This window comes from Silene latifolia, chromosome 1 (genome assembly GCF_048544455.1).
Source record: "Silene latifolia isolate original U9 population chromosome 1, ASM4854445v1, whole genome shotgun sequence".
Taxonomy (NCBI): Eukaryota; Viridiplantae; Streptophyta; class Magnoliopsida; order Caryophyllales; family Caryophyllaceae; genus Silene; species Silene latifolia.
Window position 1 is genome coordinate 175,245,482 of NC_133526.1, and position 72,089 is coordinate 175,317,570.

Here is a 72,089-nt window from a genome sequence, read left to right on the forward strand (position 1 = left end):
TGACGGTTCATTCCGTGACTCGATGATATTATTGGTTAATTACAATGAAAAGGGTATTTTAACACTCTTTTATTTTATTTAATATTTTTCTCATTTATTTACACTTGTAAACATATTAGTCATAATCCATAATCATCCTTGGTTATTTATACCATGTCGTTTTAATCCGAGTACGATGACAAACTTGACTAATTACAAAGAAATGAACTTAACATAATTAGTTCAAATCAAACATTTTCCTTTTACACATTTTACTATATTTTTCAAACTTGCAAATCCGACAACGAATATTACTAACATAATAGTAATTATTCCGAGTCATGCAAATCATACTTGCAAATCCGAATTTGGTAAATGGATGTTTAATTTCCGTTTTCACATGCAAATCAATCTAAATCCAACTTGACATCTTATGCTTGATATTTGGATTAACAAACTGACTTAGAAAGCTCACATGTTAGGTTAAAACTTTTGGATGTGCATTCATGCATTTACTCCGTTTTATCAACTTTTGTACTTAAACAACCACGATCGATCAGTAGAGGCCGCTAACGCGGGCGGGATTGGGTGTCCGATTAAAGGGCTTCCCAATACGTACCCTCACCCCTTACTCAGAACCTTTGGATAGTGGATGACCTTATCCAGAGCGTACGAGAGTCATTTTAGGCATAGAATGCTAAAAGGGGGACGAGTCCTTATCTTTAGTACCTATGTCAAACACCGCTTTTTGCCTTGGTTGACCTAGGTATAAAATGGATTCGAACGGGTTCCAAGCATCCCACAATGCAAATGCTTGGTGGCGACTCCGAACATCTCTGTATCGTTTCGAGACCTTTGCCGAGACGAAACCGACCGATCTAAAACGATCTGGTCGAAAGCATTTTTACACCGCCGAGCGTGGCTTTCTAGACCGCTGCATGTCCAAAGATTGGCTTGGCGTGCAGGTGGCCCATGACCGCAGATCGGTAGGTGGCCCAAATCCACAGACCGGCCTGTAGCCCATGTCCACACTAACCTTAACTTCATTCAAGCTTTCCTTGATCGATACTGGGACACGGCCTCGACTTTCCATATGCCTTTTGGAGAGGTCGGGGTCACTTTGGAGGACTACGACATGATCTCAGGCCTGCCGTGTGGAGAGGAGACTTTGGTGTGGCCGTCTATGGCCATGAGAGTGGACTCGGCCGAGGCGACGAGGCTGATCGGCTGGAACCTGGCGGCAGATGCTACCAGCGTTCCCGGGTTGGTACCGAGTTCTTACGTCAGAGACTACTTCGCAGGTAGGTCCCCGGCGATGGTGACGATGGATAAGAGGAAGGTGCCTCCTCCTCCTTGTACTGCTGAGCAGAGGGCTCGCCTGTGGTTGTGGTGGTTCTTGTATTCGATTTACCTCGGAGACTTGGGGGAGAGGCTGTCGACGAAGCTTCTTCCTTTTCTTGTTGACCTGAGTAGCCTACGTTGTTGGGACTGGGTTACTCCTGGCTTTGCGATCCTCACTCGTTACATGAGGGATATGGTTTGTCCGGAGCTGATGGAGAAGGGGACTTCTCCTGCCACTGTTGGTCCTGGGCTCATGTTGGAGGTACGAACCTTCCCTTTGAATTATGAAATATCATTATTTCTTCATTTTCTTTATTATCACACAGAAAAATAAATGATTGTTCTGTCTGCATGCGTGGGTGTACTCCTACTTTCCCAGCTTCGCGCTCAAGATGACAGGGCCTGAACCGATGGCGTACCCTGTGGTGAGGGACTAGGTGGTGTGCCATAAGAAGAGCCAGTGCTCTTCTTACGACGTTTGTCAGAGGGGCGTGAATGCCCTGACATTGGACAGCATAAGTTCCTTCGCTCCTTATTTGATTACTTTTCTTTTTCTGTCTTTTATTTAGAAGTGAACCATAGGAATGACCCATTTCCCGTTTAAAGCCGGTCATAGGAATGACCCCTCACTTTCTTATTTTAGTGGGTGCCTAGTCCTTGGGAGAGCTGCCCTGAGGCTCCAGATTTCGTGGCTGAGGTCCTTCGTCCTAGGAGCTCGAGTCGGCTATTGCTGAGGAAGCCTATAGGACCTGTGTGGTACCTGGGCGAGCGTTTGACTCGGCAGTGCTTTCGTGACACCTTTACGGTTCTCATCGATCCTCCATGGACGATGTTTAGGGAGCCTTCTTAGGCCGAGAGAGAGGTTGACTTGGCCGACGCGAGTGGTGACGCCCTCCTTCTTCCTGGCGAGGAGTACTATGAGTTTGTTCGTCATAGGCTAGTACTGACCGATCGTGGTAAGCCTTTTACTTTGCTACTTATTTTTGAATTGATTTGACAAATGACGAATGATAGTCAAATAAAGAGCCATTTGAACCTTATAGGAGATCGAGGTGGCAGGCGTCGAGCCCCCAGTTTACCCCGAGGTGTTGGAGTACACTGACGCGGCGTGCATGACGACGATCTTAGAACTCAGCGACTTTGGCGAGGAGATGACCGACGCTGGTCTGGACGAGTGGCAGCATGTTGTGAGGAGGGTAAGCCCCCAGCTTTGGCCATCCTTATTATTTTATTGCATTGGAATGCTTTTGTTCCTTTTTTAACCTTCTTTGTATTCGAATGCAGGTGACACCGTCCCGGTACGTGGTGTTGTGGAGGGTGGCCTACCGGCTGCGGGCTACGGCCATCGAGGCACTTGTAGGTGGCCGGGGATGACAGGTATGAACCTTCCATTCCCTATTTTATTTATTTTATGACATTTCAAATTTCGTTGCAACAAAATGTTTCTTCACTTTACCGAAATGAGGCATTTCTCCATTTGTATGCAGAGAGAGCGTGACCTAGAGCGCGAGCTAGAGCAATCCCGGGAGGAGACGGCTCGTCTATTGAGGGAGCTTGAGGTTAGGGACGCCGAGATCGCCGCCCTCGAGGCGACGATAGTTGAGTTGAGGGGCCACTAGGACTAGCTGCCCTTTTTTGTTGTTGTCTTGTATATATCTTGTACATTTTGGACTTTTTCGGACTCTGTTTCGGGCGACAGCCCCCAGTTTGATGTATATACTGCCTTTGGTTGTGTACATAATGGCCTGAGTGCCTTTGCTGCTCGATATTTGTTGTTCCTGCAGGTTAGCTTAAAAAACAGGTTTGGTAGGTGACGGTTTGTGCCGTTATGCTGCCGAAATTTACATAGAATTTACACGTAAAGCATATAGCATATAGGTGACCTAAATTGGCGCAAAATTAAAAAAAAAAAAAAAAAAAAAAAAAAAAAAAAAAAGTGCCCGAAAATGACAAAAATGGCAAAAATGCTCATAAATGCCCAGAAATGAGCAAAAATGACGAAAATGCTTAGAAATGAGCAAAAATGCCCAGAAATGAGCAAAATGACCGATCAATAGGGAGGGCTACCCCCTAAAAAAATTAAAAAGAAATGTATAAGTGTTAAATGTATTGAAAATAGGAGTAAAATAATTCCTCTAAAAAAAGAAATAAAAATGAGTAAGTGTGCGCGTTTGGCGAGAATGTCGATTTTGTCTCGAAAAGCGAACCCGAAAAGGATTAGAAAACATAAAACTTGGTAATTTTGACGAAATTACCAAATTAAGATCCTATAGGAATAGGAAATCATAGCTGAAAGGAAAATAGGAAAGATCCATGGTTGAGAACACAGAAAAGGACCTGGGGAAGAGGCGCAACAAGAGCTGCGACTCTTCGAAGAGGTGCAGCAGATGCTGCGTCATTTCTCCAGTTTTTCAGTCCTCGACAGAATTTAGGAAATAGCGAATAGTACAAATAGAGACGTCGGGTGAGCTTTTATTCATACAATTCCTTTTCCTTTCTTCCGTCTATTACATAAAACTCACATATCCTCTCAAAAAATTTCCAAAATTATGGATGCCTTTGAAAACCGTCTGAAGGAATAGACGAATGAGTTTACAAACACTGAGAAACACGACATGGGTGCTTTCAATTTAGGATCGATCTTGAGTCTCAAATTAGTGAAAGTGGTGAAACCCTTCTTGGATGCTTGTCTTGAGTATTGGGACCCAAATTTTCACGTATTTGCCTTTCCGGGAGGCGAAATTTGTCCTTTCCCTGAAGAAATAGCTGCTGTTGGAGGATGGGATCCAGAAAATGTACCAGCTATACCCCCTAGCTCTCAAGGATGTAAAAGTAAATTTAGGGACTTGCTTGGATTGACCAAGGCTGAGGTGGACCGTCTTGTGACCTCAAAAGGTGTCCGTATGTTTGACTTTATCGATTGATTTATAAATAGGGAGGACCCTACTATTTCCTATGTTGCGAGGCGCAGGGCCTTCGGGTTTTGTCTACTTTATTGATATGTCCTCTGAGGGCATGTTGATGAGGATATGAGAGGTGATCCTCGTTTTCTGAGCTTAGTGAAACAAATGGAGCTGCGCAAGAGCCCAGCATGCCTTTGCTTAGAAGAGACCATTCTTGGTTTGGAGAATAGAAAGGTCAACCGCGAGCTTCCTTATTTGGGGAGTCATGTCATCCTGCAGGTAAGAACCCATAATTTCCCTCTTTTTTTTTCGACCGTTTTTTTTTTCTCTTTTTTTTGTCGACATATAGGTATTAATTCCCATCCTTTTTTTTTTTGCAGGTTAGGCTGATGGAACGGCTGCGGTTGGTCGAGCCCCCATTTAATGTGCCAGGATATCATGCTCGATCAATTGCAATGAGAACTAGGCTATACATGGTGGACTTTACTCGGGTATGCAACTACTGGGAAAATAAGTTGAAGAGCGAAGGTGGTCCCTTGATTCGATGGATTGTGCCATGGTGGCATCTTAGGTCAGTCACTGGAGTCTCATCTTTGGATCCGTCACGGTCAGTTCGTGTCCCTGGCTTGGAATTCATGGTTTGCATCTTTCCGGAGAGATTGATGAGGCAAGTGTGCCTTAGGCAGAAAATTCCGAAGCTTGATACTGTTCTCCAAACTACATTGGCACATACTTTTGAGTCTTGTCGGGAATGGGTAATCCGGTGGGCTCAGAGGAATATATGGTTCATACCAGTTCATGTTGGCTCCTAATGGGTATTTGACTCATATTTGCAATGGAGAAAGGCTGGTACTCCTGAAGAACGTGAGAAGCTAAGGAAGCACGAGCCTGTGGATTATAAAATCCGCGAAGTAGCAAAGGAGAACCAAAATTACTTGACTGAAGAGGAAGAAGAGGCCGGATTCCGAGTCATTCGTCCGCTGAAGAAACCAAAAATCGCTTCTCCCGTGGAGATGGTGATGGATCGAAATGGCAAGGTTAGACCGCGAGAACGACCGTTGGTGATTAGGTCGGAGACAGCGCAAGAGCCCCCGGCTCGTGGTCGAGATACGAAATATAACAAGGGTGACAAAAGCAAAGGCAAAATAAAAGAATAGCCTTAGTCATTTATTATAGTATTATTATTATTATTAATTTTAGTTATAATAAATGGCGGGGTATTTAGAATCCTAGCCTAGCATTTTTTCAGCATTTTCATTTTATATGTATTTGGCGTATTATTATTTATGGAACAATGAATAAAAGATTTATTAGTTAAGAAACTGTTGTGATTTTCTTTTTATTATTTTTGTCGAATTTCAAATGCAATTGCAAATGTCCTTCTATTTAAATTTTTTTAAAAAGAAATATTGGGTTGTATTCTGTGAAGGATTGCCTAGGTATTCATTAGAAAAAATGAAATCAAGCCCTGTGCGTAGTTCGAGTAAATGTAAAAGAATAATTGTTCAAAGCAAGAGCTTGTAATGAACTTTAGAAAAATAAGCATGTGCTTTACTTACTCCTAAAGGAAGTACAATTCAATTTATTTGATGATGTGAGGATGTCGAAATGTCAAAATGCAAGAGCATAGTGACATAAACTTTCTTTCAGCGGGCCTAGGACCATTTTTATTTCGTGTCGCCCGAGCGGCACGTGGGTTACACGAGGCGCGTTTTTTGTCCTATGCTAAGGGTAGTATCGTTTCAATTGGTCTAGGTTGGTAGGATTAGAAAATTCATTCCCATCTAGATCTATAATCCTGACCACACCCCCCGAGAGTATGGATTTGACTAAAAAAGATCCGGCCCAGTTGGGTTTAAACTTTCCTCGTGGATCGACAGGTAGGAGAGCTCTGACTGATTTGAGCACCAAATCTCCTTCTTTGATGTTCCTGGGCTTAACCCGTTTATTAAAGGCTCGTTTGATATGTGCCTGATATGTGTGCACATTATGTAATGCGCGCAACCTTCGCTCATCGAAGAGGATGAGTTCCTCATATCGATCCCTATTCCATTCAGTTTCTGGGATTTGACTTTCGAGTAAAATGCGTAGGGATGGGATTTCTAATTCAATTGGTGATACCGTCGTCAGGTACCAAAAATAAAATACCTAGTTACACTAACAGAAGCTAGCAGTAAGTAGGGTCGATCTCCACAGGGAGGCGGTCACTATCTACTTGTCTATTCGGTCTGTCTACGGTCACAAGATGGGGGTTTGATTGTTTTGACTAAACTAACGAGATTAAGGCAAGACAAATAGAGATAAGAGAAATTAAGCAGAGGGAAAGGAAACTAGGATGTCGGTTCATCAATGAATGTCAATTAATTGCAGTTAAGGTCACAGATTAGTCGATGTGTCGGTCTAAGGGGCAATGAATATCTCCTTCCGGTCTCAATTCGCCCTAAAATACTATTAGCTTAGCTTCCGCCCTCACTAAAGCATTCTATTGTTCACTGCGGGTCTCACCCCTTCCAACCTTCCGGTCTAGGTCAAGGCTTACCAAAATTAAAAAGGTTAATTGCATCGATTCAATCAGCAAGATACAATTAAAGCAGCGATTAACAACATAGACAAAAACACCAACAACAATCTGCAAACTAATTAGCAATTAACATTCATTCATCGAATCCCCTAATCCTAGCAGAGAGAAATTAGCTAGACATAAATAAGGGTAAAGGGAGAACAAAAGGTAGAAGAACAAATAAACATTAATTAAATAAAAGAGAAAAGAGGAAGAGAGAATTACAAAGTAAAATCCGGCAAAGAAAGAGAAGCATAGAAAAAGTAACGTATACAGTGTATGGTATGATAAGGGATGATAAGTGACATCTCCTCCTTTCCTATATTTATAAGAAATAGGACTTTATTTGACCTAATAACGAAAATAGACTAAAAAATCCGAGCCCAATAGAAATCACTCGATCGAGTCATTTGAAACTACTCGATCGAGTAGAATTAAGCTCAAACCACTCGATCGAGCACTTTAGGTACTCGATCGAGCACTTCTCAAAAATAAGCAACTCGATCGAGTAGAAAAAGGAGTTGATCGAACATAATTGTACTCAATCGAGCACTTTCCAGCGCACAATTCCTGCTTTGCGCACTGAACTTCAAATGGCTGCCATTTCGTCGTTACTTGGGCAAACAGGGCAATTCCGGTGGCGTTGGAAATCTAAGAGGACAAAATTTCATCTCCAATTGGAATCACCTTAAAATAAGTTGTATAAATCGAGATATAGCTCTTCAAAGTAGGCACTAGCAATTTGAAGTTCTTCCTTTACTCGCCTAGCTATCTTAGTTCTTTGCGCATCATAATTATTAGTTTCCAAGCTCCGACTCAACTCCTCTCCTAAATGCATGCATAAGGACATGTTTTAGGCTTGATTATGCTCATTTCCGGTTCATACCTATAAATAATACAAGACAAACCAAAGTAGCCAATTCGGGGGATATTTGTAGCTAAATACTACACAAAATGCATAAAAATGCGTGCAAATGAAGTACAAAATACCTATATAAAACGCACGCATCAAATCTCCCCAAACCAAACCTTTGCTTGTCCCCAAGCAAACTATATGCAAAACTAATATAACGGAAAAAGAAAGCTCAGAGCTAGCTATAACTTGTCTACTTAAACCAATTTAATGCAGTCAAAAATTAACAGCACAGCAGTCAACACGCAAACGAGTTATAAGATGTCCATAAATAAAGCTGACTTATCGCCCTTGCAAGACCAACAAAATCGGACTCTCACGTGATCACTCTTCTCTCTGAAGCAAAGGGTGAATTATATATGTATAAGAGAGAAAGAGAAACAGTCACTCACCTAAATTGCGGCCTACATAAGATGCATGCAACAAAAATGATAGACGATTCAAGTACTACACATACATTCTAACCAACAATGTCCGTCACAGCTGAGGGCTTACAAATAATATGGGAAAGTGAGGTTCAGGCGAGAAAAGGCAAAACAGATTATGGAAATGTGGAGGTAAAAGCGCCAAGCTAGTTCCTAAACAGGACCATATAAGACAGTCTGAATCTCAACTGACTGAAAAATAAGTACAAGTACCCTTCATTGGCACACATCTCACTATCCAATACACTATCTCCTCAAAAATATATGAATAGAACGGAGGAGTGAGACCGTTACAAGATAAAAATAACCATATACAGTCTCTTTTATTCAACAAACTCAACCCCTTTTTTTCAACTTTTCTTCCTTTTCTTCTTTCTGTTCCACGTCTAATTTCATTTTTTTTCAACTTTTTTTTTTTCTTTTTTTCTTTTCACGTCTTTTTTCTTCTTTTTCTCATTCCTACTCATTTTCTACCAACTCCAACAGATGAAATTAGGCCAAACTCGCAACATGATAAGCATACCACAAAAGTCACTCCAAACTAGCTTGACAAGGCAGGCTTAATTTTGGGTATAGCTAATGGGTCGAAAAGGCTAAATTTGGCTTAAGTCGAGCTAAATGGGTGAAAATGTAAGAAAGGGGAAATTTGCAAGCGCCTCCCTGCATGTGACACCGACCACAAACCCGAATGTATGCATTTGACAAGAAATCGAATGTCTTCAATGTGCAAAAATGATGAACATGCTATGCAAGGAGTACTACTCTCAATTCCTATGTAAACCGGTCATGAATGTCACCAGTTATTAGGCTCTAAAACTCAGAATTTATGGAGTAGTTTGCCAATTTATCAGGTCAAGTCTATACGGTCAGCTATTTTTGAACAAAAACTCGTAGATTATGCGTAAGACTTAGCTAATAACCATCAACGAAAGTGCATGGCTCAAGTAAAAAGACAAGTTAAAGTGCAATATCATCACGGAAATCAACCGTTCTGACTCAACAAATATGCAAAAATAAACGTGAATTTTTTTTTTTGATTTTTCGTTTTTTTTTTAAATTTTTTTTTTAAAATAAAGAACAATGCATATGAAATATGAAAATTAAACGTGATAACAGGAATGCAATAAAAGCTGAATGCAGACACAGATATGGATGCATAACCTCCCCAAACCAAACCGTACAATACCCTCATTGTACCCAAAAATAGGGAAAGGAAATGCAAACTAAAAAGGAGAGTGAAGATGCGGAAAGCTTACAAGATAACGCGAAGAAGGGACCTCCCCAAACAAGACAGCAACGTGGGGGGGGGGGGTCACAAACAGTTGCAGGACATCGTCACAGGAAGCGAATCAAGGCAAACCAACTCGATCGAGAGAGAAGATTGCTTTGATCGAGTGCAATGGGCTGTGGAAGTGTTCGATCGAGAAAGTAGGGCACTCGATCGAGAAGACACATTATTAAACACACAACAAAAACCGAAACGTTAGAAAAACAACTAAAAAGCGTAAATTCCGGATTGCCTCCCGGATAGCGCTAGTTTCAAACAGGTCCCAGCTCGACCTTCTTTTCTTCCTCCAGCCATCCTGATCTATCCCAGTCAAAACAGCTCAAAGCGCGTAGTAGCCGATCAAACAGTTGCGCATGTGCTACACAAAACTGTAAGTAGCACCATAGTATAACAGTAGCATAGGAAAATAAAATGTATAAACGTTTGAGTCTAACAAATTTCCTATGACAGCTCCTAAATTTGTCAACAAAATAAAGGAGCTTGGGAGCAATTATCAATAAATTAAAGTATCGTTTCAGATTAACAAAATTAAGATGACAAGAACGGTGAAAAACTGTTAAATTACTTGTCCAACTGAGAGGGGGTATAACCTTAAAAGAAGAAACACGGGTCATACGAGGTAGCGTACTATTAATATTAATAACAATAAAATTATCGCTAATTACCTCAGGTGGGTTGCTCTCAATGTCGGAATCACTGACAAAAGAATGTATTACCTCATCCGTGCTAGGAGCAATTACCGACTCAGCTGTCTTCTCGTCACCCTCCTCGGTGGATATCATCCCGTAAATCGCAGCCTCAAGCGCATCCAGCTCGACCTTGAAAAGGGGCGATTCACCGTAACCATTATCATCATCAAAATTGTCATCTAGAACGAGCCTAAGTGACGTTGCATTGCTCTGTCTCGCCAAATCAGTCGATCGAGTGGAATTCTTACTCGATCGAAAGCTTTCCTCTTGATAATCACTCGATCGAGTACATGAAAAAGCTCGATCGAGTACTTCCTCTAAGCAGCTGTTCGATTGAGTGGTATAAACTGTTCGATCAAACATTTCTTCAGGAATTTCACTCGATCGACCAATATAATCCATTCGATCGAGTGATTCTTGCTGATCAGTGCATAAATCTTCGTGTAAGTCTTCATTATCTTATAGAACTTCGTAATCCGAGTCATCCCATTCATCAGCAGCACTAGGCAACGCGGATCCTTCGTGGGAAAGACCACTCTCTGCGTAGGTAACGCAGACTTCCTCTGGCTGCCTAATATTCGACTCCGCAGCTAACTGAGCTATTTCAGACTCGAGCTCATCAATTTGCGCAAAAATTTGTCTATCATGTTCTTGCACTTGGAGTGCAAGCGCCTTCACTAAAGACTTCAACTCAGCAATCTCTTCTTTCCGCTTATCAGGAGGAGAAGCTTGTTGTCGCGGTGGCCAGATAAATGGAGGCTGTTGGTAGCCTCGTTGATAGGGCAAGTGTGGCGGCGCAATTACAACAGATTGATTAGCTTGTCTACATTGCTAGAATGCATAAACCTCGTCATTTTCAGCTAAGCAAAAAGCTGCATTGTGCTCAGCAGCACCACATCTCCCACAGTAAATCATCTGCTGCGTCATATAATGGAACATAGGTGACGGGTCAAAGGTACTCAAGCCTTCCCTTTGACAATCTTTTACCTAGAACTGTCTAGGTAGGACCTGTAGGGCCTATCAAAACAGCACTAAAGAAAAAGATTAGAACGGCCTCAAGGGAAAAATCCCTTGAGGCTAAAGACAGACGAAATTAAACAAATAAATACAAAGAGTTGCCTCCCAAGAACGGCGCCAAAATTTGATACCGTCGTCGGTACCAAAAATAAAATACCTAGTTACACTAACGAAGCTAGCAGTAAGTAGGGTCGATCTCCACGGAGGCGGTCACTATCTACTTGTCTATTATTCGATCTCTGATCACACAAGATGGGGGTTTGATTGTTTTGACTAAACTAACGAGATTAAAGCAAGAGAAATAGAGATAAGAGAAATTAAGCAGAGTGAAAGGAAACTAGGATGTGGTTGATCAATGAATATCAATTAATTGCAGTTAAGGTCACAGATTAGTCGATGTGTCGGTCTAAGGGGCAATGAATATCTCCTTCCGGTCTCAATTCGCCCTAAAATACTATTAGCTTAGCTTCCGCCCTCACTAAAGCATTCTATTGTTCACTGCGGGTCTCACCCCTTCCAACCTTCCAGTCTAGGTCAAGGCTTACCAAAATTAAAAAGGCTAATTGCATCGATTTAATCAGCAAGATACAATTAAAGCAGCGATTAACAACATAGATAAAAACACCAACAACAACCTGCAAACTAATTAGCAATTAACATTCATTCATCGAATCCCCTAATCCTAGCAGAGAGAAATTAGCTATACATAAATAAGGGTAAAGGGAGAACAAAAGGTAGAAGAACAAATAAACATTAATTAAATAAAAGAGAAAAGAGGAAGAGAGAATTACAAAGTAAAATCCGGCAAAGAAAGAGAAGCAGAGAAAAAGTAACGTATACAGTGTATGGTATGATAAGAGATGATAAGTGACGTCTCCTCCTTTCCTATTTATAAGAAATAGGACTTTATTTGACCTAATAATGAAATTAGACTAAAAAACCCGAGCCCAATTGAAACCACTCGATCGAGTCATTTGAAACTACTCGATCGAGTAGAATTAAGCTCAAACCACTCGATCGAGCACTTCAGGTACTCGATCGAGTACTTTTCAAAAATAATCAACTCGCTCGAGTAGAAAAAGGAGTCGATCGAACATAATTGTACTCGATCGAGCACTTTCCAGCGCACAATTCCTGCTTCGCGCACTGAACTTCAAACGGCTGCCATTTGTTCGTTACATAGGCAAACTGGGCTATTCTCATGGAGTTGGAAAGCTAAGAGGACAAAATTTCATATCCAATTGGAATCACCTGAAAATCAGTTGTAGAACTCTAGATATAGCTCTTCAAAGTAGGCACTAGTAATTTGAAGTTCTTCCTTTACTCACCTAGCTATCTTACTTCTTTGCGCATCATAATTAGTAGTTTCCAAGCTCCGACTCAACTAATCTTCTAAATGCATGTATAGGGACATGTTTTAGGCTTGATTATGCTTATTTCTGGTTCATACCTGCAAATAATGCAAGACAAACCAAAGTAGCTAATTCGAGGGACATTTGTAGCTAAATACTACACAAAATGCATAGAAATGTGTGCAAATGAAGTACAAAATACCTATATAAAACGTACGCATCAATTGGCTGCACAGCTTCTATGCCGTAAGTTAAAAAGAAAGGAGTAGCCCCAGTGGGCGTCCTACTTGATGTGTGATACCCCCGTAGTGCAAAAGGTATTTTGCTAGGCCAATCTCGATAATTGTCGATCATTTTCTTGAGGATCATGACGATATTATTGTTAGATGCCTCCATTGCGCCGTTAGTTTGGGGTCTATAAGGCGAGGAATGGTGGTGCTTGATTTTGTATTTGGCTAGCAATTGTGCGGTTTCGGTCTGGAAATGTGAACCGTTGTCACTGATGATCTCATGTGGGCAACCATATCGACAGATGTTATTGGTTTGTATGAACTTGGCCACATGTTTAGCTGTAAGAGCAGTGTAGGATGCTGCTTCGACCCATTTAGTAAAATAGTCGATAGCTACCAAAATGAAATAGTGACCTCGTGTTCCAGCTGGCGTGATCTTCCCAATGATGTCTATTCCCCAAGCAGAAAATGGCCAAGTAGATGTCATAGTGTAAAGCATTGAGGGAGGGACGTGTTGTACATTCCCGAAGATCTGGCAATTGTGGCAATGTCTGATGTATTTAATACAATCTGACTCCATTGTTGTCCAGTAATATCCTAGACGGGTGATTTTCCTTGTCATCATGGGTCCACTCATGTGAGGACTGCATTCTTCATCGTGAACTTCTTCCATCACTTTCTATGCTTATGAATGATCAAGGCAACGCAAGAAGACACCAAGAGGTGTTCTTTTGTACAACTCTCCTTGCATGAGGAGGTATTGAGAGGCTAGTAGGCGTATTGCGTGTTGTCCCTTCTTATCCATATCTGGTGAGTATGTACCATTAAGTTTGAAGTTTAGCTGTAAGGAGGTGTACGTAGGCTGGTTCTGACCGCCATTCAATGCATAAAGGCATTTCAACCATGTTTTCTGGCATATTAATCAAAGATGCAAGTTTCGCAAGAGCGTCTGCAAATTGATTCTCTTCACGAGGTAGGTGTAGATAAGTGACCTGATTGAAGAATTGGGCAACTTGATCTATCCTAGCCTGATAGGGTGCTAGACTTTCACTTCGAATTTTCCAAGATCCTGTAACTTGGTTAATGATCAAGGATGAGTCTCCGTGAACTCAAAAATTCTTAATGCCTAAACTTACTGCTGCTTGTAGACCAATGAGGCAAGCTTCAGACTCTGCTGCGTTATTTGTCACCTCGAAGTCGAGTTTGACAGAAAGTGGTGTATGCTCGCCTTCAGGATAAATGAGCAACACCCCTATTCCAAACCCTCTTAAATTCGATGCCCCATTAAAATAAAGATCCAAGAGTCTATACTGGTCTGTAAGATGTCCTCGGCTGGAAATGACCACGTGTCTATTTCTTAGGTGTCGTTGATAGGATTATCTGAGAAAAATTCGACAACGGCTCGCCTCTTTATGACCTTCAATGGTACGTACATGAGATCAAACTCTGAGAGCATTAAGGTCCACCTTGCCAAACGTCCGTTGAGAACGGGTTTCTCGAAGAGATATTTGACGGGATCCATTTTAGAATACACCTTGACAGAGTAGCTAAGCATGTAGTGGCGTAGCTTCTTTGTCGCCCACACAAGAGTGCGGCATATCTTTTCGAGAGGTGTGTACTTACACTCGTATTCTAAGAACTTCTTACTAAGAAAGTAGATAGCTCTTTCTTCTTTTCCAATAGTCCGTGCGAGCATAGCCCCCATGGCTGTTTCGGTGACTGTGAGATATAAACCAAGAGGTTGATCTCGTTGGGGAGGCATTAGCACTGGTGGCATAGCCAGTATCCCCTTAATCTTGTCAAATGCCTTTTGATAGTCATCATCACATATGGTATGATCTGTTTTCTTAAGCTTTTTGAAAATAGGTTCGCAGATCATAGTGAGCTTCGATATGAATCGGCTTATATACTGCACTTTGCCTAGAAATCCTCTAACCTCCTTCTCTGTTTGGGGTTGTGGCATTTCGATTAAAGCTTTGATCTTGGATGGATCAATTTCTATTCCCCTCTGGCTGACGACATATCCCAGAAGCTTGACTGATGTTACTCCGAATGCACATTTCTGAGGATTGAGCCTCATGTTGTACTTGCGCAGTCTTAGGAAGAATTTGCGAAGGTTATCGTTGTGTCCCTTCCTATCTTTGGATTTGACAATCATATCATCCACGTACACTTCTACTTCTTTATGCATCATGTCATGTAGCAATGTGGTCGCAGTGCGTTGGTATGTAGCTCCAGCATTGATTAGCCCGAATGGCATAACTGTATAACAATATGTGCCCCACTGAGTGACGAAGGCTATCTTATACATATCTTCTATGACTATTTTGATCTGATTATACCCTGCATACTCGTCCATGAAGGATAATAACGCATGATCTGCTGTATTATCTACCCATATGTCGATGCGTGGTAGAGGGAAGTCGTCTTTGGGACTCGCTTTGTTCAAGTCTCTGAAATCAACACAAACCCTTATTCGGCCATCCTTTTTGGGTACGGGGACTTTGTTAGCCACCCAGTCTGAATACTCGGAAACTTTGATGAACCCGGCTTTGAATTGTTTATCGACTTCTTCTTTGATTTTAAGAGCCCACTCAGTCCTTATCCGACGAAGCTTCTGTTTTACAGGTTTGAATCATGGTTTGATTGGAATTCGATGTTCTGCAATATCCCTGTCAATCCCTGGCATGTCCTTGTAAGATCAAGGGAAAACGTCTTTGAACTCGTGTCGGATGTCGATGAAATTGGCCCTTTCAGTTGGGTTTAGGGTCGTCCCTATCATAAGTTCTTGGGGTTCTAATTCGGTTCCTACGTTGATGGGTTCAGTGTTCTCTAGAACTGGTGCCCCTTCCCCCTCTTGTAGTATTTCTTTAACTATATAGGGAGGTAATTCGACTGAGTCTGGGTCAGGATCATCCTCATTATCATCGTAAATAGAATTGCATTCAGAAAAACACAAAGAGTAAGCCGAATCTGATTTATTCATATTAAATTTTGAAAAGAGCTTAAACAAAGAAGTCATCTGTTCAGTAGTCAGTGGCGGCAAAGAGACAGCTGCTGGGACATTTCCCAAGCTGTTGTTACTATGCGATGCTATGCCAGGAGAAATAATGGGATGGGGAGCTACGACATAAGAAGACTCTCTAGCGACTTCTCTAGACTCAGACTCTGATTCCGACTCTGACTCCGACTCTTACTCGAATTTGTTGTCTTCGGGTTCTCCTTTGAACATCTCTCCTTCTCCAGTAGTGACCTTGAAGAGATTTCCTTGATTGTTGGTTCACTTGATCGACTTTCTCTATCCTTTCTGCTGATTCGAATTGTTGTCGGTAATTGATAGGTGACGAAGTGATCGTCACCACTACTTTGCCATCTAGAGGAATTTTGATCTTCTGGTGCAAGGTGGATGTTACCGCTTTGGACACGTGAATCCAAGGCCTTCCCAGAAGTATATTGAAGGATGTCTCGATGTCCACTATCTTAAAATTAACCTTTCGCTCGATTGGTCTCGTGGCTATAGTAAGGTTAATTAGCCCTACTACTTTACGTCGTGTTTCGTCGTATGCTCGAACACCTTGGTTGGTAAGAGCTCAATCTAATTCTTTCATGCCCAACTTGTATGCTGTCTTTAGTGGTATGACGTTGACTGTGGAGCCATCATCCACCAAAGTCATTGGTACGTTCTTCTTTAAGCATGTGACTGTAATGTATAGAGCGAGGTTATGACTGGCGCCGAAAGGAGGCAAATCCTCATCTGAAAAAGTAACTGGGTTACTTAGTTTAACTGAGTCTTGGAAGACTAGGTTGACTACATCATCTGGCGTAGAGTTGTGCGCTATGTTCAGTTTAGCCAATGCTTGCAGTAAAGCTTGACGATGGGGAAATGAACTCGCAACTAATTGACAGACTGAAAGATCAGACTTTGTCTTCTGCAGTTGTTTTAATAAATGGTCAGCAGATGTATCTTCGCCATCATTTGGTGTGATGACATTGGTGTTAGTAACTGGACCGTTAACAGTAGGACCGTTTTAAGAGACATTTTGATATGGGCGTCCTGAGCGAGTAAGGTGGTCTATATCTTGATCTTCGCTAGCCTTGACTATATCCTCGCTAACCTTGACTAGATAGTGTTCTGTGAGGTATTCGTCTTCATTGTCGCCTGCCCATATTCCGTTGACGACACTGAGCTCTCTCAACTCGATGATTTTAGCTTCTAGACTGATTATTTGCTCAACTAGATTGTCAACTACTGTGATTACTTCTTGCATCGTAGACTCTTGAGATAGAATTGGAGCCAATGGCGCGTTTCCCTTATGTGTACTGCTTGGATTGCGTAGGGATGCCACTACAACTTCCAGTTCTGAAACTTGCCTACTTACACTCTTTGCCCATGCGATAAAATCAGCAATGGTAGGAGAAATGGTGGAATAACTCCCCTCATCTTCTAGTGTATAAATCTCATCCTCGACTGGAGAAATGAGGTGTGAAAAATACAAGGTGGATTTTTCATCTGTGATCATCAGAACTCCAAGAGGATTCTGAGTATTGTTAGGCTTGCTTGCAGGAGGTATGGGTAAGCGACCATCTTCAATCATATCCTGGATGACATGTTTCAATTTGAAGCATTTCTCTGTATCATGTCCCTTGCCTCTGTGATATTCACAGTATAAATTCTCATCCCAGAATTTGGATTTCTTCTCTGGGTCGGGTGTAGGTCCTATGGGTTGGAGCTTACTTTGTTTCATGAGCCTTTTCAGAGCAGTGGAATATGATTCACCAATATAGGTAAATTTCCTCTGTGGGTTATTCTTCTTAGCAGATGATTCAACAAGGTTAACCTCATCGGTCTTGCTAGTGGAGCCATAAGAACGACTCGTTGAACCTTGATATCCGCGACCTACCGTTTTGGACAAGAGCCCCTTACGGATGTCGTCTTTAATTCTTGTTCCTAGCACAGTCAAGTCTTTGAAAGATTCTATGTTTTGGTACCTCAAATGGTTAGCATAAATGGGTCTCAAATTATCCACGAACTTTTCCACAAGAGTGGCTTCGTCTGGGCGTTCAACAAGTTGTTTGCTAGTCTTTCTCCACCTACTTAGGAAGTCGGTGAAGCCTTCTTTCTCATTTTGGGTAAGAACCTCTAGAGTGCGCATATTGACTTGGATTTCAGCATTATCCGCGTATTGTTTAGTGAACTCAATTGCGGCATCGTCCCAGGTAGCAATTTTCTTGTGCTCCAAAGAGTAAAACCATTGCTTAGGAATAGTATCGAGAGATGAAGGAAATATCCTTAAGAACATCTCTGGTTTAATGCCTTTGATGGACATGTAATCTTTGAAGGCACGAATGTGGTTCAAAGGGTTTTCATGCCCCTTGAACTTTGGAATGTCATTCATATTGAAGTTGGTTGGCAGTTGAGCATTTAACACCTCATACTTGCGATTATTCTCCCTGTAGATGTCATCTCCCTTAAAGTACATTATTTGCTCCTTCAAGTATTGGAGTCGCTTTTCAGCTTCAGTAGGACCTAGTGGGGGGTTGACTTCTGGTTGTCCAACAAGGGGAGGAAGGTTATCATGCACGCTCATGTCGGGAATATCACTCTCTGTAGGAGGAAGTCTAGTTTCTACAGCAACAATTCGACCTTCAATAGCATTGAGGCGAGCATAAGCTTGGTCTTGGCTTGTTTGGAGACGGACGAGCGCAGCTAGGATTATATCATTACCATTTCCGGGTTGTCCATTAACGCTTGCGTGACTAGTTCTAGGCATCTTGGAAACTGGGGATAAAAGATCGACACGACGAATCAAAACACGATCGACCATTTTAGCACATTTACTCAAAAAGAATACTTGACTCGTGAAGTGGGCGTGTGCCACTGTGTCAAGTGAGGTTTGAAAATGACAAGTTTTGAAATATTTATCCTAAGCAACTGCAGTGTAGTTGTAGGAGTGCCGACTCGAAGTGAGGTTTTAAAATGGGCTTTGAGGCCCGAATTTTGACTGGACATTTGGACAGAGTTTCGAGTCATTTTCCGCTATTTTAGGCCACTTTTGAAAATATTTACATTTTGAAAAGGATTTTATTTTACAAAATTTCATCATGGTTTTGTTTACAAAATGGTGATCGCGTATATGATACAAACATTCATACAGACATTATAATGGTATGCTGAATGCATTTAAAGGGTTTTGGCTTAAAAGGTGGGTTGCCATACCGAAGTAATCAAACCCTGGTCTGTGCAGAGGTCCGTGCCAAACATGAGTAAGTCGGTTCCTAGTCCATTTCCTCGAGTAGTGAAAGCCTTTGATACAAACATGAGTATGCACCACGGTATGGTTGACGTCAATTGCTATCTATCCTTAGGCCCAGATAAGAATTTGGATCGTCCAGACGGGACGATTGGTCGAATGGGTTTGGTTGAGCCTAGAGAGGCCGAATAAAACGACCTAAGAAGGTCGAGTAATGAAAATCGACAACTATCTCGTAAAAACTATTCCCTAACCTTGTTCAAGTTTTACCCTGGGTAACACGTAAGTGTATCATCCCCAGCGGAGTCACCAAACTGTGGACATGGGCCACCCGCGCCGCGCGCACCCGCGCGTTGTGTATGTTTGAGGCGGCGACACTTCTCCCACGGAACCTTGGATAGCCAAAGCACGTCATGGGCCGTTACCGATTTGTGAGACATTGAAACCGGTAAAAGGTTGAATAAGCCTGCATTTGTAAAGTCGCCACCAATTTTTATGGAAAATTGGAACCGTTCGAATACCTCGTGTCATGTCAAGACACAAAGTAGTGACATGAACACTAAGACCTCGTTACCCTTAGCAATCTATGTCTAGAATGACTCTCGTGGATGCCAATGAACACGGATGTTCACAAAGATCTGGAGTAAGGGGTGGGGGTACGTATTAGGAAGTCCTTTTACTGAACACCTAATCCCGCCCGCCTCGATAGCGGCCTCTACTAATGATTAGGTAAATCGTTCATATTTGATATGTCTTCAATTATATGCATGCAATGCAACATCCACAGATTAACCCTAACATGTGAATTAAACTATGTCGGTGAACAAATAATTTAGCAATTAGTAATGTCGAATTGGGATTTAGAATTGATTGCATGTGAAAGACAAATGAAATAAATCATACATAAATAAATGTGATAAATAAATAACGATAATTGAAATTACAATTGATTATAATGGTTAATTGGTTTACGTCAAAAGTACACTTAAGACGGAATTTTGAAGATAAAAAGAGAGGAAAACAAAAGGTTAGAAGTTAAAGTAATAAAATAGGTCAGATTAAGGGTGATATTACGATTATTAGTTAGTTAAACACGTAATTAAAGGCTACGTCAAAGCGAGAAAAGAAGTTCAGGGACATAAATCATCTCAGAACAGGCGCAGCATCTGCTGCATGCCTTGGAAGAGGCGCAACTATTCCTGCGTCTTTTCTTGAGTTGAGCTCTGGCTGTGAAGTCAGAACCGCTATCTGTTAATGTTCGTTGGTGTATTTAGGATCAATTATTGATATTAAACTCAAGTGGAAGTGATTTAGCATATTGATTACATCTGGAACCGTCATAAAAACGATAAAAACGGATTAAAACGAATTAAAACGAGTTAGAACAAATTGGATTTATTACAATGTCGGAAATACAAAAGGAACGAACTTGAAAGTCGAATATAATTTGATAAAGTGAAAATAAATAAGGAAATTATGTACAAAAGACGAATCCCAGAAACTTGATATGGACAAATCGAGTTTCTAAAATCCGGGTTTGATTTGATGACGAAAACCCGCCAATATCGAGTTATAAGGGATTTAAGTCCAAAATAAAACGTTATAATTGAAAAGGAATTATTAAAACATGGTTTATGTACTGAAGAACGAAAGAAAACAAGAAAAATAAGACAAAAGAAACGAAACAACAGAAAATCCGAGGAAGAAGAAGAAGAGCAGGAGCAGGGGCAGCCTCTGGAAGAGGCACAGCAGATGCTGCGACCCTTCGAATAGGCGCAGCTGCTGCTGCGTTTCTTCTCAACATCTGATATCTGCTGTTGCATAAAAACAGTTTTATAAAAGGGTTTTCCTAAGTCGGTTTTAAATTTACTTTTGACGTAAACCTTACATTAATCGGTACAAAAATAAAATACAATAAATAAAGATGGATTTACACCCTCGGACTTACATGTTTGACGAAACGAGATTGACTAAGTTAACGTTAGTGATTGCTCGACTCGAATGTATGTATAAAGTGCCCGCGTTGGAGGATTTTAGATTAATTGATTGATGTGTAGTCGTCCAATTGGTCGGTCATGCAACGTGACTGGTATTCAGAATGATCTGAGCTTATGTGGTCGATTGATCAAGCACGTAGACGTCAGAAGCTTAGAGCAAGGTCTAGAATGCAAAGGGAGAAGAGAAGGGCGGACACTCGTGTGAAAAATATGGAGACCGAAGGTCTCTATTTATACCAAAAAATGTGAAGAGTTTTGGAATGACACAAACTTTGGAAAGAAATTACGGAAATATTCCGTATACAGCCAAAGATGGCTGGAGAAGAGGCGCAGCAGCTGCTGCGGTCCTTCCAAGAGGCGCAGCACCTACTGCGTCATTTCCCCAGAGGTTTCCTCCTGCGGAAGAAAGATTTCCGCGTTTCTATTATGGAATTGCGGTAGATCTCTACTTCCTTATTCCGTAAAATATGATATATGAAAGATATTTACCAAAAGATATAAAATTTAATTTAGGAATAAATATCAAGAACATTCTAGAATATCCCGACTCGGCATTTTAAACGGTTTCTTAGAAAATGAAGCGGTTTTTGACCCGTACTCCAAATGAACTCTAATTACTGTCAAAACGACCGTATCGGTGCGTAGATGACGACCAAGGGGTAGACACAAGTGTTTGAGATATCACCTGACGATAAACATACGGACTGTCATAAATCGTTCCGCGTACCAAGCATGCGCCCCAATCATCACTGGGTGGTTGGCGGAAGGTGTAGAAATGAGGTATCTACACATCTTTATACTAATTAATACCATAAGTGAGGCATGTTATTTAAGGAAAATCACCATATTATAGTGTTCTCTAAATTTATACTTCAACCAAAACTATATAATATTTACATTTAAGTCCCTTGGTCGGGTCCATCACACAGTGCTATGATTAAAAACTATATAATATAATTAATTTGTATAGATTTATTTAATTACATCGAAGTCACTTGGTTTCTAGAATTAATATATAGTATTGATTGATATGATATGATTTTTGTGATGGTTGGATGGGTTTGTCTCATTGGTTACCATTAATGGAGACTTATTGTAAAACTAATGGAGAAACTGAACTAAAAAGAAAAAAGAAATATAAGAGGCAGTTTTTTTAAGTTTTTGGGAAGATCATAACCATTGATCTTGGACTTTACACGTGGCAACATCTTATACTAGAACTGGATCATCCAAACTAACTTGTATCTGCCCCGGAATTTTGGTTTCGATCCTAAATTTTTGAATAGGATCGGAATTTTTAGATATTTGGATAGTTACGGATATTAATGTTTAAAACATTTGTATATCTGATCCAAAAATATTTTTTATTGAAAACGGCCACTATCTGTCACAAGCTGAAGACGGAACGAATAGTACCATTTGTGGTTTTTTTTTTTTTATGATTTGACGAATGTAGATTGTGATTCTCATTATGGATTGCTAGAACTTTACTAAGTTCTCTATTATTTTGCATAGCTAGTCTCACTTGTGACGGACATTATCCGTCACAAGTGAGTGACGGGTCACCTCCCTCTCACACAAATGCAAGTGGGATTATATATCCAGTTGTATCATTAGCATTGTACAACCAAGGTATAAGAATTCAAGCTTGTATGTAATTTTTCTGAGTTAATTCAAAGTTCATGTTTTTAATATGTAAATGGATGAGTTCAATACTTTCTAATAAAGCTCATATTATTTAACATAAAGCTCGGATACTTTATCACAAAGCTCATATTTTACACCGTACAACATATACAACAAGTTGTATAATCCATTAATCGACGCTCTTTCATGGACATGATTTACTCAATCATGTACATAATTTTCTATTTTACCCCTCCCATTGTAACATCTCTCCTTTTACAATTATTTCAATTCTCTCTTTCAACTTCCTCTCTCCACCCCCACAACCACCACTTCTGCCATCACCGCCCCTCCCCTACTGTGCCACGCGTACCCACGACCTCGGTTTGCTCTAGAGCAGTTTGTGTGAATTGTGTTCCAATTAATCATACGTTTTGCTTTTCCTAATTGTATTTTATTATTGTAATCAACAATTGTTTTAAATTATTTTTTTTAACAAGGTATCGATGAACAATTTGGTGCACTGAATTTTTTTTATCTAAAGTTGGTCATCGAAAGTGCTAAGCAAACATACATAAAGTGAATTTAACTGTTATTAACAATCTACGGTCGGAATATAACTTTGCAAAAACCCTAATTTGTATCCCTAGAATAATTTTTAAACCCGGATTTCTTAATCGATACAATAAATTGATGCGTAAAGATTGCAAATAGAATTATTACTTTATCAATAAGTGATTGGTTAGAATTTTATTAATGTTTGTGTCGAATAGGAATTGGAAAAGAGATAACTTTTTTCCTTGCTTTTTACAAGAGAGGTAGTTGATGGAAAGATTATGGGAGAAAGTACATGAAAGAGTAAAACTTGTACTTGAACACAAATTCTCATTTGTGACGGACGCTATCCGTCACAAATGAGAGACGGGCCAAATCGATACCATATTGTATGAATATGGATAAAAATTGACCCATATTTATATTAATTAGTTTATAACTGATTTGACAATACCAACAAAACAAATAATAAAAAATAAAATAAAAAGACAAGATGAGAGCTTCCCCATACAAGTCAGACGACATCACATCTCTTTATTTTTTCTCCTTTGCTTAGCTAGTAACCACCATCACCACATCTCTCATCCAATTGTGATTTTCAAAAGCCAAATTTATTCCTCCTTCTAAAAACATCATCTTATCAACATCAAAATCTTCGTCTTCAACAATAATCCAAAATAACATGGTAATATTTCCATCATGATCTTCATCTCCTAGTTTCCTCAAGACAATGGGTAAAAAACAATGACTAAAAAAAACACTCCCAAAGAAGCTTGCGAAAAATTCAATCGAAGGTAAAAAGTTGATTATTGTGTTGATTTTTTTTAATTTATGTAGAAAGTTTAAATCTTTATATCATTTTTTACTCAAAAATTGATAACTTTATTAGGTTTTTGTTTGATTTATTTTAAAAAAAATTGAATCTTTTGTGTTTTAATATGTAGATCTGGGATTGTAATGTCAAAAACTGTAGATTTTATCCAAATTAGAGAGGTTTGAAATTATAATCTTACTTTCATTTGTAAAAAATGGTCACATAGGTTTAATTATTAATTTTTGTGGTGTATTAATTTTTATTTCATTTGGAGAAAAATCTTAGTTTCAAAATCTAAGTTTCATTTGTAAAAATTTTAGCAATTTTTTATGGTTAATAATAGATTTGTTTGTGGTGTATTGCTAATTCATTTTCCTTGTCATGTAGAGGCGCTAGACGCCCGCCGTCGTTGTTAGCTGCTGGCACACAAAAGAAAAGCAAGAGACTGATATGCGCGGAAGATGGTATGAGTGTAATCTGGAATATGTTTGCTATAACCTGAGAAAAATGTGACCTCCTTAGTGTTGATAATGTGACCACATTTGCTGACAAATGTACCTATATGTTTGACCTCCTTATTAGGGTTATGTACCTCTGTTTTTGTGGTATGACCTGGCCTTAACAGGCTAACATTTATGCTTAAAACATGGTCACATATGTTGTCATCTTTAAAATGTGACCACTTTTACGATTAAATGTACCATATCTCTGTGATGAATAAATCTTAAGGTTCTAACATATCCTCGTGACATGTCTTTTTGATGAAATGTGACCACCTTAATGTATGAATATACCAATGTGAACACATCTTAACATGGTAAAATAATAGACTAGATACTCAGAAATTGGTAACACAAAAAATCATTATATTATTTGTACATATCTTTGTTAAGTTGGTGACATTTTCAAAAATCATGTACATGTCACCATGTTTGGTTTATTATGTTTACATGTTAAGATTTGAAGTGCTAGTTAAAATGGTAACACTGAACTCTAAAAGGGTTACACTAAACGATAAAATGGTAACATATGTGAAAGATTAGTAGCTGATAAGATAAACCAATTTTCAAGCTTTGGTTAAAAGGGTAACACTGAACACTAAAATGGTCACACTGTACACTACAATGGCAACATATATAAAAGATCAGTACATATGACAAAAGCAACCAAATTTTAAACTTTGGTTAAAATGCCAACAATGAACTCTAAAATGGTAACAGTGCACGCTAAAATGAATCAAAGATATGTACCTATGTTTGAGGAAAGTATCAATATTATTAATTTGTTAACATAATTAGTGAATGTGACCACCTTATCATAATTATGCAACTATCTTAGTCTGATTATTCAATTGTCATCATAATAACATATTTGTTTAATCATGGTCACATATTTGTTTAAAAGAGAATGTGTCACAATGTTACCATCTTAGTGTGTAGCAGCACAAGCTAACATGGTTACATTGTGTCATATTGTCTTATGTCACCACGTTACTACATCAATGTTACCACCTTAGTGTGTATCAACATAAGTTAACATGGTTACATTGTGTCATATTTTCACATGTCACCACATTCTTCATAAATGTTACTATTTTAGTGTGTATCAACATAAGCTAACATGCTTATATTGTGTCATATTTTCATGTCACCACATTCTTCCATAAATGTTACCATTCTAGTGTGTATTAACATTAGTTAACATGGTTACATTTTGTCATATTTTCTCTTATCACCACATTCTTCAATAAATGTTACCATGTTAGAGTGTATCATATAAACTAACATGGTTAAATTGTGTCATATTGTCTTAAAGTTCCAGCATTGTTATTGTGGTTACATTTACACGTAAGGGTGGTAACATTTAGGGCATACAGTGTATATGTCATCACTTATGTTCATGCAGAAAAACATATGTTTAAATGCTAATAATGGTAAACTTGTGACAGGTTTATCCAGAAACGAGACATCGTCTATGTCAGTGACACATTCAACAAAATGCCATCAATTGGCGTCGTTCAATGTTGACAGCTATGAACTATCTCATCACAAGATGTCAGAATGTAGCTGACGCAAGAGTCGTTGTGGATAAGCTGTTTATTAAGGCTAATGAGGACGTTCAATTGTTACTTTCTAACCTTAATATGGACGAAGATCAACCAACCGTAGATGAGACCGTGCCTCCTATTCTTGACTCCTTACGTTGTACGACAAAGGGGCGCATTCAACGAAAAAAAAGGAACATGGGGCCAAAGAAGAAGGCTAGGAAAGGGACTGAAGTTCAGAGTACTATGTATCAATATTTGCTCCATATGTTACCAATTTAACTAGAAATGTATAATGCTTGCTTTTTTGGAAGATTTATAAAAATGTAAGTTTTCCTAACACAAATGACCAAACATGATCACATATATGTTACGGTTGATTTTGTGACCACCTTAACTAAGGAATGTACCAATGTTATGTTTTAAATTATTCTTAAATGTAAACATAATAGACTAATGATGGTGACATATAAGTGATTGTTGAAAATGTTACCACTTTAAGTGAAAATTGTACTTATGTTTGCTTTTGTTAAAGGTCATAAAAACACAAGTTTTGGCAACATAATGAGTAAACATGATCACATATATCTTATAGTTGAAGTAGTGACCATCTTAGTTGAGAAATGTACCAATATTATGTTTAAAATTATTTTTAACATGTAAACAATATAGACTAAACATAGTGATGTATAAGTGACCGTTGCAAATGTGCCCCCCATACCAAGGATATGTATCAATATTATTTTTTTTTTGTGTTACAAATTATTCTTAACTAATATAACACAATATAATAAACCTAACATGAAAATGTCATCCCCTTACCAAAGATATGCATTGTTTTTACCTAAACATAACATGATAACATCTCCTTGATAACATGATAACATTTATGCACATCTTCAAAATGTTACTACATTACTGCTAACACTGTCACCACATTTGTCTACATATGTCATAACATTGGTATGTCAAAACTCATAAGGTGGTTACAAAACAAGGATTGTTTTACAATCCCTAACACCGTGAATGACAAAAAAGGTGTGACCCAAAATATTACATCATTAACAAAACCACCAACTAGTAAGCCTTTATTATTACAAACCGACAGTTGCATTAACGGGATGTGCGCCTTCTTCATTTCTTCTTGCCAGGCTTTGGGGATGGTTTGGACCTCCTGGTGGATGATCTTTAGCACGGGTGTAGCTCAGCTCGTGTGACGATGCATTTCTGCTGCTATTTGACGATGTAAGCGTGAGACCAACCTACACATCAACAAATATATATTACATTCAAGTCCATTGTAATATGTATCACGTGCTAAAATAGGTACATCGACTTAATTAAGATCATCACATTTTCACAACTAAAAAAATATATGTCACCATGTTCTAATTATTCATGTCACCGTATTAAGCTAAACTGATTACACTACTATAATGTTCGACTCACTTAAATACATCTACATATCACAACTATAATAGTCACATTTTAACAATAAAATAATAACATTCTGAAACTGAAGCACTTAAATAAGAATGTCACCATCTTTAGTCATAATGTCACCATATTAGTTCAATATTTTCTTCCATAAGTCCACCGCATAGTCAAAACGATCAAGCACATAAGAGCACCAGTCCATGTATGGAATGGCAACTACATTTCTGAATTAGATTATTGCTATAAGAACACTCATGTCACCATTAATTCCAAAAAATGTTACCACTTTCAGATGTTGTTACTTATAATCAAGCACATCCAAAAACAAATATGTCACCATGATCTAATATAAATGTCACCATATTAAGCTAAGCTGATAACACTACTATAATGTTAAACTCACTTAAATACATGTACATATCACAACTAAGATGGTCACATTTGAACACAAAAAATATGTCATCATACTTCCTAGTTATTGTTACCATTTTCAGATGCTGTCATATATAATCAACCATATCCTAACATAGGTACTTTTACAATAAATATGCTGAGATAGTCACATTTACAACTATAAAATATGTTATCATTCTGCCTACTTATTGTTACCATTTTTTTAATGCTTCACGTTCCATCAACCACATCCTAAAATAGGTACCCCAATTAATAAAGATGGTCACTTTTCTTTTTATTATTAAAAGACATGTCACCCTTTCAGAAGCATACATGTCACCATCTTAAACTTTATTTTTAACACTACTGTAATGTTCAACTCCCCTAAACATACCTACATATAACAACCAAGATGGTCACATACTAACACTCAAATATATGTCATCATACATCCTAATTATGGTTGCCATTTTCAGATGCTGTTACCTATAAACAATAACATCATCAAATGGGCACATCAACTGACCAACATTATGACATATTCCCAACTAATATATTTTTATAAGTGACGCCATATGTGACCATGTTGTAACCTTAGATGTTGCCCTGTTCAGCTTAGACGAACTCGAGCAAAAAAATGGTGATAAAAAAACTCTGATAAGAAGATTACATTTTTAACTAAACATATGAACGTTTTATAAGTGATATCATATGTGACCATGTTTAAACCTTAGATGTTACCCTGTTGAGGTTAGACGACTCAGGCAAAAAAATGGTGATAAAAAAACTCTGATAAGAAGGTTACATTTTTAACTAAACATATGAACATTTCATAAGTGACACCATATGTGACCATGTTTTAACCTTAGATGTTACCCTGTTGAGGTTAGACAAACCCAGGCAAAATAATGTGATAAAAAACTCCGATAAGAAGGTTACATTTTTAACTAAACATATGAACATTTTCTAGAATACATGGTCACATTTTCAACTTACCGTCTACTATGCTTGCCTGTCCCTTGTTCTTCTTTCTGCCACTCATTGCAGCTCACATTTTTACAACTTTGTCAAGTGCATCTGTATTTCAACTATGATAGCATGTCCTTTACTGTCTACTATGATAGCATTTCAAACATGGTTACATTTCGAAAATAAAGTGACAACATTTTTAACATAAATCATATGTCACCATGTTCATTCATTGATGTTATCAGAATAACATTCATTCACACACATTCTAACTAATATGACAACATTTTAAATACGGTTACATTTCGAATCCAAACAAACATATTATGTAATGGTTACATTTTAGTCTAAGGTAATAACATTGTTATAGAAACCCTCATGTCACCATTTTAATCATACATGTTTTCACTTTAGAGGCTTTGGGGTAAAATCATACAACTCGTATAATAATTACATTTCCTAACTAATGTGGTTAAATTCTTAACACAATCATATTTGTCACCATATTTGTTCATATATGTAATTATAAGAGATTTTGAGGTAAATTCAAATAAACATAAATATAATAGTACTATTTCAGAGTACAATGATGTTATTCTCTTTCTCACCAATTTTTTGTTAGTTTGTGCAGAAATGTAAAAAAGAAGATGAAGTTGTAGAGGAGAGATAATATTAATTGCTAAAAAAACACCACTATAAACGCCCATATTTAACATTAAGATCAGATTTTAATATTAAATCAATACCACCATCATAACATCAATAAATGTCCCAGTTTTTTACAAATAAAATTAAGATTTTAAGATAAATTACGACTTATAAATTAACATAACAAGTTCAACACAATACCTTCGGTTTTATTGGGTAGAGTTGAAGATGTTATCACCTTAACTGGGCCGAGTTGAAGATCTTGATGTCGAGATGAAGATTGCCAGGATGAAGATAGGAGATGAAGATCTTGATGAGGGAGATAAAGATTGTGAGATTTTGTTTTTTAAAGAGATGTTGATTTTTATTTTAGGTCAAAATTTTATTTATTTTGTATTTTCACAGAGAATAATGAAGTAGAGAGAAAATTGAGTTTTGAAAAATGAAGGAGAGAGGAAAGTGAGAAAGTGACGGAGCAAAGTACTCAATCAACTATTCTGAGCTACAGCATGGGGAACTCCCCTTTTTCTTCTTTTTATTTTATTGAGTTTTGTCAAATCAAGTGGAAATATAATAATACTAATATTAGGCCCACTAGTATCCATATTAGGTAATATGGTATCTATTTGCTCCGTCTTCTCCTTGTGACGGATAGCGTCCGTCACAAGGGAGACTAATTGGTACTTGAAAGAGCACTGTGTAAAACAATAGTCAATAAATCAAGTAATCTTAATATTTAAGTTTTTTTTTTTTTAATAAAGTAATAAAACTAGATTGATCTTCTAAGGTAGGACCAACCTATCTCATCCTTTCGAATGATAGAAGTAAATTGAAGCCACCGGCTTTCAAACCAACTCGAAAGAGTTGGACATGAATGTCCAATAGAAGCCATAAAGTCGGCAACTTTGTTGGCTTCACGAAAGCAATGCTTAATTATCACTTCATCAAAGAACTGAAGATCTAATTTTACATCCTTGATAATACAAGAAATTTCCCAAGGAATTTCCCAAGTACTACGGATTGAGTTGATAACACATAAATTATCACCTTCTACAATTAACTTCGAGATTGCTAAGTATTTAGCTGCTAAAATGCCTTCTTTTAAAGCGAGAGCTTCAGCGACAAAAAATACTATTAGATCCGCATTTTTTTGCTCCTAGCAAAACGACTTTACCATTATGGTTTCTTATAGCATATCCTAGAGCAGCTTTATTACCATCTATTTTCGATCCGTCAAAATTTAGCTTTAGAAACCCATTTTTAGGTTTCTCTCACCAAATTTCTTCTTTACTAATAGTATTTTTAACTGACACGTCTTTATCAGAATTGTTAAGATCCTTATGTCTAGTTTCATTCCAAATCTTGATGCTATTATTACATAAAAGGATAAGTTTGCTGATATTAAAATGAACATCATTGAAAATAATGTCATTTCTATGGAACCATGCATTCCACCAAATAAATACAATCTTAATGAAATCGGCTTTTGGAATTAAGATCTTAAGATGGTTAAGTTTCTCTATAAAGCTCTGACTTGCAATACTATCGTATATTGCCAAAAAATTGTTAAAACTAATGTTATTCATGTCTTGGATGACTGATGCAATCAAGGAACATTTGAAAAAGAAATGATCTTTATCTTCAATTGGATGATTGCACAAAACACATTGAGGTGGGACAATTATATAATTTCTTAGAAGCCTACTGTTTGAACTCGATTGCTTTGACAAATTACATTGATATTTTATTATTTGTGGACATTATACAACAAATGCTTAAATAGAATTAAAGGCCAATGAACCGTAAGACATGTTCCTCTGGACAAAAATTGGACAGATAATAATGTTACAAATGCTAATCATACAAAAATGGAACAGCTTATTAGGAAGTACTGCCAGATTGTTCTCCTGAAAAGGCACTTCCATAGGACGTTGAACCTGTTTGTGAAGCAGTTCCGCCACGAGCTGCTCCTACGCGAGCTTTCTGCATTTGGCGTATCCGGAAAGCGTCTTTAGGAAGCGGCTGGCTCTGTACACTTGCTGTATCATCATCGTCTTTTCCTGCAAATGGATCAGATTTCTTAATTATGGACTGCATGAAACCCAACGTCCAAACTACCAACCCAGAGAGATTTTATGAATTTTTACAAATCGCTACTTAGATCTTGTATTCACGTGACAATATGTTTAACTTAATTACATAAAGGTAGTCTAGTCTTAGGTATTTAACAAACACTTCATCCAATTCTTTGGATTCTCAAGTGAATGGAAATTAGGATTTCGAAGTATCAGGGCATCCTTAAGACAGAAAATGAAGGGCATTGAGGGGCCACGAATCAGCAGGTCATTAAGCCTGGTCGTGTAAACTGCAGTGATGATAACATGGATTTGGGTGGACCCATTACACCAATTGAATGGAGTTGATTCAACTTATCTACAGGTTACAGGTCTCCAGTCCAATGCTACTAGCTTTAATACTCAATTACTCATACAGGAGAGTTTCGGTTTTCCACTCTTGTGGTCTTATCCAGCTGAATCTAGAATCAGCCAGATTTTACAAACTAAATGAATCGAACAGAGATTTCAATACACTGTAATGGGAAGGCATGAGTGTCTCTGCTTATCTCTACTAGTGGAGAATTTAGAGATGACATTACATAGATACACGTACAACCCCCTATCTGCCATTAAGATAATTAAGATAAGAAGTCAAAGGTTTCTTAAAAAATGCATACTGCAACAATACAGCAAAAAAAAAAAGGGGAAACTATTTTATGCACACAAACACAAAACAGATGACGATTTGTCATTATCCAACCTAAAAGAAAGAGTTAAGAAAACTGCAATGCATAGAGTATGTGGCCATTTGGCAATGTAATTAAGTAGGAATTAAAGTAGATGAACATACTCTCCATTTCTTTCCGTTTTCCAGGTTGTCTATCTCTTGTCATTCTCACAGATGAACCACTTGGAACAGGCCGAGTCTTGTTTTGACCAGGCTCACTTATACTAGAAGCAGCTCCAGCAGGTACTTGCAAGGATGTCTTCACCATGTGGTTTGTTGTAATGTTGCTTTGCAGGCAAATTGACAGAACAAAATCTATGTCAGGTGCTGGGCCTGCCATTTCAGAAAAAAGAGTTAAAACTAGTTAAAAGTACACGAGGGAGTAAACTCATTTCTATTTATAATTATACAAGTACAACTTTGCGACTATTTCTCTCTCGATTTTTTGTTCCCATTTCTTATTACCACATTACAGATACTATTAAAATGCAAGTGGCCTTCATGAAAAGCCAACTTTCAGTTAGTAAAGACTATAATAACCACCCCACCACCACCGGAGTAGCTCTAACATCAAACTTTCTGAAGAACAAAAAACCAACAGTACATTAGAAGATGGTCGAAATCGTATAATATTACTTTTTGCAAAATAATTGTTAGGAGTATTTGAGCAAAATAAATTCAAGTTTTTAAAAAAGGTATGACAAGAGCAAGGTCTACACAGCTTGCTGTAATGGAACATGGAGAGAGAAACAGAAGGGGTCGATGGGGGGCGGGTGGTAGTGGAAGGTGTTCGGGTAGTCGGGAGAGTTGACTGATGATTTTATGGTGCTGGGAGAAGCTAATGTTGTGGGAAGTGAGGTGGGGTGGTTGCGACAGTGGTGGACGGTGGTAAGAGGGGAGGAGAAAGGAGGGTAAGTTGTGGTTTATTTAATCGGGACCTCTGGTTAATGAGCTAGTAAATCCGGTTTAACCATATTTAGTAATTATATGACCATTATTAGGACTACTTGATGATTCTAAGGTAAAAAATTGGAAAGGGAGAGAAGTGGAAGAAGAAAAACTCGTCAAAAAGGAAATTGGGAAGAATATAAAAACGGAGAAACACCAAAAGATGTTCTCTGGGTGCTAGAGAAAAGGAACACAGTCCATCACTTGTTGAAAATTCATACCAAATAAAAGCAGGTTAGATTCAAGAGTTCCAGACTTCCCACTCACACTGCATCCTGTATACTAATAGCCGGTCTAAACAGTGACAAATTTGAACTAAGGAAATCTTGGATAAGACGGGCTGACATCTGAGACCCAGACCCTATTCATTCCTCATATAGAATTAACGGGCTGGTCTCACATATCCCTCAAACAGTCACATATAAGGCTATCTCATACAGAGTATAAATTTGTGTGTTCTGGATTAAGTTCGATTATCACCTTCAAGGACAGGAAGATTGGCAATAAATGCACCCAGTGCGGGTGGAGCTGCTTTCAAAATTCCATCCAATGTTGACAAGGTACTAGAGGAAACTGGAAGTCCAGGTATTGCTCCACTGGGAAGAACTCCCGGCCCTGCAGTCGGTCACAACAACTTCTACATTTAAGAAACCAAATTCAATTATAAAACCCGGGTTTTTTGGGTCAAAAGTTGCCATATATTTAGGGGTATTTGCAAAACAACTACCTCTGATTTATTTTTTGTTTTACGCTACCTTATGTTTCTATTTTGTTGTCGAAACTACCAAATAAGTGATTCCGGCAAACTTTTGCCAACGTTCCGGCATTGACTCTTTGAATTTGGCTTTATATTCCAAATTTGCAAAGCACTAACAATGACCTATTTTTTTTTCCGTTACTTTTTAAAGTTACCTTATTTTCTCTCAATATTATTTCTCTTAATTTCTATCTATCTTCTAATTCTCTAATTTAAAGCTTCTTTTAACCATTATTATTTTCTCTAATTAGCTAATCTATTCTCTCATGTATTTCTCACTTATTTGCCTTTCCATCTTCAAATTCAAATCTATCAATTTTCTCCATATTTTGTCTCATTTTGTCTATGCTTATTTTGTCTTATTTATTGTTATCTTAATTTGCGTCTTTCATTATTCTAATGTACATCGCTTGTTTCCCTGGGGTACATTATCTTCTATATCCCATTACGTTTTTTTCCCAATTTCTTTCTCCCCCACCTCCCACTATTTTATCGTAATTGAGCTATCAACTATAGTCCTCTTTATCCTCAAAAAACTAACAACATGAACAATTTAATTGAGAAAACTAAATTGGGGAAGAGCAGTATTTTAGAAAATGAGGGAGCTTAATTAAATTTTTTTTATAATTTGGTTATAAAGCAATCGGAGAAAATTACCAATACATACATTTAATCGGTAATAAGAAAAGAGAATCAAATTTGGGCAAAAAAAGAAAATCGAAAGTAGGGCAAAAGCAAAGTCGTGTAGTGTGAGGGAAGGAGGGAGGGAGGGAGGGAGAGAGGGAGGAGAGAATCAGGTAGTTTTGTGTGAAGAATGAACAAGTTAAGGTAGTTTCTGGAAAAAAAAAGCAAGTCAATGATGGAAACTTGACTTTTTGGCCGAATTATTCACTTTCGTTGTGTTCGGAAAAGAAATGGAAACATAAGATATCCTAACACAAACATATAATAAATTAAGGTAGTTGTTTTACAAAGACCCATATATAAGCAAGTATTTTACAGGAAGAAAAAAACCTAAAAACAATATAGAATCACTAAGAAAACAAGTAAATATGATGAATCAGATCACTAGATTAACTTACAATGTTTACATTCAAGGAACCAAATTCAATTATAATAACAAAAAAGAAAAAAGTTCATTAAGATAATATATGAAATATGACTAATACGATCATCCTATTGAAATCCTAAGAAAGAGAAAGGATTTCATGTCTTGTTATTTGACAATCAGATATACGCGATAGATTTTGGAAGTTCTTTTGAGTACATACCCTGATCTGTAACTTTGAGAGAATCACATACTCTGATCTGTAACTTTGAGAGAATCACAAACCCAAACAACTTTAAATAATTTCATCCAAGTCCATTATCAAAACACGTTAAGTCCCACAGCTCTGAAGATGACTAGCAACTAACAAGTAACAATTAGGCTCGCCAGTTCAGTAAAAGCAGTCCGTCAGTCACTCCATCAATATTACAATACTATCCTCAGGTGGGCATCAGACAACAGACTATTGCACCTAAAGTAATCCACGAGAGCATATTAAATGGCAGCTCTGTTTATCTATAAACAGATTAATCAGGCCTTGCATCATATACCTTAATAATTTTTTGGCGGGTACTATTATTTAAAAGAGTCCTACGATGAAGTTATGGGAGCGGATAATCGAGCAAAGGCTTAGGAAATGTGTAGACATCTCGGATAACCAATTTGGATTTATGCCTGGGGATCGACTATGGATGCGATTTTTATCATGAGAGAGTTTATGGAACACCATCGGGACAAGAAGAAAGACTTTCATATGGTTTTTATTGACTTGGAAAAGGGATATGATAGGGTACCGAGAGAAGTACTTTAGTGGGCTTTTGCAAGAAAGGGTGTGTCTCGAAAATATATTGACCTCATAAAGGACATGTATGAGGGGGCTAGTGCAAGTGTTCGCACTGTTGGGAGAATGGAAGAAGTTCCCATTACCATTGGGGTGCATCAAGGTTTCGCACTTAGCCCTTTTCTCTTTGCTATAGTTATGGATGAATTGACAAGGGATATTCAGGACGACGTCCCTTGGTGTATGATGTTTGCTGATGATATTATGTTGATTGATGAGACGAAAGAGGGGGTGGAGAGAAAGTTGGAATTGTGGAGGCATACTTTAGAGACTCGTGGGTTTAGGTTGGGCAGGAGTAAGACCGAGTATTTGAGGTGTAGTTCACCAACGTGGCGGGGTCGAGATCGACAGAGCTGGGGAGTATTATTTTCGATGGGAATGTTGTTCAGGGGTCATATTTCTTCGGTCATATTTCTTCAGATATCTAGGATCTACTATTCAAAAAGATGGGGAGTTAGACGGAGATGTGGCTCACAGAATTAAAGCGGGATGGTTGAAATGGAAGAGTGCTTCAGGGTTTTTATGCGATAAAGATATGCCCCAAAGATTAAAGGGAAAATTTTATCGCACGGCAATTAGGCCTGCCTTGCCTTACTTTACGGTTCCGAGTGTGCGGTCGTGAAACATTGTCACATTCAAAAGATGAGTGTGGTGGAGATGCGTATGTTGAGGTGGATGTGCGACCATACAAGGAAATATCGATTTAAGGAATGAGGTGATTAGGGAAAAGGTAAAAGTGGCGCCAATAGAGGACAAGATGATGGAAAATCGACTAAGATGGTTTGGCCATGTGAGAAGGAGACCTATGGACGCACCCGTTAGGAGACCGGAGACTTGGAGAACATAAAAGGTTCCTAGAGGTAGAGGGAGGCCGAGACACACATGGTTGAGAGTGATAGAGCACGATATGAGATTTCTGAGGCTGGAGGAGAGTATGGTGACAGAGAGGGCACAATGGAGGGAAAGGATACATGTGGATTTTTAGCATTTGATGTTACTTGACAAATTTAGTGTTTTTATTTACTTTTTAAAAAAAAAAATTATTTGTTCTTCTCTCCTTTATTACACTTTTTTTACCAACCCCTTTCTTATATATTTTACTTGGTTTACTTTTAAGATATTCAGATCCTTAAATTCTACTTCGGTTTTCAAAATCGTTTTAATCTTTATTCTCGATTTAAATTTTAAGTTTTTATAAAAGAAATCCGGACTTCGATTTTAAAACCTATAAAGTTACCTTGACTTTGTATTATGTTTTTCGCTCTCCCTTTTGTTTTTCATTTTTCCCGTTTCTATTTCTTTCGCATTTTGAGGTGTGCGTTCACCCATGGACAGTTCTAAAGGATGATTTATGTCAGCAGACCCCAAATCATTTTGGGATTAACGATCTGATGTTGTTGTTGTTGTTGTTGTTGTTGTTGTACTATTATTTAAAAGAGTACAACCAGTGACTAAAAGGAGCACAAAATACATATTTCATAGGTCAGAGTCCAATCGTGTCCAGTATTTTGAGGCATAACATATAGGCTTTATGAGCAGTTATGCATGCATTTAGTAAGATAGTATGAATAAAGTAGCATTATAAGCACATGTAATTTCAAATAAGAGTTTGATCCTATACCTAATTTCTGCCCGGGCTCATACGCCACCATTTGCGTAACATCTGGATAGACTACTTTGGAAGATTGATCGGACACTATGGTCAATCCTGAAGTACCCTTCTCTTCACCTAAAGAAAAGCAACCACTGAAAAGTTTAACAAGTTCCTTCAGATCTAACAAATATAACAAAGCTAATAAAGTTGACAGGCGCAATACCTATGGTACCAACTCCATTTGGTATGCTAGATTTCTCCGACTTTTTATTCATGTTCTTAGCTAGCCACTGAAGGGTCAAGGAATAAATGTATTAGAACACAAGAATCATCAGGCATCCTCACAGCATAAGATGATAAAACAGCATATACTAGAATGCATAATTGCAATGATGAACTGATATCCTGTTGCACCTAATGAATGATACCAAAATGCTCCATTTTATATAACAATATTCCAGGCCGTTATTACATTATATCCTATTATATCACACCCAAAATAAAAGCAATGATGTTGGCGGTGTAAACCAATATTTCAAAATGAAATTAATTAACCCGATACTAACAGACTTAACCTATACCAATTACCAACAACCATTTTATGAGAAAATTATATGGAAACATATGTATTTGCGAGTGCTGAAAAGAGAGAACATAAACTACAAACATGAAAAATGAAACTCAAGTGCGACATTCTGCAAACAGAGAAATTGGCCGCGACCCATTATGGTACACAATATCTAGAGCTGACAAAAGTTGGTCGGCCTTGGTCCAGCCCGAAAAACCTGAGCTATACAAAATTTCGAGCTATACATAATCGGAAAACCCCAGCTATACACAATCCAAAATCTAGCTTCACAGTACTATCTTCTGCTACTACATACATTCACCCATCTCCTTCCCTAACATCATTCTACCTAAAATATTGATCAATTTCATCATTAAACCTCCTTCCTTTTACCTTTAATCCTACATTCCTACTTTCACCTTTCTGCTGTTACTTCTTGTTGGTGCGGGCCAGGGAGAAGATAGCACAAACACCGAATTCACGCCAGCCATGTAACAACTGCACTATTCTAAGAAACCAAATTTACATTTAACTGACCAACTAGAAATGTCAAACCACAACTGCTCATCAACTCGTTCAGAGTACTGAATTATTAAGTACAGCACCTTAGCCGTTCCTGATTGCTGAAAGAGTCCAAGATGTTAGGCATGAGGGCATGAGATAGATCATCCGTTTTGTAGCTTTTTGCCTTCAACTCAAACTCAGCCCAAAGATTGAAAATTCTAAGTTACAGGAGGAACAATTACACAAGTTTAAACTAAAGTATCGTAAATTCTGAGTTTCTGACACCTTCAGTGTATAGTATAATGCCAAATCCCATAGCGGTGTTCTCCCATGTCATGTTTAGACTCTTAAAATAAACTTCTAATCCACCAAGGTCCAACCTTAATCTAAAAGTATATCCAGAGATGAGACATAAAAGTAGCCAATATTTTCCCAAGCTAAAAAAATACTAGTATCAAATAGACACTGTACATTTGTTTTTCTCAACAAGTACCAGACAGAAGTATTACAAAGATTCAGCGAGATTCTTCATGATTCGAACCACAGGCATAAATATCTTTCCACTGGCAAAATGAGGAAAAAGACGTTGAAATCTCAAAAAAATTATTCCCAGGGGATGGTAAAAAGAGATTCCTCCAAGAACTCTACAGAACCGCTAAACAACCAATCCTTCTAGTATGTGACTAACTTAGACAACCCGTCATTCTAGCCTGTGCACAAACCTCAGAGTCCATTTATAGCACAATTTGTGATTATGATGGAATTAGCAAAATGGGCTCACTAAAAGGCTAGTCATTGTGAAGTAGCGGTTATTTGATCCCATTCTTGACGCAATTATTTTGGGTCCTTTTGAAACAGACTCTTTGGGTTCCTAACACATGGTAAGGCTGCGTACCTCCGCCCCCTTACCCCGCAATTTGTGGGAGTCCTTGAGGCACTGGGGTAATGTTGTTGGTGGTGTGTGAATAGAAAACCTTCACCGTAAAAGTCCATAAATTGCATTAATTGCGTCAACTGTGTTACATGACAAATCACGCCACAGATGCCAAGGTGCCGGCTTAACTAGTCACCCTAAGGCTCTCATAACCAATTAACCAGTATGTTCAAACGTCAAAGAATGCGAAGCACAATGCTACCATAGATGATGTACAATTCAAGATTACGCAATTATACGAGATTCTGTAACTATCAGGAAAGGAAAGAGAATATGCCCTAATAGAAAATTATGTGACCTTAACTACTGTAGAAACAGTTAGCTAATTTTGATGTTCTTTGGTTCATCTCAGAAAAAGGTGAAGCAAAACAAACCGTTTGCCGTGCTAAATGATCCAGATCACTCGGCGAACATGGCCAAAGATCCATGAAACTGTATCGCGAAATTACTTCCTGCAGAGAACTCTCCTGTACTTCAGCTTCATCACTGGTCCTGGAAAGAGCTTCTTTCCTTCTTTGTTCAACCTGTCACCATATCATCGCACGACAGCAGTTACACTGAAAGCACCACTATCATGTCGAAGATATGCATTTAGGACTCCATGAAACCCCCAGATTCTAGAACTGACAGGAAACCAGAAGCCTTGGGTTCACTTGATTATTAATCACTTTGTAAGGATCAGGAAAGCTACCATTGGAGACTTCAAGTGTTGTAGACCTATGTTACTCCCGACTCAGGTACAACAGTCAAACGCGACAGTGTCAGAGCGTTGGGCACATCAATTTTGTGTAAGGTTTCATGTTTTTTGGTCTATAATGAAGTGCTGAAGTATTGTGTCAAACAAGCAACACGCTACCAAAGTGAAGTGTCAGTGACATAGTTGTAGCCAATGCAATTACAAGAAGGCAATCACTTTGTCAAGACAAGCATCTGGCATGCCTAGATGAAGTTGGAAATGAGAGCCATCTGAAATAAGAATTACAGTGAACAATGAGTAATGTTTGCTACCTTAAGCATGCTAGAGAGGTCTCCGTATGTTTGCTCAAATTGTGCAAACCGTTTCCAGACCTGTGGAAAAAAGACGTCAATAACCATTTTCTAAAGCACTGAGATCAAAAGGCGAAACAGAACAGAATACAAAACAAACTAAAGTAGGGAAAGTCGGCATATGTAAAACACACTCGCATCAGGAGAACCTTAACCACACCACCATGCCTTCTGCTCAATTATACTTAAAAACTCTTTCAGACGTGAGTTCTAGAACAGTTTCATTAAATCAGACAGCATGCGCACCCACCTTGGGCTTTACTATAGTTCATGGACGGTCGAGCACAGATACGACAACCATTAATTTAACTCTAGATTTGTGTGAATTGCAAATTTATCAATTTGTTCAATAAATCCACACACTTTGAAATGGGGAGTACATTTAGTAACTGTTGGCAAAGTAACAAGATGTTTTCAAAAACAAATTTATCGCATTCTGGAGAAAAACTCGAAAACACGTAAAAGGTCAAATTTGTACACATGGGCCCTGTAGTAAGTACCAGCAGAGCAATCTTCAACACTGTTTATGGTTTAACTGTTGTACAGCCAATAATAGTCAAGACTCAAGAGTCAAGACCATAAGGAGAAAGGATTATTTCATAGGAATAATCCATACCATGGGTGCCCTTCTTATATTACCCCAAACTTCAATATAACCCAACTTAATCCCTCTTATCCCCCTCCATTCCCAAATTAGACTTAGCTAATTTTTTACCGGCTATATCAGGTAATTTAGGAAGGAGATGAGTAAACAAAGAAGAAAGACGGTGATTTAATCAAGAGTTAAATAAAGAAGGTATATAAATTACCTGAAATAGCCATTAAAAAAATTAGCCAAGTCTGATTTGGGAAGCGAAGGGGATAGGAGGGATAAAATTGGGTTAAGTTGAAGTTTGGAGTAATATAAGAAGGGCACCCATAGTTTGGATTATTCCTGTGAAATAATCCTAAGAGAAATCTTACTAGCTATCTATTCTCTAGACACTAAAAATTCCCCCTTTCGTCCCCCACCCCCAAAGAAAACCCAGAAAAGCTCTAGACATGTGAGTGGTGACATCTTATTCAAGACCATGGAAATATATTGTGCACCATCTGCGCAGTGGCGGAGCCAGGATTTTCCATTAGGAGAGGGGGGGGCGAAAAATTTTCAGCCGAGGCGAACGAGTAATGTCTTAAGAAAAATTTGAAAAAAGTTTGAAAATTTAGCCCCCCGCTCCACCACTGCATCTGCGTATACAATGTCATTTGGATGAACAAGGATGTTCTTGTTGAGATCGGCATATAACGTCATTTGGATGGTGGTGAAAGAGGTGTGGCAGCATTCAGGATACAGTGCATACTTTGCTCTTTGCTTCTCACTGGAGCTACGATATGGGCTCTTTTGAGAGGCAACTTTACAATAGTGTAAAGACATAATGAGTAAAGAAATGAGTGAATGCTTACCTCAACAGATTCTTCAGGTGGAAGAGAGTTCAGAGCACGTTCAAACAAAGCTCTGATGTTTCTATCATCATTCAACCGTGATAAAAAATCTGCATACCTGCAACATATTGTTAGGACCAACAAAAATAAATCATAATTGTTGCCTAATACTTTGTTTGGATTGAGGGATTTCAGGGAAAGGGAGAGGAGGGAAACGAAGGGATATAGTTTCCCTTGTTTTGATGGTAGGTCAGATTAAAGGAAAATGGATAGATCTATTTTCAGGCAAATTGAAAAATACTTTCTACATATGAAAGATGTGGAAGGAAATGTCCCCTCCCCCAACCCCCGGCTTCCTTCCTTCCTCCCCTCATCAACTTGTATGCAAACAGAGGGTAACTGTCTCCAAATAGACGGCTGCTCCAAAGCGAGATTACAAGGGTCAGACATACACAGCCTTACCCTGCAAAGACAATGAGGTTGTTTGTGATAGACTTTTAACTCAAAATGGGGCAACAATTTGCAACATCATGTAAAAAGAAGCTCATACGGACTTTAGAGTTTCTTTTACGTGATTTTAAATAAATAAAATATAGAAGGAATTTTAGGACTGCAATGTTTACAATAGCATGATGACAAAACTTTGTAAAGCTCAGTAAAATTCCTATGTTTAAGAAAATTAAAATTTGTGGTTTGGTTCATTTCACTGACTTAGAATGCAAGCTCTTGCAAGAAGAGGATATTTCCACAACAGGGATCATCTGATGAATGATGACCTCAAAATTATATTCCAATAATGCATTCATATAGCAATTATTAAGCCAGAATTTACACTCACTCGAGAATATAGCCTGGCTCATGCATAAATCGTTTCAATCCTGCCTCAAATATATTGTGTGCAATCTGCATGAATATATAGCAATACCAAAGATCAGGCACAGGCAAAAATTAACAAATATTGGGTAAGGTCGTGTTCCATTCCCAATGGAGCTAAGGACATACACCCTCCATTCCACTTCTATTATCCACTTTTTTCCAAAATTTATTTCAAATTAGTTATCCTCTTTCTAAATTTAGTATAGTACATGAGTGATCTACCAATATTACCCCTAATCTTATAATTAACACTCCCTCTATCAAAATGACATTCCCCATTCTTTTTAATTAAAGAGGTAGAGTTGTAATTTTACCCATATATCTTAAATCTTTTACAAAATAGAAAGTAGGACAATAAAAGTGGAATGGAGGGAATATTGGAATAGGAATATGATGGAACAAAGCAAAATGGATCATTAAAATATGTTGCTCCGACACGGCAAAGACATGTCGTGTCCAAGATGATAACACGAAATCATCTGACGCACAACAACAGCAACAAGAACAACAACGACATTACCCCCAGTGTCTCATGGGATCCCGCAAATTGCGAGATAAGGGAGGTTGAATGTACGCAGCCTTACACTTGTGCTAGCAACACAAATATGATGTTTCCAAATTACCCAGGATCGAGAAACGCAAATGCATCGAATGACTGATACTCCCTCCATTCAACTCCACTTACACTTTTCTATTTTGTACACTATTCACAAGTAAGAAAAATATCCAATTTTCTCTCAATACATAAGTGGAAAAACACTCATGTGGGATCTTGCTTGATTCGTCTTTAGAAGTACATTAAAAACATCTAACTTTAAGAATTTTTGCAAATACGTAGCTAAAGATATTTCCCCAAATCATTTTGGGATTAAGGCTCTGATGTTGTTGTTGTAGCTAAAGATATTTACGACGTAAAACACGCGTTGACAAACGTGAAAAAGCAAAAGTGTCAACAGTCAAGTGGAGTTGAATGGAGGAAGTAGTTCACAATAACAAGAAATGCAGCCAGTTTAGTGAATTAGTTTTGCTTTATTTCATCATAATTCAAAACCAAAGAATACGAGTAACGTAGCTAAGTGTTGTAAACATCCTAGCCCCGTTTGAGCCACTAGGATAATGTTGTTTCCATTGTTCTAGACACAATACTAAAATACTAGCCAGCAATATTTCATGAGAAAAGTGATGCAGTGATGCTGTGACAGTGTACATCCAATTTTAAGTTTCTAACATCCAACTTCTCCCTCTCCTTAAGTCCTATCCACCAGATACATGAGCCTTTGAGGCACTTGGTTATGCTGATATTATTGTTGTTGAATACATTCAATGCTTATCCTGACATGTTCCTAGGAAGTATGAATAAACCAGGTGATAAGGTCCGTTTCTCCATATATATATAGCTGTAGGATAGGAAGAAATCCAACTATTCGCATCATATCAGAGACCAGAACAAAAAGTTCATGAAAGAGAAGATTTTCACTACCTTAGAATCTTTGTCAAGGCAAAAAGCCATCATCGCATAAGCAACATAGACATGATAAGTGCAATTCGGTGACTTCCGGACATCCAGGAAGTATTTGCGTGCTGCTTCAACACCTTCTGTTCTTCGAAGAAATCTAATAAACTAAAGCAACAAACACCACAAGAAAAATATTAGTGGTCAGTGACAAGTCTTATCTACCAAAGGACAGAAAGATTAAAATGTACTGTAACAGTAATCCCATATGCAAATGGAATATCAACTACAGTTTGTGGTCTCCATACCACAAGTCCACAACATGAATGATAAATCTCTCATCGATTTGTTTCAGATTATTAACTTTATCACGTCCGTGACTTCATTCTATGGATTGCAAGTGACATACGCACTTCTCTTGAATAAGCTTACTTAACTTAATGATTGGGGTGAAAAAAAGAGAATAACATCAAAGGGCAGTCCTCACAGGAGCAAATAACGAAGAAACACGAAATCAAAGAGGAATAAGATTAGCCTATCACCACATGAAGTCCCTCATAAATTCTATCGGAATTCTTTCTCTACATTACAAATCATTTCCATCAAGCAAACAAATTATAAGTTAAGTAAAGATCATTGCCAATGAACCAAACATTCTTTATAGACTGATAAACAACAGCGCTTGCTGATGCTGCTATTTAGTAGACCCACACTTCTAATCATTAACACTTTAACGGGCTACAATAATAGGAGGCTGTATGGCCACATCAAGACCTTCATAAATTCTATTTGAAATCTTGATTCTATATTACAATTTATTTTCTTCCAGCAAACATGTGATTAGTTGATTTAAAGTTCATTACCAAAGAATCAAATGTTCTCTAAATACTGATTAGAAAAAACATTGTTTGCTCCGCATTGTGAATATCATACGGAGACAGATGTAGTAGATCTTCACTTCTTTCTAATTATGCACAGGCTACTTTAATAGAAGGAGGCTGTATGGACTATGGACGCTTCTTGCACAAACACAAGCAGAGTCTGGCGGGTGTTACTATGCTGCCAGGATTCTCAATCATTTGCCATGACAAAATCAAGACAAAATCCTCTTTTATAGTCTATATATTAGTCATTTCAGATCCACGTTTGGCTTTCACAGAGCTAACAAGTTATAATGTTAAACTTTATCAACAAGTGCAGAGTTCTCAAACACGTCCTCAACCTGAGTAAGGAATTAGGGATGGCCTTTTCAACAAGACCAATATAGAAGCCGAGGGAATGTACATGCATGGACCACACATCATAGCATAGATTGCCACCTAAGTGTTAAAATGTATAACTCCAAAAGGAGGATGGTACGACAGGATATATGTTCTAAAGCAAAAGGTCAGATATGTACTTTTTAACCCACAGTTTTCCTTGAGGAAATGAGACCAGAATGACTTGCACTTCATAACGGACCCAGTATATAATTAGAATAACTTAGTCTACTTTAACCCTACCACAACATAGCTAAATTCAAGATCAGCAAACGACTGAAGCACTCTCAAACCCTAAACACACTGCTTTTAAAAGTGCAGCCAATTGAAGGCAGATTCTCGATTTCTTTTACTTACTTGTATATGTGATAGGGCTGTAGCATTAACGCCATCTCCCAAAAGGCTCTCGTAGATCTTCTTTGCAGGCTGCAAGAAGAAACAACAACTCCTGAGCAAGATAAAGAGTAAACCCCGAAACAAACCCTAAGACAAATGATAAATATGATGGAGTTCCACAGCATGAGAGATCAAAACCTGTACTGCTCCACGTGACTCCTCCAGTTCACCGTAAGCATATTTCAACAACTCAGAATCTGCTTTTACAAAGAAAATGAGACTGAAGAGGGCAAATCACAACAAATAGCACTGAACCACATTCATACCAGAAATAAGCCAATCAAATAGGATGGTGAACAACCGAACACCTTCAGGTGCTACATATTTACAACATTAGCACGGAAAAAGCATGATAAGTACCTGGAAGAGCTTTCAGAGCTCTCTGATAAACTTTGACAGCGGCATCTATAGAACCACATTTTGCGTGCCACGTTGCATAATCGTACCATATATCAGGATAATGATACAAATACATCAGGCACTGACAATTAACCCAAAAAAACACAAGGTCAAGTAACGAAAGAATAATGGGACAGTCAGACACCAAAACAAAATCCTAGAAGCAGCAAAGGTAAGAGCTTTTAAGCAGACTACCATAGGAATCTAGGAGAGAGAATCACTACTAAAGAATATAATATGGGAAGCTATGATCCTCCTGCTTAGGTACTATCAGATGCAAGTTCTAATAAAGAATGTCACCATTCTGATTCAGTTACAGTCATAGTTAACTGAATTATTATGCTAAATATGTAAGCCTCGGAGGCTAGCCTCTAACTTCATTTCCTTTCTCTAAGTTTACGATAAATTCTTTGATAAAGAACATACATGAATAAAAAACAGTAACAGCATTTAACGAACTTAAGAAAACTCAGTGCAACATTGACGGTTATGAATCCTTATCTTATTTGGAGAACGATAAGATCAGAACTGCAGAATGCATAGTAAAAAAATGATGAAACGGAAGAAACAAAATCATACGAAAAAGACAGCATGAAAAAGGGCAGTTTTCTTACCTGCTCGTAGGTGAAGACAATTCGTTTATTTGAAGATGCGCTGTCAATTCTCTGCGGGTTTCCCCTGCGAAACATATATTATGGATACGAATAACAAATTCATTCACAATACAGTAGAGGTAAATAAACATAACCGTGTTGTAAAGTGTTCTTCAGAACATTGGTAATTGTCAATATCATAATGGAGGGCTTACAACTTAGAAGTTTAGCCTCAAAACAACCCTAGCCGTTTAAAAATAGTTGAGAGAAGGAACATAACATATCCCCCAGGATTTACAGAAGGTTAATTGAAACTTTGGCATTAGTATAAAAATGCTGAAGATGTTAATCATGCAGAGAATAATGATCACTTATAAAGATAAGCAATATTTGTAGCATCAAGCAGTAATAACACGAAAGGCAAAGATAAAAGCAAGATATCCAAAAGGCTCAAAATAATGATGCTTACTTTTCAAATGCTAAAAGCCTTTTCCATGCCATCCATTGTTGCTCTTCCTGTAAATAACCACAGACATGTCAAATTCTTAACCAAGAGAATCAATGAATTATGGAATATTTCCACTTTGGTGCCCTAAGGTTTGGCCTGATTCAACTTATTCAACTTTAGTGTCCTGAGGTTAGAATATTTTCATTTCGGTGCCATGAGGACTGAGGTTTGAACTATTTTCCACTTTTATGACGTAAAGTATAATATCATTAAATATCCATCACCAAAACATGTAATTCGACCATAGTAAAGATTTATTTTGCTAAACTATGTGAAAACATCCACTGCTTATGTAAGTTAATACTCCCTCCATTTTCTATGTTCTTCCCATTTTCCTCTTTTAGCAGATTTTTTCTTTTCTTCCCACTTCTATTTCTTTCCTTATTTGGCAAGTTTCCTAGTGTCTAATTACTAAATCGACCTCATCCTTTCTTAAAATTACTTGCCCAATCAATATTACCCTGTCTTCACCTTCTCCCCAATCTTAATCACTCACCTCCCGGCCACGTTTTGTGACCACCATCAATAACCTTCTCTATCTAGATTGCCAACCACCACCAATGTTGCCGTCCACCCTAGCCGCCTGTTCCACTTCAGATCTACTAATGGCGGTGGGTTCGTCGGTTGGCCACTACTGGAATCTTCGGTTAACCACTAGTGGGTTCGCCGGCTTGTGTGTTCACCTAGTAGGCCTCTTGTCAGGTGGTCCTGGTGGGGGTTTCGTGGGTGGTGTGACCGTAGCTGGTGTAGGTCATGGTCGGTGGGGTGCTGGTGTAGGTCGTTGACTGTGGGGTATCGCGGTGGTGTGGGTTGTCACCCGTGGGGTCATCGCTGCTGATGGTTTGTGGCTGGTGGGGGCTCGTTGGGTGGTGATTCTGGGGGTGAGCATGGGCGGTAACTGTTGTGGAGTTGTGAGGGAGAGGGTGTGTAGTGTGTCTTGTGATATAAGGGTAGTTTAGATATTTTAACTATTTTCTTAAGAAGTGGGAGAAAGGAAATGGGAAGAAAGAAAAAGGAGGGGGTATCTTATTTTGCACTTATTATATTTTAAGTCCTTAATTAATATAAATTTGCATATTTTATATCTTAGGTCGCTAAAGTGAGAATATTTTCAAACCTCGGGTCATTAAATTGGAAAATAACCCAAACCTTAGCACGCCAAATTGGAATTATCCAAACCTCGAGGCACTAAAGTGAAATTAAGTCAAATGTAAGGGCACTAAAGTGGAAATTTTCCATGAATTACCCTAACTTGCAGCTTGTTTGGATAGGGGTTCTAAAATTGCCCTCACCTCCCCAACATAATATGTCGGCAATGATGCATTTCTCAAAAAATCGGACAGAAATACACCTATTCTTGTTTGACACAGTTGTATGAATGCATACAACAGTCTAATATAAGTTTTTGTAATAGAAAAATGGTAAAAAAAGGGGAGTTCAATATATACCACAGAAGACAAGATGAGGTGGGTGAAATCAGATAGGGTCCTCTAAGATTACAAGAAGTATATATTAAGAAGTAAGTTCAATCACGAAAGCCTAACAAGTACATAGTTCATAAATGCATTTACAACATCTGCCCAGTCTTGTTCCCTATAGATATATCGACTTTCAGATTTCAAGCACAGAGAAACAACGCCCAACTACTACTGTTCTTCTAACAAGCAGCTTCCATGGAGGACTGGTGTGAGCCAGACACATGAAAAAGTCTCACTATCAGCCTCCGCAAATTGTTTACCCATTAAAGTATAATAATTGGCCTTTCTGAACAAAGGGCTTCTTGCCCACAGGAGTGACAGGACACATTATTATCCTGCCAAACTTCCTCAAAATTCCACATAAATGCACATAAAAAATTGATTAAAGAATTTTTATTTGGAATCCAGGCTGGAATAAAAAAAAAAAGAAATTTCATCATTCACCATCAGACAAATGAGTATGATGGAATATTGAAAGATTTTCTTAGAAATGTTTTGTAAAATTAAGCATGAATCAGAAGGGTGTATAAATGCATGACAAGAAGAAAGCATGCATTTAAAATCTATACATGCTTACAAAAGATAAAATGCAAAACGAACATTGCCTTGCAAGAACCAGCTGGAGGAATGGCTAGCAGGTTCCAATCAATTTCATCAAAATACTTCTTTCGCATTCTATATACAGCCCTCGCACTATTAAATTTAGGTTGATACTCAGATACTAGTCCTTTAGCCTGCAAGACAATTGACATAACATTGCACATCAGCAGAGGAAAACAAATAGGGATAGAGTAACACACCAGAAAAGGATCTAACGTAAAGGTAGAATGGTGGTACCACATGTTCAAATCAAGTTCATCTCTCTGGACATTAGAAAAATATTCTGGTATAACTAAATCGATTTTTTTAGCGCTTGTTAAAGCTCATGTCATGAAAAAAAATTACGTTCATCTGACATCAAATGACGAAGGAGCGGGTTATGAATATCAAGCCACTTTTCTCAGTCTTAAAATTCTCTATGCTTCTTATTGAAGTAGCTTATGGTAGCACCATTTCTGGTAAGCGTTAACTAGATACAGTTGATGAGGCATGAAACGTAGTGGCTTATTAGTAGCTTTTGGGTGAATAAAGTAGCTTATGGAGGCGGTTTTGGAAGCGGAAATGCACAATGTCAATCTCCCTATCTACATCATTAACAACGGGTTTTGAACACGTGTTTCGAGAGTGGAGATGGAGGCGCATTCCAGTTGACATAGTCAAGCAATAATTCAACAAGGAGAAAACAAAACAAAAACTTGAACACTTGAAGAAGGAGATTTGAAGAGCTCTAGGTAGGCCTGATGCGCACTGTGCACCTAGCACGCACCCCACGCATTGCCTGCGCATCGTACGCTTTTACGCTGCTATGTTATTTTGTTCTGCCGTTATCTCTTATTTTGAGGTCCATTACCTCAATTTAGACCGTTAGTACAACAACAACAACAACAACAACAACAGAGCCTTAATCCCAAAATGATTTGGGGTCGGCTGACATGAATCATCCTTTAGAACCGTCTATGGGTGAACACACACCTCAAAAAGCGAATAGAAGAGGGAAAATGAAAAACAAAAGGGAGAGCGAAAATGTAATGGAAAGTCAAGGTAAACTTACAGGTTTCAAAATCGAATTCCGGATTTCTTTTATAAAAACTTAAAAATTTAAATCGAGAGAAAAGATTAAAACGATTTTGAAAATCCGAAATAGAATTTAGACCGTTAGTTTAAATAGAAAATTATATTAGGTTTTTAAACATTCAAGTTGCAATTTGTTAGGAGCAAAAACCTTTGTAGGGTTTAGAGCTAATGACAATGAAGAACTAAATTAATTTCTTGATCTAATCCACAAAAGTTACCATCTTTCTATTTGTGAGGCATCTAATCTCTCTTTATTTACCTTTTTATTGCTAATCCTTTTCGCTAATTGTTTGATTAATGTTATCTTACATATTTGGCCAATTTGTGAGTCACATCCATGTTGCTTGGACTCGGTTAGAAGTATCCGACACGGGTGCGTGTCCAAGTGTCAGAGTGTCCTACCCACGTCCAAGTGTCGAGTATCCGACACGGGTACGCGAGGCAATATTGAAGAATCCAAGCAACATAGATTCAAATTAGACATAATTTTACTTTTTTAGTAATCTATCTTGAGTTGGATTGTTTGGCAATTTCTACCTTAGTAACAACTTAGGGATGTGTTATCATCTTAACTTGTTCATTAAGAAAAGGATTAACTTGTGTTTAGGTACTAATTGTTTTATTAGTGTCACTCATCTTTATTGAAATCCCTAGTTCTTATCTTCTTGTCAATTAAATTTTGTTTGTGTTGAACTTGGTTGTTGATAAGTTGGCTTATCAAGTAGATGTTAACCATTGTTGATAACTTCTATCTAAGGGGATTTTGGGGTAAATTACCCACAATAGAGTAACTGGGGGAATTATTGGATTGTATTGTTGATGATCGATAAAATGATGGTAACGGGTTGGATTACGTCAAGATCTCTTGCCAATTGATTGAATTAATAACCGTAATTACTTTCTTACTGAATACTCTTGTTTAAATTTATTGTGTTTTTGAATCCACTAGAGAACCTCCCTCTCTATTGTCACATACTCACATATATGCACACTTAAACTAGTTTAGTGAAACCATCCTTCTCTTGGATTCAGCCCTTACCATTAATTACGTGTTTAGTCAATTGAGTAAGGTCTTAAAAATAGTTAATTTGGTAGTTTTAACTAGCAACATTTAGAGCTTGCCAACAATCATCATGGAAGAGGATATGAATTCTGTACATTGGACTCTTTGTTGAGCAAAGTCTCTCTAGACACACTGCAATAATGGTAATAATAAACACCCATTGAAGGTTCAATCTCATCCTATCATAACTCCAAAATCTATTTAGACGTAAATTTTCCTTAATTGTTCTTCACATAAATTTGATAGCAAGAGCTATATATGTTGTGTGTTCACCTTTGATTTCATATAGAACCACCAACCCTAATTGGTCAAAAATTTCTGTCATAGCTATAGGCATTATTAGCAAAGAATATGCACTCGCATTAGGAGTTCAATACATGCAAGAGGAAAGAGGGTGGTGGACTTCAAACATATAGAACTCGCACCGCAAGGGAATTCCTAAAGATCCAGAAGTTGAAGGATGTTGATAACAGTGAAGTAGGAAAGTGCCACGGAGCATAGTCTAGACTCTAGAGAGATCCAGATGCATGCCGCATGATCCACTTATGACTGAAACACCTATTAACTTTTTACTAAAGGTGGTTGTGAAACAATTCTCTTTGGCACCAGTAACTTGTGAGTCTAAGGATGAAAGATTCTTGAGCTGTGATGAAACAGGAGCTGGGGTAAACTGTAAAGTAAATGATAGGGCCAGAAGTTTACCAGCACACGGCTAACAGAATTTTCAAAATTCTCATAGTCCTTCCATAGTTGTTCCACGTGGTGAGTAGGAGTAACAATAGCTTTTTGGTATGTTTTCCGAACTGTACTCATTCGTTGAGTTTCTTCTTGTGCTGAATGAACCTATCAAATCACAGTACAGAGCACAAATCAATGTAAGATAAATTATAAAATTAGGAGAAAATGAATGTTTGCTAAGATAAGCACAAGTGCATGACATACGGGTAAGGACTTCAAAAGGCTGATGTACTCTATCCATACAGGGCCAGCAGCAATGTCCATTCCTGCAATGATGCATGCAAGTAAACAAAGAATCACTTTTCTACATAATTTATTTGATCAAGATTTATAAATATTTGAATTAGTAGCTAACAGTGGGTTCCAAATTCTACTCACCAAAAACATATAAAACAAACAATTATCATCCGCGCAAATTACAGAGACTGTCTTGATTATTGGCCCCTTCTTCTTTACCGGAAGAGGTTGAGTATCCTCAAATCCTATTGCACCGGTAATGTTCAAGGGTACTGTACCCCACCCACCACCCCGACTAAGTTGAGACGGACAGAGTCAAACGACCTTCAAAATGAATTATGTAAATGAAAACGATATGGGTGTACTTCGTATTGAAGAAAATATGGATTTAAAGGGAAGGGATAGAAGGAAACAATCCATTTGGAAGATAAAGTTGACTTTATATTTGTCTTATCTAATTATTGTGTTTTCTAGTAATATTCTGCTTTGTTTTACTATAGTTTTGTCCATATTCTCTATTTTTCCATTAATTTCCACCTAATATTGAGACTTCCATATGATTATTCACACTAACCGACCCCAAATGATTACAAGACTATGGCTTTGTTGTTATTGTTTCAGAAAGGGGAAAAAATAACCTTAATTCGCACTTTCATTTACAGAACCATGACATACAAGCTGTTCTTGTTCGAGTTCCGCAACAAATGAGATATCAAAGACCAGTGACTAAAGAGCTGGTAGACGCAGAGAGTAGAAGTACACAGTTTTGATGTAAGTAATTGGCATTATATAGCATAAAATTGAACTCACCAACATAGTTCAGCATAAAATCAAAGGCTTTCCTTGTCTCTTCTTGACCGTCGAAACCTTTCTTTTCATTAACTTTTTTAATGAAACGAATGTAGCATCTCCTACAGACATTACATGAGTGGCATAATAAGAATGGTCCCATTTGTAAAGCACGCAAAAGGTACAATCAGAAAAGAAGTCCATAACAAAATTACATGAGGCAAGTGCAGCGAATTCACTAACAAGCCACATCAAACATATAAAAGCTAATGTGTAAACTAGAAGCAAAATCTCACCATAGAGGAACTTGGAGACAGTTCAACAGACAACGACTAAATATTTGTTTGGTGGCATCATCATTATTGACAGCCATTTGTGCGTCCACGTACTGCTTCCAAAATTTTGCCTGCAGTTATCAGTTTATAAGAGGACATGACCAAAATTAAGAACTACGTAAGCAAGTAAAAAAATATGCATTCACAGAATCCATTGACAGCTGCGAAAAAAATATGGAGCACATTTTTCACAATATGTAGATGGAAATATGGAACATGTCGGAGAAAAAAAAGTTTACATAGGTTCTTCCGTAAGAAACATAACAATATAACATTCCATGATATCATCCTAAAGTGAAGCATGTAATACATGGAACAGGTGAATGCTATAGCTCATGAAGAAAAACATGTGGAGGATGCACTTAAACGATCCTTGCAAACAGAACATATGTCTTGTGCACAATGCGACAATGCGTGCAAGCACTCTGAGGCGTTTCGGCTAGCTGTTTGTCGCGCCTTGTCCATTTAAAACCTTTATTTTAGAAGAAAGCAAAAACTTTAGCTTGACACGGACTGCTAACTGAGACAAGTAAATGTGGTTGTAATGGCTAACGCTACAAGGTCCTCGATTAGAACGGATGATTAAAACTAATACTACTAGAGTAAGAATGATTTTTATTAACACTATAACTATGAATGCATTAAGTAAAAAAGCAAAGTTCATATTCAAAGATTCTAAAAACCGACTTAATAACTCGACAAGTATAACCAATACCGGGTGACACCCAAATTGGGTGCCACCCTCTCACAACAATTCTTTATTGAAGGGGTCCCCACTCACCCCATGTGAGAGGGTGGCGCCCAAATTGGGTGTCACCCGGTGGCGCCCTTTCATTTTCCTACCTACTAAGTTGACAATTTTACAACTTCTAAGCCGCCTTTAAAAAACGCGAATGAACAAATCCAAGTTCATACAATCAGTTAATAACAATCACTATACCCACACACTTTTCGAGGAATTTCAATACTATAACACAGACAACAACACCTTACCTCCCACGAAACGATATAATTACTAGCTAACACATTCAACACATATAAAAAAAGTAATAATAAAAATACTTACAGCAGTTGGGTATATGGAGAGAAGCTGCTCATATATAGGTGCCGCTTCAGTTATTGGCATATGCTATAAACATCAGACAAATTTTACTAATTAAGAGATGATGATTACAACAATGGTAATTATAATCACAAATTATTTTAAAAAAAAAAAACAAAAAATTACCGAGGCCTCATTAGCTAAAATTTCGGCAGCATCGACATTGTATTTATCAGAGGTATAATTAGTAGGAGGAGGAATAATTGGAGTTTGAGACATGGTAAATATAACTTACAAGAACAAATATTAAATCCTGCAATTTACAAAATAAAGTTTGAATTAGCAGAAATTGGGAATTAATTAAAATCGACGGACGTAATTGAAGATGAATTGGCATAGATTAGATTAATAGAGAAGAGAAGAGAGATTATACAGAGTTTAAAACAAGGAAAAATTGAACGGAGAAAAGTAACAACAGATCAATGGAGTTCAACTGTTGCGTGGGTTTGTTTATTCTGCTGCTGTTTTTCCCATCTCTCTCTCTCTCGCACTGTCTCGCGCTCTTATTCACTCTTGTCTTTGAGAGAGAGTTATTATAACTTTGGGTGGGTGATAAAAGAGTGTGATTACTTAAGGGGTTAAGAATCTTATCTATATTAATACAAAAGACAATACTCAATCCTCAGCGCGCCACGTCATTAATGTATTTTTTTTTTTTTTTGGAAATTCATGTTATGGTGGGACCCGTTAGTGTGCAATGTATTTATTTCTTCAGATTTCCGTCTTTTCAAACATACGATAAAATTCCGTTTTGCAACAAATTCTATGAAATAATATTATGAAAATATTATATAATTAATATTATGAAATAATTTTATACATTCCGTGTAAATAAAATTAATAACATATAAGCAGAATGAATTACAAATGGGAATAAATGAAATTGAATTACATAATTTTTAAAACAAAATTAAATAATAATAATAATAAAATTACATAATTACGAGAAGGATTTACATTTATTTACGGGATAGAACATAAAACGCAAATGAATTACATATATAATTTTTTAAAACTACATGGTACAATAATTTTTGTTTAAAAAATAAATCTTGACGGAGTATTTACTTGGAGTATAAAATATTCATGTATTTTGGTTAATATTATTGTACCATGCAGCAACAACATAACAACATAATTTTTTAAAACTACATGGTACAAAAATTTTTGTTTAAAAAAGCAATCATGACGGAGTATTTACTTGGAATATAAAACTCGGCAACTTAACTATCAGCCGCGCACACCGAAAATGGTAGGTGTCAATGATAGGCAACCGAGTTAATTTAGTCTTCAACTAGCATTTAAAGCAAATTGTAATTTTTTTTTACTCTAAAAAACAAATAAATTTTAATTTAATTTACAAGTGATTAAAAAAAATTTAATAAAAATTTTTAAAATTTTTTTTAAATAAATAATTCACAATTGTTGTAATAAATATTTTTTTAATAATAACAACACGATAAGTTAACAGTCGAAAAACTTTAAAATATGTTGTTTTTAAAAAAAAAATCCTCTCAGATCTGTATAGAAAGCCGTTCATCACCGAGGATTTATGTACTTGGAGCAAAAATTTTGGCAATTTTACTATCAGTCTCGCACTCCGAATTCGGAAGATGACAATGATAGGCTACCGAGTAATTTCTATTTCGACAAGTACGAATGATAGCCAACATTAATATCGTCATGATAAGTACACTTGAAACGTCCAAACTTCAAATCAGAAACTGCATTAAAATCAGAGAATCAGTTTATTCTGAGATAATGGCATATGCAGTTTTAAAGGAGTGGAGTTGTGGGCTAATGGCAGTAGTGGAGAAGTTAGGGTTTAAAAAGAGGTTATCTTGGCTTATAAATAGGAGTGCAAACATCCAGAGTATCTCACACAAAGTGACAAAACTTAACATTGCAAAGATAAACAAAACCTTGGGATAATGGCACACATCTAGAGTATTCCAATTTTGAGCATCACCAAAGAAACAGCGAGGACGGAGCAACTAACTGTTCGGGTTATGAAATTGTGGTACAGAAAGTCAGAGACAAAGCCTAATGACGTGAAAGGGGTACTGCCTTAACTGGTAGTCATAAAAGTGATAGAGTGCATATTGCTCGACTAACACTTACTCCATCGGACACTAGTAGATTTCCGGTACGTTACAGTAGAAGACAATTCCCCATCGTTGTTTGTTTTGCAATATTGGTAAACAAGAGTCAAGGGCAGTCTTTATTCAGGTTAACATCTATCTTCCAAGACCAGTGTTTAGTCATGGCCAGCCTTATGTCGCACTTTTCAGGGTCACCCGAAAAGAAGGCTTGAAAATTCTAATTTGTGACTCAGATATGCGTACTTTTACTACGACTACTAATGTAGTGTATCATGAAATTTTTCAATTTTTAGAATAACTTGCATATGTTAAAAATGATTATTAGATTATATTTCTTTTATCCGGATGTAAAGTTTTTTATGTATGCAATTTTTATTTACAAGAGTAGATTACGTTATTTTCTCATAAACCAGTGCATGTGAACACGTATTTGTAACAAATTTAAACATTAATTATGCAAATCGTTGATTTAGACCAACTAAATAAGTACAATAGAAATGCAAAAAAAAAAATATACATCTAAAAACATTAATACCGGCTCAAATACATACCCGTGCAATTTTGCAAGGGTTTAAAACTAGTTAAGATTATCCTATAAATAAGACCATCCCCAAGCTGAAGGTCGCGTTAATCGGGTCACCAAAATTTTCTCCCTTAATCACACCTTATTAATCTTGACCCACTTTCACCCTCCCAAATAGAAGGTCACATCCTAGGTCACCCACCCAATCATTTTCCACCTTCCAACATTTCCAATCATTTAACACATTCACTACCCACCCAAACCTCTCTCTTACTTTTTCAATTATTACTAACAAATTATAAATAAATTAATTTTTTATATTTAATTTTGTTAATATCTAAATATAAAAAAATTGATCCGGATAATAAATAAAAAATTAATTTTAAATCAGTATTAAATATAAAAAAAACGTAAAAAAACAATTATTTTGATAGACAGTTATATCCAATCGAACATTCAAAGTTTAAATACATTGACATATAATCTTGCAATCGTTAATTACTTCAAAAATTTTTATTTTATTATGATCTAAACAAATATATCGTCTTACATTATAAAACCGTCTCATACAATAATTTAGCCAAAACTTAAAACAAAAAAAAATCACAAAAATCACAAAATATAATGTCTTATCCCTTTCCCAACCACTCGTTTCATCACTTTCCATCATGTTCATTCCCATAGTTCCTCATTCTTTATTTCTTTCTTAATCATTCATCCAAACTTCCTTCATTTCATCAATCAAAACCTACACCATTCATCATAAATCAACTTTAAATCACCATTCCGATTAATCAAAGTTCAACCAAATAAACATTAATCGCCTTCATTTTTTTTTCGACTTTCGATTTGGGATTATTTTCGATTTTCGATTTCTTTCGATGTGGGATTATTTTCGATTTTCAATTTATATAAACCTATTTTCGACTTTCGATTTACAAATAAACCTTAATCGCCTTGATTTATTTTCGATTTACAAATAAAGATCATTTTTTTGATTTGGGATTAATTTTTTCGATCATTTTCGGCAGATTTAGGGTTTATTTTCTGAGTTATTGATGAAGGCAATTTCCGCAAATGAAGGTGATTATTTTCGCTAGAATTGATGAAGGTTGATCATTTTTTTTATGAAGGTTGATCGATTTGAGTTTATTTTCGCCAGATCTAGAAAAAAAAGTTGCTCAAATTATGTCAAAACTAAGTTCATTTTGTAGCTAATTAAAAAATAAAATCATTTTGGATATGCTCATATTTTATTTTATTTTATTGTGTTTTACTATATAATTGTTGTTTTATATCTTTATTATTTTCTTCTCTTTTTGGGAGTCATGGAGATGTGAAGCAGCAGCAGCAAAGCTTTCAAGGATTTTCGTCCTTTGTTTTGATGGTTGTCTTTTTTTGTTTCCAACCAATATCGGGTCACCAACATTCACCACCTTCTCAACTCAAGGTCACCTAGTGACCTTCACTTACTCAAAGTTACCAAAATCATCCCCTTAATCCTAATTTAAGGGGTAATTAAGGTGACTCAACAAGGTCACGACCCAGTCGGTGACCTTGCTTGGGGATGGTCTAAGGGAAAGTGGTAAATAAGTCTTATACATTTGCCACTATGTGCAAATTAGTCTTATGTCTCTCTATTAGTGCAATTTAGCCCCATTAGTTATGCTTAATGTGCAATTAAGTCCAATTGAATATATTCCGGAAAATCCTCGACGAAAAAAATGACGTGGCACCGAAAACTTGACTAGGATTAATCAAATAATTAAAAACAGGAAAAACATGATTTTAACGACTCACCACTGCCATTGCCGTCATTTTATATCTTCCTGCACTCATGACTCACCCCCTCCCACTTCCCCCAATATATCTTTTCCTATTAGAATTTCTATTTCCTCGATTCATTAATCTTCACCATTTTCACTTCAATTTTTTTGTTTTAGTCAATATCTCATTACTATATGTCATTCATTATTTTGTAATCAAAAGTCTACCAGGTACCCATCAGAAACTGAAAATAAGAAAATTTGGGGAAAATCCAGGTACATATTTTAAAATATAGTAGTAATCTATTACCACCTTGCTTCGAGTTATTTTAGTCATTATTTTCTTAATACATGGTTGCTAAACTACTCTGGACGGAAGATAATGACGAAGGAGATAAAAATATGAAATAAGAAATGGAGGAAATTGTGGCCATAGGCCACCTACACGCCCAGCTGTGGACGCATAGTAGTCTGAAAGCCACGCTCGGTGGCGTAAAAAATGCTTTCGACCGGATCGCTTTAGATCGGTCGATTTTGTCTCGGCAAGGGTCTCGAAACGTTGTTAGAGATGTTCGGAGTCGCCACCAAGCATTTGTAGGATGCTTGGAACCCGTTCGAATCCACTTTATACCTAGGTCAACCAAGGCAAAAGCGGTGTTTGACATAGGTACTAAAGATAAGGAGTCGCCCTTCTTTAGCATCTTATCTCTATAATGACTCTCGTTCGCCCTGGATAAGGTCGTCCATTATCCAAAGTTTCTGTGTAAGAGGTGAAGGTACTTATTGGGAAGCCCTTTAATCGGACACTCAATCCCACCCGCGGTAGCAGCCTCTACTGATCGATCTTGGTTGGTTGAATGCAAAATTTGATAAAACGGGTAAATGCATGCATGCGCATCCACAAGTTTAAACCTAACATATGAACTTTCTATATCGGTTGTTTATTCAAATATCAAGTGATTGATGTCAAGTTGTATTTAGTGTTGATTTGCATGCAAGACGGAAATTAAACATCCATTTACCGAGTTAGATTTATGGTGCATAACGTGATCCATTTGTCTTAGAAAGGCGTTTTGCAAATACAAAGTAAAAGGCAAACTTGTCATCTGATCCGTCCCGTATTCGGGTCAACCGAAGTCAGAATCATCCAAGATAAGTGTTGGAAAGGAAGCAGGACCTGCATCAGGCAGCCTATTGAGGCGCGAGCCGTCAGGTAGGGCTGAGCAAAAAAGTCCGAACCGTATTTTTAAACCGAAACCGAACCGAAAACCGAATTATGGACTCCGAATATTCGGTTTTTTCCGGTGCGGTAACCGAACCAGATTTTTTATTATAAAAACGGAGCGGATTCGATTGTAGAAAATTCAAAACCGGGGACCGGTTTTTAACCGGTTTCTTTTTTTAGAAACTAAAAAGCTAAAATTAACGTAAATATAAAACCGGAGACCGGTTTTTTAAACCGGTAACCTAATTTTTCTATGTGTTTCTATGCATTTTATTGTGCGTCTTTCTTGAAACCGGTTATGAAAACCGGAGCGGATAAACCGGTTTTCGGATCCGGTTTTTAAATTCAGAAAAAACCGGTTAACCGGATTAATCCGGAGCGGATTCGGATTGGGAAAAAAGGCAAATTTTAAAACCGGTTACCGAACCGGTTTGCAAAACCGGAGCGGTTAACCGGTTTTGTTAAGCCCTACCGTCAAGCGATGCAAAGGGACCTGTCCTGGTTTGAAAAATGAAAATCAGTTGGCATGTTTAAGCGCGAGGCAGCAGACGACCCAAAGGGACGTCTTCTGGTTGTTGAAAACGTTTGTAAAATAGTTTGTAAAGGGGTATTTGAACCCGTCTTTATTTGAAAAGGTTATCTAGATCGCTTTCGTGCTAATGTGAAGAACGGGACTTGAATAGTCATCATTATATGGACGATATTCGATGTCGGGTTCGATTTTGCGAGCTTGACATGAATAGTTTTGAAAAACATTCATTATGAACTAGTTGTGTTAAGTTCATTTGTTTGTAATTAGTCAATATTTATCATCATACTCGGGTTTAAACCGACATGGTATGTGGAACCAAGGATTATTATGCATGTATGACTAATGAGGTTGTTTTTTGAATCTAAAGAAATGAATAAAAGGTTTTAAAATGTAATTAACCAAATGTTATCACCAAAACACGTATTAAACCGTCATGGTATGAGGAGCCAAGGGTGAACATGATTTATGGTTATACAAAACTGTCGATTAAACGTAGCGATTCCTAAGCATGTTGTAGTACGAAATCATCGGGTGTTTGTTGGGGAATCAACAGATACTGGATATCTACAGAAATAAACTAGAATTAGTGCACATATTGTCATTATTTTATTTTTTTAATTATTTAATAATCTTAGTCATCTTTACGGTGCCAAGTCATTTTTTCCGGCGAGAAAGTTACCGGAGTATATTCAATCAATACTATATATTAAATCCAGAATCAAGGGACTTCAATGTAATTAAAGAAAGTTATACAAATTAATTATACTATATAGTTTTAAATCAATATCACCGTGTGATGGACTCGATTAAGGGATCTCAATGCAAATATTATATAGTTTGGGTTAAAATTAAATTATATAGAAGTTTGGTAATTTTCCTAAACTTTGGTAAGAGACTAAAACATGGTCAATTTTCTTAAAATAAAATAATTAATTAAGATGGTCAATTTCCTTAAAATAAAATAATTAATTAAGATGGTCAATTTCAAGGAGACTAAAAGAAAGAATATGCTTGATAATTTTCCTAAATATTTATAGAAGACTAGAAGACGGTCAATTTCTTTAAAATAAAATAATTAATTAGTACAAACATGCACAATTATGGTATTAATTATTATCATCATAAAATTATATATTAAATTTAAAATTTATGCAATATTATTAAACTTTATAGTTTATTAGATGTATAGAGATGTTAATATTTAACATACAAAAATATAGTAAGTAGGTTATAAATAATTTAAGTTAGATTTCATAATATATAATATTGCATAATTCTTTCGATTTGATTTAATGCATATATGTAATATAAATATATAATCCTCTTAAAATTGCATGCCTAAGTAGTAAAAGTAATTTCGTCAGTAAAGAAGAGAATTGTAGTAACATCGGATATAGTTATATGATTGTAATCACTCATTTGAATAGTAAAAGTAACAATATTATCAGCGAGATTAGTGAAAGTGGTAGAAACAACAACGAGAGTAGTGAAATAATCAATATTAATGCGGCAATAGTGAAAGTAACCATAATTACGGCGGGAGTAGTGAAATTATCAATATTAATGCGGTAGTAGTGATAGTAACAATAATTATGGCGGGAGTAGTGAAAGTAACAATGATTACGGGCAAGTAGTGAAATGTTATTACTAATGTTTCATTAATAAGAATAAAATATTAATAGCGGGAGTAGTGAATTTGTCTCAAAATTTATTTTATCGTAATCTTAGGATATGTCATAGAAAGACATGGGGCAAATTTGCACATAGTGTCAAATGTATGGGGCTTATTTGCCACTTCCCCGTATAAATAAGTTGTTAAGGGTTTAATTTTTTGATTACGTGAATGGGAGGAGAAACCTAATTTGGAGACTCGGTAAATTTAATTTCGCTGAGAAAATTGATAAGTCCATTTTATATAGACTTTATCTCCTTATTTTGCGTCTAATATATATGATTATTGCACTAACCTTAGTGATTTTATGAGCTAATATTATATTCTAGTTGTCTTTGCATGTTTTGTCACATTTGGTAGGAAGTTGGGCTTTTAGAATTTTATTTCATCACTTGTGCAAGTAACTAGAAACAAGACTAAGTAAAGAAGCAACCATTGGATCAGCCTTGAAATGTTACATGGATTTGCATGCATAAAAATATGGATTAAAATGAGAAATGCAAAATGAAGTCAAATGCAAGTCAAGCCCAATAATTCAAGTCCAACTAGGTGGAAGCTTAGGATGCTAGAATAAATTGGATGTCATGCTTTAAGATCATTATCGAACAATTAAACAAGGTATTAAACATTAACATTGGATACTATGTGCATTAACTAGAGGAATTAAGAAGACCGGGCTGGATCACCACGACCCCGATCGGGGTTGGTGTCCCCGATCGGGGTTAGCCCCCCTCTATGCCCGAACGTTACTTCCTTGTTCCCCTATAAATAGAAGCTTTGGTCGACACTTTTTGGGCATCCACCTTACACATTTTTCACATAGAATTCTCTCTAAACTCCAGTAGTTGGATTAGCTTAGTATAGTTTAGTTTTCATTAGTTTGTTATCATTTCCTTTAAGTATTACAAATTACAATTTCATTTCCAAGTTATTTCCTTTTACATTGTTCTTCAATTCCATTTCCATTTCCATTGTTGAGGTAATTTATTTCTAGTATTATTTCTTTATCATTATGTTTATCATTAGTTTAATTTACATAATGCAAGAGTAGTATATCTTGTCTAGGAGATAAAGGAAACCATGTTAAATAACTAATCACAATTGTTAAAATGAGATGTCACAATATTAAAATAGTTTCTATAACATGTTTGCATTATTTTGTTTAATCGTTGGTTATTGGCCGTAATCGTAGATTAAGTTTGTTAATTCGTTCTATAAGTCGAGAGGCATGAAATTGAATTAGACTAAGTATGTGTAGTAGGACGACCTAGTCATAAACGAGAGTTCTCTAGGACCCGGTTTATGGTTGACACTAATATCGAGAGGTGGGTGTCTCTAAGCCTAAACAATTTATCATTATCAATGCATTTCTAAATTAACATGAATAATTAGTAATTTGCATGTGTGACCCGATTTCCCTAGACGCTTCCTTTATCATTGTTTTCATTTTATTTGCATAACCAACCAACAACCGATAAATCGACCCCGATAGAATTCAATCCATAGCAACTTGTTTAGCAAACCCCCGTCTCCTTGTGGTTTGACCCCTATTACTACATTTATTTGTGTTTAGGGAATTTATCTTTGATTAGGTGTGCAACATAGCCTATCAAAAATCAACCATCCGTAAGAGATATTTCTGATCAACCCTCGAAAAGACCCAACAAAATTATTATTAAGTCGAGTGTAAAAGATTATAGCGTATACGACGTATTTAAGATTTTACCCGATCTAGGTGTTTTTTTTTAAAGGAGAACGCCCTAAGGCATTAATTAATTAAAGAAATATCAAACAATACAGCAACGTTCGCAGAAGGTGGTAACCCATCCTCCCATACAACTTTACCAATAACAGACGGAAAACAATGAGCTAATTCGTGAGCTACACAATTATTAACCCGATGCGTATGAGACTGATGCATGCCTATTTCATACATTTACTTTACTCATTTGCACGCATTTCTATGCTTATTTAGTAGCGACTGGCTACTATTCTCTCATGAATTGGCTACTTTGGGTTATTTTGTATTTTATGCAGATTTGGACCCGAAGGAGTGTTAAACAAGCCAAAACCCGTCCCCGGAGTTGCATTCGGGATACTAGTGAAGTTAAGCTCTGGAATGATCATCTTGGAATGCATGAAGACGTAAGGAAGCATGATAAAGTGATGATGGACGTTGCTGTTCTCCCAGAAAAGTCGATCGACAACTTACTTTAGTCGATCGTCTGGTTTCGCTTTGAGGATTAGTTGATCGACTGAAATTTTAGTCGATCGATTATTTTCATGCCAGGCCGTGTTTTTTTAACTTGTTATTTTTGCCCATTAGTCATTTAATTAATAATTCTCAGCTATTTCTATATAAAGACAAGCTGAGAACTTTATTAGGGCATCTTTTACTTTTGCAAAAACTAGTTTACACGTTACTTTGCTCCTTCGATTTTCGGATCTAAACATGTAATCTTTCTCTTCCTGTTTCGGTAATTTCAATTGTTCTTCATTCTTATTTCCATTATTGTTCTTTTATTGTTCTTATTCGCTCCGTTTTATGCTAGTTGAATATCTATTTAATTCCATTATGCAATTCTTAGTTTTCTTTTCTACTTCAATTGTTGTCTTTCATTTAATTATGCATAGTTAATTTCTTTATGCTAGGATTTAGGGGATCCGCGGTTGTATGATGGTATTATGTTAGGTTATTAGGTTTAGCGATTTACTCTGTCTGAATTGTTAATCGTAGCATCTGATAGCGGTTTGATTAATTAAGTGCACGTAATTAATTGACCATCTTGTTAAACCTTGACCTGGATCGAGAGATTGGAAAAGGCGAATACTTGCTATAAACAATAGGACACTCTAATTAGAGCGAGAGCTATATTAGAATTTTAGGGCGAATAGTGGACCGAGAGGACCTGTTCAATTGCCTTCAGACCGTTTATTGCTGACCGTTGACCTTACCTTAGATCGTTGTAGACCGTGGTGAACCAATCATCCTAGTTGTTTCTCTCTTATTTGAAATCGTTTATCATTTTACTTTCTTTTGTCTGCTACCTTAGTTAATAGACAAACCCAATTCAAAATCCCCAATTTGTGACTCGAACAGATTTGAATTCACAATTAGATTTGCAAATAGCCTCCCTGTGGATACGATCCCAACTTCCCTAGCTATATTATTTAGAGACCAGTTGGTTTATTTTTGAGAGGTTGCGATAGCCTTGTCAAATTTTGGCGTCGTTGCCGGGGAGGCGACACATTTTTCTATTTGTTTTATTTTAGTTTGTCTCTTGCCTTGTGTTCCTCGGGACCGTTTCTCACATTTCAGTGCTAGTTTTGTTTATGCCCAGGTCTTTCAGGTCTAAACTCATACCGTTTGATCCAGAACCAGAAAGGACTCTCCGTGCTAGACGAAACTTTTGGAAGGAGATATATCAAGCAGAAGACTTGAGTACGCTTGATTCAGCTTACGCCGCATTTGTTGTAGAAAATAAGTCTTTAAAGGAAGACACATCTACTTCTGCCCCTACTACAATCATGCCGACTTTAGCAAGTCATTCTGAGCCTACCCTCGTCTCTCTTCCTACGGGGTTAAGCTCCCCACTACAGATACAAGCACTTTCGAAATTCGCCCATCTTACATTAATCTGATGGAGCGAAATTTATTTGGAGGAGGAGCTGGTGAGGACCCAGTGATAAGTGCATATTTTATACATATTTACCCCATTATTTAGCTCCATTTTATATGTATTATGCACTATCTTTAGTGTCTATGAGCTAATATTTGCTTTCTAGTTCCATTTGTATGTTTTCTCATGTTTTGTAGGAAAATGAGCTAAAATGAGCCCAATTCTACTCAAGTACAAATACTAGAAGCATGAGCTAAGCTAAAGAAGAAATGATGGACCAACATGAAAGATGTGCATGGACTTGCATGGATAAAATGATGGATTAATTTGAAGAATTACAAATGCAAAGTCAAGCCCATAATTCACAAGTCAACAAATGCCTAGGATGCTAAAGTCACATAGAGATCCTTTCTAAGATGCCAAACATTGCATTCAACCGGGTGATTAAGGGAGCATTTATCATGAACATTGGATCCCTCAAACAATGAATTAAGAGGAATAAAGCCGGATAACCACGCCTCCGATCGGGGCTGGCAACCCCGATGGGGGTTGACCCCCTGTAGGACTTTTACGTTATGCCCCTATTTCTTATAAATAGGGGCCTTAATCCGTCATTAGGGCTATCTTATTCTCACGTCTCATATATTCTACAATAGCCTTAAGCAATATTTCTCTCATTAGTTTTCATATTTGTTTTCAATATTTTTAAGCTTTTAATTAGTTATCAAACATTTGGTTACTTTATATATTCAAGCATTTGGTTCTACTTTGTTTCTTCCTTACAAGTTCATTCCCATTACAGTATTTCTATTTCTAGTTCACTACTTTACATTTCTATTTTAGTTATCGCATAGTTTATCAATAACACTTTATTTGTATCACACTAGTATCATTCTTATTTCATGTTATATCATTTAGTTTATATCATTTCTACAATCATGTTTAGCATTTCTTACAACAAATCTTGTAGTTTATACTTTAATATGAGTAGCTAAATTCCTTGGTCTAGGGGCTAAGGAAGTCATGCAAAATCAAATATATAAAATGTTAAATTAGGTTGATATAATATTGTCTAATTGTTTCTATTACATGTTTGCATCGTCACGTTTAATCTATGTTTAAAGGCCTTATTCATTGATTAAGTTTGTTCATTCGTTCTAAAAGTCGAGAGACATAGAATTGAATTAGACTAAGCATGTAGTAGGACGACCTAGTCATAAACGAGGGTTTCTCTAGGACCCGGTCTATGGTTGACACTAATATTGTAAGGTGGGTGTCTCTAAGCCTAAACAATTGACAATGTTATTATTACCGAGTTTATCATGATCATATATTTACCTTTGCATGTGTGACCCGACTCCCCTATACTCCCTTTTATTATATAGTTTACATCTTAATACTAGTTAGTCATCAAACCAACAACAAACAAAATGAAATCGACCTTGATAAGAATCTTCCCATAACATTTCACAACGCAATTCCCGTCTCCTTGTGTTCGACCCCTATTGCTACATTAATTTATGTCTAGGGTAATTATCTTTGCATAGGTACACGATAAACCTATCAAATTTTGGCGCTGTTGCCGGGGAGCACGGTTTTATTGCGTTTTGAATTGTCGATTTTTATCTTGTTTTCTTTTGTCTTAAGAAACACTTGTTCCTTGAGACCGTTGCTTACCATTTTCTAGAAATTGTTGTCTTATGCCCAGGTCCTCTCGTAGTGGAGAATTACTTTCACCGGATTCCGATCCCGAGAAAAACCTTTAGGAGAAGACGACGTTTTTGGAAAGAAGTGAAAGAAGTCGCTTCTCCCATGCAAGTTGAAAGTGCTAGAAAGTCTTACCTATACGATCTAAAAGTTCTTGAAGAGAAGGAGGTTTCAAGTTCATCATCTCCACCACCACCACCATCTTCTACTAAAAAGATGGTGAAACTTTCCGATCATTCAAAGCCCACCGCGGCCATGCTTCTGGCCGGTATCACAACTACTCAAATTACCGCGCCGGACTTCGAGATCAAATCGGCTTTCATTAGCCTTGTGGAGAGGAAGCAATTTGGGATAAGACCTTTAGAGGATCCCAATTTTCATGTGCAAAATTTCTGCGATTATTGCTCCATGATCCGTCAAACGGGCGGCACTCAAGCCCAAATAAGGGAAATACTTTTCCCTTTCTCTTTGAAGGACATGGCCAAGCTTTGGATCAATAGCCTTGACCGCACCGCCATGAGAATCACCAATTGGGAAACATTGGCTCTTGCTTTCTACCAAAAGTTTTTTCCACCGGAGAAAACTCAAACTTTAAGGAGCCAAATCACCGGATTCCGTCAACAAGCTCTTGAGAGCTTATATAAGGCTTAGGAGAGGTACAAAGAGTTACAAAGACAATGCCCAGATCATGGGCTAGATGATTGGTTTCTAGTTATAACATTCTACAATGGATGTTGTGCCGAGTCCTGAAGGATTCTTGATTCCACCAACAATGGGCGGTTTGATCAAATTGACACCGATATTGCTCATGCCACGATCGAATCTATGGCGGTCTATGATGCACAATATGTCAATTCACGAAGTGTGCCACTCAAAGGTAAAGAAGAATCCTCCGACAACTCCGTCTTGTTAGCTCAAATTATCTTACTCCAACAACAATTGGCGGAAAGAGATGCTAGAGATTCCCTTCAACAACTCAATGTCGTATCTTCCACAAGTCAAATCATTGTTTGTGATGGTTGTGGAGGTGCGGGTCATTACACCACTCATTTGCCAAACTCCTATTGAAGAGGTAAATTGAAGAGTCTATCGATCCGAAATACTCAAGAGAGAGAGGGGGGGGGGGGAATTGAGGATTAAAATTTTACCTACTTTTTCGATTGTATATGTATAATTAATTATTTAAAGTTTATTGATTAAACTTTAACTAATTAACGAATAAGAACGAAATAAACAAACGAACGAAAGAGAGAGACGCACAGTTTTTAAAGTGGTTCAGTTTCACAAATCGAAATCTACGTCCACTATTCTCGATTAATAAATTTAGTACCTTTCTACGGATTACAAATTTACTAACCCAACTCGTACAACTAACCCTAATTGTAACTCAAGTGAGTACCATTAAATACTCGACTGACTAACTTACGCTAATAAGAAAGCACTAATGATTCTTCTAAAGGTTCACGTTAATGAATAAGTAAGAAATCAATTAAGCACTATTATCTTATAACGATAACAAAAGAACGAATGCACAGGTTTATAAACACACGACCTTTTTCGAAAATAGCAAAACGGTTTTCTTGTTTTGAAACACACGGTTTTTGCTCTTAAAAATAAAATCAATTTTATGCCTAAAGGTCTTGCTTTTAAATGTTGCAAAGTGTAAAGTATTTATAGTAAAGGAGGGAGCATAGCTCTCGGTTTGCCCGAAACCCTAATGGCCGAAATATAGATATGTAAACAAAACATATCTTTATTATTTCTTTCCTTAAAAACCCTAAGAGATAATAGAGAATATTTCAAAAGATAAAATATAAATTATTCTTCTATTATCTTTTCCATAAATCTTAAGTCATGATAGGATTTTCCATAACAAGAATATCCTTATCATAAATTACCAAATCAAGCTAAAATATAAAAGATATGTTAAGATAATTCTTAGAGAATAAAATCTTAACAATAACAATCTTTTATTCCTTAAGATTACACGAGATAACACGACACATATACCTCGTAATTCGTGAAAACCCTGGCTTGAGATTAGGTTAGATTTTAGGGTTTAAGAGTATGCATAGTAAAAACCCTAATTAGTAATATGGCTCAACTCATAAGTTGATCCAACATAATTACTAATCACAAGTTTCATAAGACAATCAAATTCATCAAAAGTCTTATCTTTTGAATAAAGAAAGATAGGCCATACATACCTTGAGTAATCGTCTACGAGGACAAAGACATACCTGGATCCTCCTCGACTTCTTACCTTCATAGGACCGCATAAGTCCATGTGCACCAATTCCAACGCTTGATTCGTGCTTACCACTCTTTTGGGTTTGAATGATGATCTCACATGTTTGCACCTAGCACACGTGTCACACATCTTTTCTTGGTCGAACTTGATTTTAGGTAGTCCTTCAACCAAGTCCCAAGTCTTGAGTTTGTTCAAGGTTAGTGAGCTAATGTGACCAAAACGTTTGTGCCATAGACAAGGATCATCAAGTGTAACTTTCATGCATGTAAAAGAGTTAGTAGGCACAACATTTAAATCTACCATGTACACGTTCCTTTTCCTATGTCCTTCATGAATAACATTGCTTGTACCTTCAATTATAATGTGGCAGTATGAAAAATAACCTTGTTACCTTTGTCGCATAGTTGGGATATGCTAAGCAGATTATGCTTAAGACCATCCACTAAATAAACATCACTGATTGCGTGTGTAATACTCCGTATTTATGGTCTTGGGGGTACTCTATCGAGTAGCCCTTACTCTGTCGAGTAAGGGTATGTTGCAGAATAAAATAGTTTCTGACCTGTTGGGCACTCGATCGAGTAGTGGGGCACTCGATCGAGTAGGGTACTCGATCGAGTACCTTGGGTACTCGATCGAGTGTCCGGTTTATCGGGGGGTTTTTCTCGGGTTTTGTTAATTACGCGATTAAGGTATTTAAATCAATTCGTCTTTATTCTAAATCACTTTTTACAAAACCTAAAACCTGTTTAAGAGAGAAAGCAACTTGTCTTCTTCCTAATCGCGTTCTTGACAATTCCCGGAGTTCAGACGGTCGGATTGCATCGTAGTTTGTGTCGTTGGATTCCTTGCGTCGAGGGTAAGCTTTTAATATAATTTATATACCGTTTTGTTAAGATTGATGAAACCCTAGTTTGGGATTTGGGGATTGTTATGAGTAGTATTTGAATAGTAGCCTTTATGTGTTGTATGTTTGGAGGAGAATTCATAGAAGAGGCGTTTTGAGACATTTGTGAGATACCGTCTGCGTGTTGTGCTTTCCGGGTAGGATTTCTACTCAAAAGTATTAGTCCCATAATGGGATATTGGTGATGTGCTTAGTTAGTTGATTGATATGATGATTGTATTTGTGATTGTGATTGTGGTTGTGTTCGTTGATGGCTCTCGAGATGCGTTCTCGGCTGAGTGGGGTCACTTGCGGGAGTGATCTCACGCCCTAGTTTCGCCTTCTGTGGAACCCGCCACAGAAGGGATGTGCACATTAATGAGCAGGGTTATCGCTCGTACGATGAGCGGGGCTTAGGTGGGAACGGCTGCGGTCCCCCATTGGCGCGGTGGTCCAGTGGACGATCGTGATTGGGACGGTTGGTTGGATGTGGTTGTGTGTGTGTGTGATTCAAATTGTCTGTTTGTCTTATTGTTGTTATTTGTTTTGATTGTGTGATTAGTATCGACCCGGTGTTGTTTTGTAAAACTGCGGTGATCCATTCGGGGATGGTGAGCAGATATTGGCGGTATAGAGATGATACGGGGATAATTTGGGATGGCCACGACATGACGATAGAGTCTTCCGCTGTAGTTTAGCTTTTATTTCTATTTCAGTTGAGAACAGTTAGTTTGAATAATGTATCGTACCTTTCAGTTTGGTTTCAAGGATTGTATTCATTCATTAAAGTATTTATAATAAATGTTGGTTCTGTTTTGTCTATTTGATTATCATGCCTCGGGCAACCGAGATGGTGATGTCTTCATACCTGAGTGGTCCTGGTAAGGCACTCGGAGTATGGGGGTGTTACAAATGGTATCAGAGCGACGATCCTGAAACCTGTAACCAATGAACTTAATGAACATAGGGAGTCAATTAAAATGAACCCGGGGTAAATGTTGTAGGAGCTAGTGCAAAGGCTTGGGAG

The 72,089-nt window shown here is 37.2% G+C and overlaps 1 protein-coding gene, 2 long non-coding RNA genes and 1 other non-coding gene across 6 annotated transcripts; 1 reads left to right on the plus strand and 3 right to left on the minus strand.

Annotated features, from left to right (window-relative positions):
• The first annotated feature begins 2,462 nt into the window (after nucleotides 1-2,462).
• On the plus strand, nucleotides 2,463-3,082 carry LOC141611895 (uncharacterized). The gene is made up of 3 exons (XR_012528889.1): nucleotides 2,463-2,516; nucleotides 2,605-2,697; nucleotides 2,808-3,082. It is a non-coding gene; the product is annotated as an uncharacterized LOC141611895 (long non-coding RNA).
• A 23,788-nt stretch (nucleotides 3,083-26,870) lies between these two features.
• LOC141612010 (uncharacterized) lies at nucleotides 26,871-29,901 on the minus strand. Of its 3 annotated transcripts, none has more exons than XR_012528974.1 (3): nucleotides 29,633-29,901; nucleotides 28,811-28,891; nucleotides 26,871-27,246 (listed from the first exon to the last, which is right to left on the minus strand). It is a non-coding gene; the product is annotated as an uncharacterized LOC141612010 (long non-coding RNA). The 3 variants fall into 3 exon arrangements; XR_012528986.1 differs by having other exon boundaries at nucleotides 28,811-28,902; XR_012528952.1 differs by having other exon boundaries at nucleotides 28,811-28,926.
• Nucleotides 29,902-31,117: 1,216 nt separating this feature from the next.
• LOC141612325 (cleavage stimulation factor subunit 77) lies at nucleotides 31,118-55,345 on the minus strand. Its single transcript, XM_074431075.1, has 23 exons — nucleotides 55,152-55,345; nucleotides 54,905-55,031; nucleotides 54,743-54,805; nucleotides 53,638-53,747; nucleotides 53,363-53,463; nucleotides 52,520-52,581; nucleotides 52,280-52,420; nucleotides 49,446-49,574; nucleotides 47,324-47,370; nucleotides 46,876-46,939; nucleotides 46,223-46,343; nucleotides 46,001-46,059; nucleotides 45,824-45,892; nucleotides 44,235-44,375; nucleotides 42,717-42,781; nucleotides 41,900-41,996; nucleotides 40,418-40,477; nucleotides 39,784-39,933; nucleotides 37,627-37,693; nucleotides 37,431-37,538; nucleotides 33,644-33,778; nucleotides 32,339-32,548; nucleotides 31,118-31,491 (listed from the first exon to the last, which is right to left on the minus strand). Exons 2-23 carry the CDS (start codon nucleotides 54,995-54,997, stop codon nucleotides 31,313-31,315), a joined length of 2,271 nt encoding a protein of 756 aa, XP_074287176.1. The 5' UTR covers nucleotides 54,998-55,031; nucleotides 55,152-55,345; the 3' UTR covers nucleotides 31,118-31,312.
• Nucleotides 55,346-68,512: 13,167 nt separating this feature from the next.
• On the minus strand, nucleotides 68,513-68,620 carry LOC141620206 (small nucleolar RNA R71). The gene has a single exon (XR_012531909.1). It is a non-coding gene; the product is annotated as a small nucleolar RNA R71 (small nucleolar RNA).
• Between the last annotated feature and the right edge of the window lie 3,469 nt (nucleotides 68,621-72,089).

Coding starts and splice junctions, on each gene's coding strand:
- LOC141612325 (XM_074431075.1), bottom strand. CDS start 54,997: ATGTCTCAAACTCCAATTATTCCTCCTCCTACTAATTATACCTCTGAT. Junction 47,371..49,445: donor CTCCAGCTGGTTCTTGCAAG/GCAATGTTCGTT, acceptor GGTTATTTACAG/GAAGAGCAACAATGGATGGC. Junction 46,060..46,222: donor AGCTCTGAAAGCTCTTCCAG/GTACTTATCATG, acceptor TTGTAAAAGCAG/ATTCTGAGTTGTTGAAATAT.